Here is a 72,089-nt window from a genome sequence, read left to right as displayed (position 1 = left end):
TTGGGGTACTGTTTTTAATTTTTTTACATATTATAATTAAAAGAGCAAAGAGAAACATAAGGCTATCATGGGTCCTAAAAATTAATACAGCAGGTATAATTTACTGTTACTACTTGAACACAAAAGGTATATAGGCAATAGGAGTTGATTCTATTATGCACACCTAAGATATGTGTTGTAAGGATAGATATATTTATAGTTATTATTTTGCAGTGGTACTTCATGAACATAGTGTCAGTTACAGATTAAAATAAAATATACCATGAGCAATTTTAAATGCAGAATTTTAAAATATTTTAGATTTTTATTTCACAGGTTTGATTTCTTCTGTTTTTTTACTAGCATTAAAAATTTTGTGTCTCTGCTCATTTATAGCAGTCAGAATTAAAACAAATTTAACCTGTTTAAATTTGACTTAATTATAGGTGATCACAAAAGCGAGAATTGTTTGTTCTTTCATCAAGTTAGTATGCCTTTGTGCAGAGAGAATTTTGGAGAATCCTGTGAAAGTCTCTAGGCTCCTAAGTGGTACAAGAAGTGTTTGCTACTTGATTTTTGTTTTGTTAAAAAAAAAAAAAAGAAAAGAAAAGTACAGGTTCATGAAAACTAGTTTGATAAGCTTTATTGTTGATACTTGAGCTTGAATTGAATAAGTACATATGTAACATAGATCCTCATAGAAGTATCTAAACTGGATGCTTTAGGTAAGGAAATGGTTTCTTTTCTCTGTATACACAATTTTTGCATTGTTTCACTAAATTAAGCCACTCAAGAAAATGCTTAAATAAGAAATAGAAACATGGATAAAAGAAGGACAGATTTATTTACAGTCATTTTACAATGCTACTTCAAGAACAGTGTCAAACAGATTAAACTAAAATATGCCATGGACATTTTCAAATGCAGAATTTTAATATTTAATTAATTGTTAGTTCAGTAGGAAGGAGTTACACAGCAAATGACCCTACAACTGTGTCAACAAAAGTGTAGCATGAATAACTATGTCCAGTATCATGGATGCAGGAAAATTTAAACGATAGCTTTCATTTTGTTTTTACACATATCCCACAAAACCATGAGTTCTATGTCCCTTTATTTTTTATTGGAGTGGACTCTGAGCTTTTCAAACAGTTGAGTGCAACAGAAAAGATACTGTCGGACTTTTTGTGCAGGATTACAAGAAGATGATGCACCTGGACGATTCATAAGTGGGCTCCTGAACCACTGTTTTAGACATCTTACTATTCTTGGGTAACTATTTTATATGGAAGACAAGCTACATATAAATTTTCATGTAGGTCACCTGAATAGAAGACCTGTTTTTCCCACATGATGGAAATGTAAATAAATAAATTTTAGATTGTTCCAGATCTTGCCATCCAGTTACTGTCTTATGAGGCTAAAACCCCAGGTACCAAAGACCCAAATGTCACACAGTCCCACTGTCCCCATCTGATATCCTGACCCACAGTATCTATGAACTTAATATAATCAGATGCTGCATACTATTATATTTTGGAGTCATTTCACATACAGGAAGGCAAAGGAAGCATAATACAATAAAGACAGTTTCCACTATCTTTTTCATGAATCATTGTGAATATGTTGGTGTTTAATTAAAGCACATCTGTGTACCTCATTTATGTTTAGAAAGGCACACAACCAAATACAGACTGTAAGCTACATGGATATTGTACGACTTATTAACAACCCCTCTATCATAACATGTGTCTTTAAATAAAGCTGCATTTGCCTGAGAAAATCATTTCTCATTTTCAATAATTATTTCACAGTTTTGAGAGATCTCCCATAGCCATAGTGCCAATTAGAAGCTTATACCATATTGCTTGCTTTAGAATGGAGCCAGAAAGTGAAAGGTAAAGCTTCTAGAAAAATGATTTTCACATTTGGAAAGTGTTGGGAAAATTCTTCACTGGACTATACTGTTACCTATATCTCTCTAAATGTAATAAGAAAGTGCAGCTGAACTATAATTATTATGAATGTCCACTTTAATTTGGAAATTAGTAGTAAGGCCTTATACTACCTGACAGGAAATCAAGTGTGAGTATACTCATCTATAAAAAGAAAAGAAAAGAAAAGAAAAAGTCTGAGTGTATAATATAGGGGCAAAATCAAATTATACTTTATAGTTAAGATGAATTTATTCCCAAGATAATTATATCACCAAGAAAAATATAATTATGCTTTTATTTTATTTTATTATTTTTGGGGGCAAGTCCAACAGACTAGCCTTTTTATGTGTGAGGGAAAGAGGGAGAGAAAGAGAGAGGACTGGTGTGCCCATGCCTCAAGCCACTGCAATCAAACTTCAGATGTATTTGCACCCTTGTGTGTATGCAAGACATTGTGCACATGTGCCACAATGCATCTGGCTTACATGGGATCTGGGGAGTTGAACACAAGTCCTTAGGCTTTGCAAGTAAGCGCCCCAGCCACTGAGCCATCTCTCAAGCCACTTATTTTCTTATTTTAAGACAGGGTCTTACTCTACCCCAGGCTAGGCTCAATCTTAAGTTACTCCTTCTATTTATCCTCTCAAGTGCTGGAATTCTAGGCATTGTCACCATGCCTGTAATCTGGTAAAAATTACAGGTGATTTTTCTTTGATAGTATTCTATTTATTCTACTCAATATCAAAGATTAGTTGTACTCAGAATATTAAAGGCAAACTCATTTTAAGGCAATTGTGACCTTAGTTTAGGAACTCTCTACCAGATTCCTAGTTCACTTATATGGCATCTTTAAACTACCCTAGTTTGCATTTAATAGATCTCATCAGGTAGCTTGGGCTGGCTTAGAATTCTCCATATTCCTGTCACTGCCTCCTGAGTGGAATAAGAGAAGAAATTACCTTTATTTGTAGCTATATTTAAATTGCAATATTCAATTACTTGGTCAATAAGTATTTCTGACAATTCAACTTCCATAAGCTGAATGCTTATGATTAAAGATATGTTGCCCAAGTCTCATATGGAAAATTTTAAAAAAGATGAAAGTGGGCTGGAGGAATGGCTCAGCAGTTAAGGTATTTGCCTGCAAAGCCAAAGAACCCAGGTTCAACTCCCCAGCACCCGTGTTAGCCAGATGCACAAGGGGTACACACATATTTGCAGTGGCTGGAGGCCCTGGAGCCCCTATTCTCTCTCTCTCATTCTCTGTCAAAAAAAAAATTACAAATAAAAATAAAAATGTTAAAAACGATAAAATTTTCTGAGAAAAAAATCTACATATCCTTCTTGTCTAAGATAAGTATTAGCAATGACTCAATCCATAATGGCACAATTACCACTATGCTTCTAGGAAGCCAAAGTTTGATTGTTGAAGTAATGGTGTGATGGATGGGAATAGAGCATCAGTCATACTTCATTACTTTATCTTTTTTTTTGGTCCAGTATTCAGAAGGAAGTTGTTTTTCTGGATGCATTGACCACTTAAGCTAACTTCAAGCTTTAAGAACTACTTTTCTGTCTTCCTTCAAAAATGCACTTACACTGTTAAGGATGTGATGAATTACTTTGTAATGCCAAAGCAGAGTGACTTTATCAGACCCTAGTACTTACTTAATCAGCTTAGAAACATAATGTCAGTCATTGGTTGGTGTTTCTCTCCCTCTTTCTCTCCCCTCTTTCTTCCTCCCCATTTCCCTTTCTCTCTCTGTCTCATGTGAGTGCGTGCACACACACATACTCTCTCACTACAATCACTTGGTATCATGCCATAAAAATGAAATTTTTCTTTTCTTTAAAACCTTGTTAAAGCATGCTAACATTAATTTTACAGTACTGGTGAAAATTAAAAATAAAAGCATAGAAAGCAGGGCTTTGACTTAGTGTATCCTTTTGATCTTGAAGAATACTCTATAATTAAGCATTTTAAAGGAAACTGCCTACTTATTCTGCTAAGCACCTTTATCAAGAATAAGTCTCATTAGCTGCCAAAAGCATTCCAGATTAAAACCTTTTCTGTTAGAATTAACAAAAGACTTAATTGTAAAAAGAATTCATGTGCAATCTCTTACCAAAATATCTTTCAGTTGTTTACATGGATTTTAAAAGGTAAAAAATGGGGAGAGAGTTTAATAAAAAGACTTTAAAATTGCCTTACCCTGATGGTAATAACTATGTTTATTGCAATAGTAATATAAACTGCACTTGCTTTAAAAATTACTCACTTGTGGATCTTATCTGAACTTCCTCTGCTGTGTTTCAATTTCTGGGCTTATGAGAGTCATTGGAATGTATAGTATCTCATAAAACTATCCCAAGCAGAAATGGTCCCCTTACTCAAAACTATAGCTTACTTTTCATAACCTGAATAGAATTGTTGACTACATTTTATTATTCCATAAACCTATTATGAAAATGGAGAAATACTTGTATTTAAAATCTCAGCAATCAGCTTTGTCATGTGCACTGTACTAACAGGGAAAAAGGCTGGTCAGTGCACTGTTGTAATGCACACATTATGTTCATTTGTCATTCAGGGAAGGGTAGATGCAGTGGTGAAATGGATATCTGCTTTAAGAAGAAGGCTGGAGGAAGTTACATTCATTACCCTCAATGATTAAAACTTGAGTCTCTTAATTCATAATGACACTTAAGTAGGTATATAAGTGATATCAAGCATGTTTAAGTTAATAACTTACCAAGAAAATCCTTAAACCAATGAATAGAGGCAGCATCTGAAAACATCTTAACCTTAACCTGACAGGCATATAAATGGCACCTGGAAAGTTTGAGATGCTGTGAAGTTAAAGTGTCCTGTTATGAGATAATTACACTGAGATGGATTTATTTGGAAAATTAATAAAACTGTGGTAGCTTGTCTAATTTTCTGAATATAAAATAATTTCATTCTTTTAAACAAAATTAATTACCTAATAAAATGTCTTCATAAAATGTTCTCATGATAAAATTAAGTAACATTGGTCATATTTTTCCACAGTATGTTTTTGCATGGAAGGCCTTGTTGAGTAATACAAAGTCTAATAAGTCCTCACTATTCAGTTTGGTGTTTGAGGTTATTGCTCTAGTTGATGCAAATAGTCTTGAAGGAGAGTAATCATTTATGTGCAAAATGGCCATTAACAGGCTCATACATCATAATTTACCATAATAAATCTGATGGTTTGTTAAAAATACAGCCAAAGTTAACTGCTACTGAGTTAGAAAAATGGCTTTGCCTGTTGTCTGAGTTACACTATAGCAGTGGTTCTCAACTGTTCCTGAATTCATTGCATACCCCCACAAAAGGGGACATTCAATGAAATCTAGAACAGTCTAATTGTCTTGACTGTCACCTAGTAGGTGATATATATGACAGATTTCTATGATAACAAAATTGCCCAGAATGAATATCAATAATGCCACCATTAAGAGATATTGACAAGTAGTGTGATGTTGTGGACAGAAATCTACCTAACTTTCTTGGTGAATTTTCTGAATCTGCATTTCAGTATTGAAGGAAAAGACTACAAATGATCTCCTACAGTATTTGAAAAAAAAAATGATGATGATAACTTTCTTGGTGTTTTTTCCATATTCCAGGCACATTCTCATATCGCATAAGGATGATTGCACTTTCCTCTGCCTAGGATACTCTTCCCGTAGATTTTTTTTATAACATTATATATTATAATTTTGTTATAACTGCTCCATATGTGGGGGTAAACATGAGTCATAAAGATGTGTCTTCAGGTAAATGTGCACTAGGTTAAAAATTCTGATCTATTCCCTTTGCCTTAGCCTTTCTGTATTCTTTCCTGACTAAATTTCCTCCATGGAAGTTATTGACACCTGACATGCCATACACATATACAAACATACAAACTCATACACAAATGTGTTTGTGTATGTATGTACAATTATAATATTCATTACTTAATTTATATACATACACAACACATATATATTGTATTTTGCTTGAATTTTTTAATCCCGCAATATATGTAGCAGTCTAGCTAGGATTAGGGGTGGGGTTGTGTTTAAAATTTACCAAATGAAAAGACTGTTGAGTTCCTCTTCCATAAAACATTTTCATTAGTATTAGAAATAAAATGAAACAACTCCCTCCCCTTGTGAAGGGTGTAGTTGGATGTAGTACAATAAATAAATACAATAATATAGATCTCCATTAAGTGATCAGAGAAAGCTTATTTTGTAAGATGACATTGAAATCATTACCTGAAGAAAGTTAAAGACTATATTAACCACTAATCCTAACGATAATAATAAACATTTACTGAGTGCTTCCTGCATGTCATTACCTGAATTATTTTCTTTCATTAACAAAGTCACACTCCTGAAAGCCCAGTGAGATGGATAGAATTGTCACTGTCCTTGTATTGATGGAGACACTAAAATTCAGAATATTAAGTAGCATAAATGTAAGCATATCAAATATCAAACAGTTATTAATATTCTGAAGAACAATTTCTCTTGATATTTGTTATGATAAGGTGCCGGTGGCTGACTCAATTCCAATCTCTGTACTACTTTGTTGTATTACTAGAATTATTAGAATGTATTACTAGAATATACAATTGTAATAAAATAAAACAAATGTAAGTAAGCTATATCTAGGCAGCAGAATCCATCCAACATATGAGCTAAATTAAAATATTTAACCCATAAATCAGTGTGTACAAAGACAATACAGTCTGAATCCTTTCCAAAGGACAGTATATAGACAGGTACCTAGAGGTGAGCAGAATGCCTCACTGTGTGAAGTGCAGGAGGGCTGTCATGTAGGCTTCCAGGAAAATGTAAAAAGGATCCAACAAAGAAAAGTTAATAGTCTGTTACTCACATTTTGCTTTGCTGTGAAAAATAACTGGAAACAGTTTGAAAGTGGGAACTTTTATTTAGGCTCATGGTTTTCAAAATTTCAGCCCAAGTTCACCTAGATACAGTACTTTGCTCCTGAGGTGAGAAAGAATATCCTGGTAGTGGGGCTGAGGCAGCAATGGCACCCAGGAAACAGACAGGAATAAGCCAGGAACAAGGACTATCATGCCAGGACAACTCTACCAATGACTCACTTTTCCTGAGCCCTATCTCTGAATAATGCTGTTGTACTACAAATGCATCAAAGTATCATTCCACAGATTATATCTGATGCACTGAATATTCTATGTCTCAAAGTCCCCTAGCTTGTAATCAAGCCCCCTAAAACATAAAATTTTGGGTCATCTGACATACTGCACCCACCTTAAAACGCTCATGTCCATCTCAGTGCAAAATGCATCTAGTTCATTTATAAGAGTTCACTGATATTTCTGTGTCAAGGCTGGACTTTATCAAGAAAAGCTGGTAGTACCACCTGCTATGTATTTTTGAGATCTCTTTACCACATATTTACTACAGAAGCTTATTTTTTTTTATATTTATGTATTTCCATATTTGTTTGTGGTTGTGTGTGGGTATATGCCAGGGCCTTTTGTTACTCAAATGAACACCAGATGTTTATACCAGGTTTTTTAGTGTGTGTGTGTGTGTGTCCAGCTTACGTGGATGGCTTGGGAATTAAACCCAGGCTGTCAGACTTTGCAAACAACCTTTAACCACTTTTTAACCACTAAACCATCTTCCCCCATCCCCTTAAAGCTCATTTCTATAAGCAACCCTTTCTCTCTCATGCATCTTATTTTCCCATCTCAGTTTTTATCACCGTTTCAAATATCATGAGTCTTTTCATCTTAGAAAATATCATCCTTTGACTCCGTGTCTCTCTTAATCTACCCTGTTTTATCTTTTCACACCTCTGCATATGTACTCCTTAAAAGACTAACACTTTTTACTGTGTTCATTTTTCACTTCTATCCCATACCCCAGAATATTGTGCTATAAATTCTCATGTACCTGGAGACAGTTGTTCATGTTAGAATCCATCAATACCATTCATTATAGAAGTAGTTGACCGACCTGGTTTTCCTTCACTACATCCCTCCTTTCTTTCTATTCTCTTTCTTCCTTCTTTTTCTACCTTTCCATTTTGCTTTGTCACAAAGTCTTCCTGTAGTATAGGCTAATCTTGAACTCACCACCTCAATCCTGCTGTCTCAATCTCCCGAGTGCTGAGATTATAGGTTTGCGCTATCGTGACTAGCTCCAAGATAGTTAATTCATTTCGGAAGTATTATTTTAATCAAGCTTTATTCAGGTATCTTTTTCTTGCTTTGCTGTTCAATGTATAAAGGTGTAAATTCACAAAACATGACACTTGTTAAAATTAAGTCTTACTATAAGATTTTGTCTCATGATGACATCTTCACTAAAGATGTTATTGCAGGTGTTCTTGTGGAAATATAGCCTTCTGAGTATTATATTAAAAACAGTACTAATTTAACTTCATTTTTAGGTAAAAATGAAATGCTTTGAAGATAAAAGACCTTCAGAAAAAATAGGCTATTTTCACTTGTATGTGTGTGTGTGTGTGTGTATGTATGTATGTATATATACACACACACACATATATATATGTTCACAACAGCAGACCTTCTTTAGAATACAGGAAACTATCAACAGATGAACAACATCATATAGCTTATGCACAGTTCTCCGATGGAATCTTTAAAAATAGTAGTATAGGAGCTACATATTTCTTACAAAATATTTTACAATTTAGTTGTGAAGACATAAATGACAATGTCTATATGGATAGCAAGTCGTGTTGCTGTTTTACAAGTGCAAGGTGTGTAAGTGCCATCGTGACAGTTACGTATGATTTATTAGAAAAATAGAGGCAGTACCTTATGGACTACAAACCCAGCCCATATCTTATTAGCTTCTTGACCTAAGGTGAGTTTTTTGTTTTATCTCTGCATGCCAGTTTTCTTGTAATCAATACTTAAACAGCATTATTAAAATTATAGAAATCTATTTATATACAAAGAATTACATGTACTTTCTGCTTTCAGTCTGGTATTTGGAAATGTGCAAATGTTCATACTTCTATCACTACATCCACATATGTCCTGGGAAAGACACCTTGATATTTCATCATGGGATGTCTTTATATTTCTACTCATTTTAGTTGAATACATTTCACCAGTAGCCTTATTAAAAAAAAGAATCACAACAGAGATACATTTTTGGAAAATTTATAGGTCTCAATGTCATTAATTTTTGAAAAGTAATATATGACATTTACTACAAGGCTAGAAAAATCTTTCAATTCAGAAATTTATGACATTTTTATTATTTTTGTTCTCTTTTGCTCATACTTGATACACTTTGGTTCTTTTTCTTCTATTATGGCCACTTGTCATTGTGGAAGTTGCTAGAATTTTGTCAATCAATAGAAAGCTAACATTAATTAGTAGAGTATGATGGTTAAGGGGCTTTTATTGCAAACATTATTTTAATTATTTTAATGCTGTATTTTCTTTAACTTTTGTTTTGTTCCTCTTAGAAATTTCACTAATACTATTTCCAATTTCCTACACTTATTCTCTGGTACTACATTTATTTTAGTTTACTTATATTTCTTTAGATTTTAGAGATTGCTCAGTGGTTAGGGCACTTGTCTGTGAAGCCTAAGGACCCAAGTTCCATTCCCCAGTGCCCATCTAAGCCAGATGCACAGGTTGGTGGATGCATCTGGAGTTCGTTTACAGTGGCTAGAGGCCATGGCATGCCCATTCTCTCTGTGTGTATGTATGTGTGCCTGTCTTTATCTCTTTCTCTCTCTCTCTTTTAAATAAATAAGTATTTAAAATTACACATAGATATTAAAACACCAGAATTCTTCATATAATGTATATATTAAACAACCTTTTAATTATTTATTTATTTAAGAGAGGGAGAGAAATAGGAAGAGAGAGGAGAGTGAATGAGCACACCAGGGCTTCTAGCTACTACAAATGAACTCCAGTTGCATGAGCCAGCTCATGCATCTGGCTTATATGGGTGCTGGGGAATGAAACCTGGGTCCTTAGGCTTCACAGGTAAGCACCTTAACCATGAAGCCATCCACCCCCCTCCGTTTTATTTATTTATTTTTTTAATTACATAACATTATACATTACCAAGAACCCCTTCTTACATTTCATAATTCCATTTAAAAAATTTTCTGTCATAGAGGTAGAATTTTCTTTCATCTGTTTGATGATACCATTTTTTTTGATGTGATTAGCTTCATATATATGTGTGTGCGTGTGCGTGTGTGTGTGTGCGTGTGTGTATGTATATATGTATATATGTGTATATAGATCCCTTGATTAGCTTTTTTTCCCACCTTTGTTGTATATGTTTCACGATAGAACCATGACCAAAGGACTTATTATTCTAAACTCTCATATTTAAGAAAGCTGTTTTAAAATCACCTAATATTTTGTGGTGTGGTCAGGTGGTGGCCTCCATTGTTTCTTCATGCATCTTGTCACCACACAACTACTGCCAGACCTGTTTTCTTGCTAATACTATACATAAACAGGAGAATATCTTCCTTTCTTAGGTTAGTTTTATGCAAAAGATTACTCTAATATGTTCTCCAGGGTCATAAGCCGGGTGACTAGCCTCTGGGGCACTTCTGGGATAAGATGTTCTTCCCATTCAACATGTAGAATGTTGATTCCTGCTTCAGAGAGTTACCAAGTCACCATGGCTGATGACTTCTCGAACAGAAATGAGAGTCTACATTAGTTTCTTCAAAGAATATGCCTATTCTACTTTTTGTGTTGGAAGACTAGAGATGTTCAAATGACTTGGTAGTTTATCATTGCTTTCCTAAGGCACCATGTTAAAGGCAAATAGTATCTGAAAGCATGCTGTTTAAAGAAGAATTAAATAAAAGAGACAGGAGGAAAAAAAAAGTATTTAGGCAGTACTCCTAGGGTAATGGGGCATTTAAAAAAAAAATCTGGCTGAAGGCCTAAGACTGAAGACAACTGAAACTTCTCTAATTGCTAATGCTACGTGGCTCTGGCAGCCAGATGCAATGATCTATGGAACATTGATTAGAATTTTCCCTTTGGTTGGACTGAACTGAAAGGGGAAGCATTCCGGTAGCATCTCAATGACGTTAAGAAACAAATAGTCCTATGGGAATGAGGACAAGAAAATTGGGAGCAGAGCAGGAAATGGGAAGCAATCTGCCAGCATAACCATTTCAATATATTTTAAGAGATCTTTTTGTGCAATCAGTCATGGAAGCTAAGTTATTCTTTTCTTAGGTGCTCTCAACTGCATTACAAAGCTTTACTTACCTCCCACTGTGAAGGAAAGGAAAACTCAGGGCCTAAAAGAAATGTGCATTGTCTCTTGCCACAGGGGCCCAGGGAAGCGACAAAGATGAGTGTCTCATCTGAAGGAAGAAAGCATACACCCTTCTGATGGTCATATCTTTAAAATATCCTAGAAAACTCAGTTGTGGCTGTGTTTTGTTATCATCTGATTGTGTGGCTCAACAACATAGCTTCAGTTTAAAGTTTTTCTTCTTCCTACTGAGGACAGCAATTTAGAAATCATCCTTTTATATTCATTGTTTTGTGTGCCTTAGAAAGTCTTCACCTGACCTGAGATAAATTCTACTATTTATTCTGTGGAAGAGACTGGATACTACCAGTGATAAAGTTAAGTTACTCAAGGTAGAGTTCAAAAAGAAAGTATAACACACTGAGAATAATTGCGAAGTGTACTATGGAGACTGATCCTGGAATCACATTAGCCATCAATGTGATTAAATCATGAAGAAAATACAAAGTAATTTTCCCTTTCTGTGTCTTCCCATGTAAATCCAAATAGTCTACCTTGCATATCAGGAGATGGAAAAACTCTTAATGAAAGACTATTAGAAAGTTTGTAATAGAATGGGGAAGTTTTTCCTAGTGAGAAGTTAACACATTAGACCATAAATAACTCTGAAATAAAATGCCTGCACCAGTAAAGAAACTGGAGGTGCTTAGAACTGTTCCTAGGTTAGATGTGTGCCTGATCTAATAAAGTAATTAAAATCATGCCTGAGAGGAAGCTATCTGATAACATCAGAAACAACAAACCTGATATATTCTTAGCAGAGAGAAATTAGAGTGGTACAATGAATGGCCTTATAGACATTAGGGAAATGTAAGGAAAGCATAGCCAGGGAGGCAGATTTTAGCTAATTGAACATGATTACATATGGCTCCCTCTTCCTAAAATATTACCACCATATTTGATTTCAAATGCAAATGCAATTAATGCTCATCTAGTTCCCTTTCCTTATGATTAGCTTGTTAAATAATGCCTAATTTAGATATTCCCTATAATGTTTATGTGACCAGCAATCAAAAGATAATGTGTTTCTTCCTCTACATCCTGTTTCAGTTCATTTAGCGCTCCTATCAGCTTTTTAATTTGACATCTCATAAAGAATGAAATTCTTTATTCAATGCCATTTCCACTGCATATAAATGGAGCTTGCCTCAGCCCCCATATTATTTATCCTATTAAATCAATGACGAGGAAAAGATTTTATTTGTGTGGTAATTTAGTTTAGCCACAGTAGTGTCTGGTATTTTTATAAGAGATGTGGAATGTTTTCTATTAAAGCAGCAGCTCTCTGTGGATGGAATGTGCTACAGCATAGACCCCAAGAAATCTCCTCCCAACATTTCTGCTTTATTTTTGAAACTTGCAATAATAATGTTGCATATTTGAGAGAAAGGGTTTCCAGAGAATAAGTTTCCTTGGAAACAGACTTTGAGATAGACATGTGTCAAGATGCCTTGTGAAGGGTAGGGGATGTAAATAAATAAGCACAGCTGAGCACTCATCAGAACACCTCAGCTTATGATCGTGTTTGTTCTGTTACTGGCATGTCCTTCCAGTTGTATCTGAAAGCCAGGGAAGGAAGGATGTTCTGGTACTATACAATACCCATCCATCATACTTGTGTTACTCCTAGAATGACAGCTTGAGCCAGCATAATAATTCTTTCCACACCTGATGCTGATTACTGTAGAGAAACTCAGGTGGGAGCTGCCACCTACCAAAACCTTCATTAGCTGGGAAAATCATTATTCCAGCCTTGAGGGTAGAATGTTATGTTTCAGCAGATCATCCACTGCCATCTTCCACTGCATTGTGCAGATCCCTGAGACAGTGCTTCAGGATTCTCATGTGACTTTTGGGGGACATTAAATGCTGAGGTAAGCCCCAGAACTTCTGTCCCCACAACCATGCAGCCTGCAATGAAGCTACAGATAAATCTCTATCAACCCATATGGGGGAGTCCAACCTCACCCTTTCTGCACCTGTGATTATTGGGTTTTTAACCTCACAGGATGACTTTCAGTTTTGTATCTATGAGATCTAAGCTGCTGATCACCTTGATCTCCCAGGTCCTGATTGCTGTGTGGCTCTATTGTGAGACATGTGGCTGGTGTCAATGTAGAGGATCACTTGATTATTAAGGATCTCACTAAAAGAGGGCACAGATGTTAGCCAACTCCGTGGAACCATTTCAAGAGAGTTGGATAGTATGGGGTCTGAACCAGCTCCTTATTTTACTCATGTGAGAACACTGCTATTCATAGGTGATATATCTATGCCTGCTCTGATTTCCATTGAAAATGTGACTTTATATATCTGAATCAAAAGAGCTACTGAGGGAAAGTTCTGACTAAACAATACCACATGGTTAGAAGAACATTTTTAACAGACTCAGTAGTACACATGGAGCTGTTTCATACAAGGTTTGTCATTCTCTATTATACCTGTGATCTTTTTTTTTTTTTTTTATGGAGAGTTTGCCATGAATCCAGGATTCAGCTCCTAATAACAGTAATCTCCACAAGCAAATCCTCTGGAGAGCCTTTCCCTGCTCTGGATTGAACACAGGGCTGGATGATGTTCGTATTATTTGGAGAGGGGGTTGTTGAAATAGTAAAAAAAGACAAATCTGCTACTCCTGGTTTGTGATAAAGTTTAACAGGTAGTAACCTTCCTTTATGTCATGGGAGGATTGTTGACACATGTTTTATCAGTTTAATTCTGTAACGTAGGACAAAAATGTGTCAGAATCTGTTTTGCTGCTCATCTTCATATCATTCAATGTCAGTTTAAAAAAAAAAAAAAACACGTGAAAGCCGGGTGTGGTGGCACATGCCTTTAACCCAAGCCCTTGTGAAGCAGAGGTAGGAGGATCGCCATGAGTTTGAGGCCACCCTGAGACTCCATAGTGAATTCCAGGTCAGCCTGGGCTACAGTGAGACCCTACCTTGAAAAAAACAACAAAAAAAAGTGAAAATTTCACCTAGGCATGCATAATCATCAAATGACATGGAAATGCTCTATAAAACTAACCCCACAGATTGTATTCCACATCGTGATTTGCTGGAATTCTGCAAACACTATACCTGATTCAGGTCATTGATGAGTAAGAAAAAGACATTTTCAACTTTACTTTTTTTTTTTTTCTGTCATCATTTTTAGCATAAGTGGTTGACTCATACAGACAAGGAAACAAAAGGAAGAAAGGCTATGACAGGGTTTCAGGGTCCCTTATTACTTTTTTCAGAATGTGACCACTCTTAAGAGTTCAAAGCAGACTTCAGTTCATTTGGAAAGTGCTGCCTTCTGGAGCCTCTGTTTGCTTTCTTGTAAGTGTAACATTCTGGTTGATATTCAGTTACCTGACCTTGCCTGCTTGTAGGGTTTGTCAGGTTTGTGTACTCATGAAGCATCATGGTGCTGTGTGGGAATAGAATATAAAGAACAGGAAAGTACACAGGCTGTACATGCGTCTCCAGTGTCCTCTGTGCGTACACGTGGTTTCTGTTAAAGTAGACTTCACTTTAGCTGCATGATCTCAGTCTTAACATTACTAAGAATGTTAAATCTAGTTCAAGACTGCTGAGGTGGATCGCAGATTGGGAAACCTGGTTCAAGACAGAGGTCACAGTGAAGGAAAACCGAATCCATTGCCATACTCGGCTAACACAAAGTCCTGCTTCTTGAGGCTGTAACTAAATTTTAAGCTCACAGTTTCAAGGCTAAAGATTTGGCTCAGGTCCTGCGACTAGAAAAGGCATTGCGATATTTATTGAGATATCTTCCCTTGTACTCCAAACTGTTTGTCTTTGATTTATTTCATTATTACAACTGTTGAACAAGCATTGTTGCTTGCTCATTTATCTTCCCCGTAGAACATCAAGCTGCTCACTTGGACTTTGCTAGTAATCGCAGAACCTGTGCTTGCATTCTGTCTGATGATTAAGCTCTGGCCCCACCTCTCTTTCATTCTCAGGTCCTCATCTTCAATGCTGTTAACCCAGGGTTTTGAGACCAGGGAAGGACTTAAGTCTATAAACATGCAGGAGCTTCCAGGCCCATGGATTCCACGTTTGGGTCCTTATCCAAATTACCAATTAGCAATTAGATTTATCCAAGAAGGATAAATCATGAATTAAAAAGTTTATTTCAAGGAGAATTCAGATCCAGTGGGAAGGCTAGCAGCGAAGCCCCTGCCCAAAGCACTTGTTCCCTTTTCCAGCCAGGCAGAAACGTGGAAGGGGAGATGGAGAAACTTTCTTCCTACTCTCCTGGGAAGAAACAGCTGGAGAAGGCATTAAGAACACATGGAAAGCAAAGCCAAGGCCACACATGTAGAAAGCAAAGAGGAAAATCCCCAGACAAGAAGGGAATCCTCCCTCTTCCCAGCCAGTGTGAGCTCACCAGTGCAGGGGCCAGGATAGTCAGGATCCAAGAGGGCCAAGAGAGCTTCACCCATGGGGTTAGACGCCTCTATGTGGGTCAGCCATCCAGTTAGGATGAGCCACGTCATCGGACTCGGGTGAGTCAGGGAGAGAGACCTGATTCTGTTGTGGGCTCAAGAAGCCAACACTGAAGAGGTCAGCCCACAGGTTAGCCAAACTGAGGAGGAAACGGGAAGCTGCTGCTGAGAAATTGCTTGCGGCAATATTGGATGAGACCGGATCCACCAGCCGGGAACCTAGCATTGAGAACATCTCAGTTGGTGGGGGACACATAAATCAAACCACCACACCCAGTTACCAATGCCTTTTGTAGTACTTACCTCTAAGCATGAATCCCAACTGTTAGAAGTCCTTTCTCCTAGCTTTTTTTTTTAACATTTTTAATTTTTTTGTTTATTTTTATTTGTTCACTTTAAGAGCGACAGACAGAGAAAGAATGAAAGAGAGAGAGAGGGAGAGAGAGAGAGAGAGAGAGAGAGAGAGAGAGAGAGAGAGAGATAATGGGCACACCAAGGCCTACAGTAAATGCAATCAAATTCCAGACACATGCACCACGATGTGCATATGGTTTATGTTGGTCCTGAGGAATCAAACCTGGGTCCTTTGGCTTTTCAGGTGAGAGCCTTAACTGTTAAACCATGTCTCCATCCCTTGACACTGTCTTTTTTAAAGTTCTATTTCATCACCTTTTTGAGTCAGTTTCCTCTGTGTGATGCTACAAATAATTATCAGTGTTACCTTATTAATGAATGTTGATCAATTTCTGGATCACACCAACTTTCCTGGTCAGGTTATATAGGGACATGTTGGTGTCCAGGAAAGTAGCATGCAGCAGTACATTGTCATTCAGTATATTTTCTTGCAATGAAAAATTAATCTGCAACATCTTGATGACTATTGGCCTTTAGCAGAATAAATTGAGCTATTTCTGAAGGTCAAAGCAGTAAGGAGAATACAGCAATTTAAACTTTTAAGTGATGAATAAGGATGATAAAAGCATAGATGTCTGTATCTTAAGTGCCTGGTACAACTCCTTCCGAACCATGACTCTCATCTTGGCATACAACACATTCCAGGACTGAGAATTGAGCCATCTGATAAGCTCTTCTACATTAAAAAAAAAAAAAATGTGGACTCCATGATCAGCTTTTTGAGCTCTCCACTTATGGGAGATAATCTATTCCTGCGCTGCCAAGGTTTTCACACTTAACGTTTAATTGGTGCTTAATCACCCTCAGACATTCATTGTTCTTCTCCAGCACATTGAGTAACCTATCTGGTTCTTCAATCCTTGAAATGATTTCCTCGGCTGAAACATTGCACCTGCCAATAAATTTCCTTCTGCCTGTGAAGTTTCAACAATCATATCATTTTAGCATTTCAAGAACCATCAATGTGCCACTCCACTTACCGACACTGATGTACTTCTCATTGACAGCCAGTCAGAAGGTCATCCAGCTCCAGGAACTTTTCAGAGCCTGTTTTCTTGAACCTTTCTCTGGCAACAACTCTGCAAGTCAGATTCCCCGAGAAAGAGACTCTGATGTGGAGATTTGCATGCAGGAAATGTCTTATGGACTACTTTTGAAACTGACATCTGAGGACATTAAAAGAAATAGAAAGGGAGTAAAGAGAAGACATTCAACCCCAATTTATTTGCCACCAAAGCTTCGGCTTATGCCACAGCTAATGTCTGAGCTCAAGGTGAAAGGCCCACCCCTTACACTTCATCATTTACCATTCACTAGATGGAACCTGCCTTAGAGGAGAAATCATAACCTTACAGCTGACCTCTCCAATCTATGGAAATTTCCAAGCTAAGAAACTACCTTTGACATCCTAAAGCTAGAAAATCAGTACCACAGCACTGGGAGGCAAGGGTGAGAGTGCACGTGAGCTGTGTATCACCGCTCCCACTATGTATAGTTCCTAAGCTCTTTTACCAACCAGTGTTCCTCACCACTCCATTTGATAGTCCATTGATCATTTGTAAAAGATAAATGTATAAAGTGAAAAGAAATATGGGCTGGAGGGATGGCTTAGCAGTTAAGGTGCTTGCCTGCAAAGCCAAAGGATCCAGGCTCAATCCCCTAGGACCCACGTTAACCAGATGCACAAGGTTGAACATGTGTCTGGAGCTCGTTTGCAGTGACTGGAGGCCCTGGTGCACCCATTCTCTCTCTCTCTCTGCCTCTCAAATATATAAGATAAATTATTTTTAAAAAAACTTAAAGGAAATCTGTCATTCCATTCCAGAAACATAATTTAGAGGAGTGAAATGATTTAGATCAGCACTTGCCTGCAGTAAAGCAGTGGCAGTATCCACATGACCAGGCGTACTGATGCAAAACAAGTGAGGGTTCAGAGCCACAGTTGTCTTGTTAGCTAAAGCAATGCTGTTGGTCTTGTTTTAAATTTATCTTAATGACTTCAGTGGCTCAAGTAGTAAATTAGAATCTCTGGCTTGGCAGATGAACCAAGTTGGTCCTAGTCAATTTAGTTTGGAAGTTAGAGATGGTATTTATTTATCTTTATCTTTTTCTTTTTATAGATATTTTAAGATGTGTTTATCCATATCTTATTTTGAACTTGATTGGAATAAAATTAACTAAATTGTACTGTTCAAGATTTTTCATATACATATTAAGGTAATCAACATGAAATTTATTAATCATATGATTAATAGATCAAAAAATAAAGGAAAGTAATCCCATGACTTCCAGAATATTTCCTAATGCTAACAGTTTAGAGTCTGATATTCCATTTCATTTTATTGCCTGGTATATATTAGCTTCTTGCCCATAAGTATAGAGTTTGATTTTCCAAAATGTCATATATGTCCATGCCTCTATTATGTATAATGTTAAGTGCAGATTCTCTCACATTGAGATTTCTTCAACAATATATAAGTGATTTTTCTTTCTGTTACCAATTATATTATTGCATGGGTATGCCACCCCTATTTTTTAGTTCTTTAGTTGAGGAATATTCCCCGTTTTCAATTGTTAGGGATTTTGAACAGTGCTGATGAACAGAATACAAGGTTGACAGAGAAGCTGCACATTAGGAGTAGAATTCCTAGACAATATCATCAGAGTGTATTTATGTTTCTAACAAATTTCCAAACTATTTTAATTTTTTTTTCTTTTTTAGCAAGCTATGAAATTTATACTTGCTAAGTATCCTTTCAAGATCATGGTATTGTTAGCTTTGCTGATTATTTTTAATTGGTAATAAACATACTTTCATTTCAAGTACAAGCTGTGTTTCAGATTGTAGTGTCAGATTTCTAAGCTTTTGCTCTGATGTTCAGATCTGGAGCTGGTGTTCTGTACTCAAATACTATTCTGTGACTGCAGTGGAGACCTATGTTGAAGCTCAGTTCTGAAAGCCTTCATTGTGCTTCTTCGAAGCTTTCCACCCACAAAAGGCTTACGTGGGTTCTCACATAGATCTGGGAGTGTGTTTTATACCTCCCCTCACCAGGATTTCTTTTTCACTTTCAGGATCTCAGTAATTCCCTTTCCTAGTTTTTCTTGCAAGTCTGATTTAAAAAAAAAAATATATATATATATATATATGTATATATATATATATATATATATATATATATATATATATATTTTAAATTTATTTGAGAAAGAGAGAGACAGGAAGAAGGGGAGAGAAAGTGAGTGGGTGCACCAAGGCCTTCAGCTACTGCAAACCAGCTCCAGATGCATGCACTACTTTGTTCATCATGGATCCTGGGGAATTGAGCCGTGGTCCTTGGGGTTTGCTGGCAAGTGTTTTAACTGCTAAGACATCTCTTCAGCCTGAGTCAGCTTTCTTAATCATATCATTCTCTCACACTTCTACATAGTTCCACTTGTTGAACTTATCATTGCCAGTTAAATCTTTAAAGAAAATACAGAGAAAAATAAATTCCATCTGTATTTTTTTTCTACAGGAATTCTTTTTTTCCCCCTCTTTTTCTTTATGTACAGACATGGGTTACCTGTGTTTTATGTACCCAAACACTCACCATTGTGTTGCATAGAACTTTATCTCATGTGAGGGTCAGAATTGGAATGGGAGTAAGAGCTTCCCATGGATATTTTGATATTCTTATTGGTGATTGAGTTTCTGGTAAATGTCATATTTTAAGGTCTCTCATGGGGATACATTCTGGGCATCCTCTTCTCTATCCTGCCACTTACTCCAGCCCTGATCTGGTAGTGTCATTTCATTATCAACTCCCCCAGGACTTGCTTGTTGACTGTCATTAGGATGTATTATGTGTCATCTCCATGATGAGGAAGATATGAAACTTGAAGGGTCTGGTGTTCATAAGATGAGTTGAAAATACCCAGTTCATAGATGGACCTTAGTGAATGAAACCAAAATTCTACAGCTACAGATAGGGCTAAATCAACATGTCAATGCACATATCTTTATGTACATTTTACTTCGTAATTTTGGGCAGGCCACTTTAGATGAAGGAACCTTATATGTCGTATATGAAAACATTACATAAAGGAAATATTTTAAAGGGAAGTATTTTACATTGAATAATCTATAGTCCTAGGAAATATTTTTGAGAGCATGTTTAGATGTCCTAGCAAAGGAGTGGGGCTAGTTCTGTGCCCTTAACTAATACCAGCCCTCCTCTATTTGTGGAAGCTTGTCCTGAGTGCAGAAGCTCCTGAGGGACATACATAGAACAGTGAAAGAGGAAGTGGGAACTCCCCACCCCCACTCTCACCTAGCCCACCACATCAGCCTATGTGATCAATGGGGTGGTGACACATGTCACAGCCAGGTCACCCTTACATCTAAAAATATATTTTTGAATGTGAGCACTAGGGTGTATTCAATCATAGATAATGTTAAAATAACTTTCAGGGATATATTTTAATGAAACTGAAAAGGTTATTTATTTTTAATAAAACAAAGTACAACTTGTTTTTATAACTTGTTTCTGATCTTGGATAATCCAAAATAGAAAGGTGTGTGATAACAGTCATATATAAACAGATTTTTATTGTAGAAACTACACTATGCTTGAAGTGGAAAAGTACTGGCAGACAACCACTGGGATGACACCATTTTGATGGAAGCATGTATTGTCTAGTAAAACAGTTTCCTAGAGGATATACCTGTGTGACCTTGGACAAGTCATCATTTATATATATATATATATATGGGCACACCTACCTTAAAATGAAGATTATGGTAATCTAAATAGCACCTATCCTCAAAGCACTATAAGAATTAAATGAGATAATGCATGGGGGATGACTTAGTGCATTTTGTGGAGGAGAGTAATCACAGACACGAACTGTCCAGGTTGAGAACATAGGAGTACAGTAGACAAACTCAGAGTTAGGCTGCTCTAGAGGACACAGAGTTAGGTCACAAGCTATCTACTGAAGCTTCTTTGCCAGGCCCATGAACACACAATTCCTTTTGTCCATAAGTACACTTACAACACTTATGCAGGGATTATGATTTTTTGGGGGTTGTTGTTGTTTTGTTTTGTTTCTTTGCTAAGGAAGATTCACAGTCGAGGCTCAGAACACATGAGTCTCCACACAACATTGAGTTCCTGGCAAGAAAGGCACAGAGAACTATGTACATTGCCTTGGAATTTTATCTGGCTTATATCTAAGTATATCCGTGAACAAGTTTTTAGGGAAAAAATAGAATATCAAGTACTATTTCAGATTGTAATAGATACTCAAAAATTAAAAGTCTAACACATACCCAGCACTTTTTTAAGTAGCTACATTTGAATGAATTTTTCAATAAATCTCTTAGAAAATAAAGATGATGTTATATTGTTTAAAAATAAATAATTACTCCATATTTTGTTTTAAATGAACGTTAAGATTATATATGGTTGTGTATGTATGAATGGATGCACAGCTTCGTAATTATTTTAATGTAGTCCAAGGTGATTTGTAACACTTTGTCAAAACTAGGGAATTAAACCATGAGTAGTGTAGTTTAATTCTTTATGAAGTGCAATGGCAATGTTCTGTGCTTCAGTGAACAACTACTAATTAAGACAATTGCTCAATTGGCATGTTTCAGCTTCCAGTAAAATATGCAAATTAGGTAAAATGTGCATTCTTATTAATAAGTTAAAAACTTTATCCTCCCTATTAATTCATTCCATAATGAAGAGAAAATACAACACCGTTTTCAGATAGATGGTTGACAAATTCTGTTTATACATGCTTGCAGAGATGTATTTTCGTAACATGTAACACTTATTGCAATATGTTAGGGTCATAATAATATGGGAAAACTTCTGGGTAAGATGGTGGCATAGTAGCCATTCCAAAGCAGCTCTGGGGGAGTGGGGGGCTGAGTAGAAAATTGGCAAAATATACTCTTCTGCTGACAAGTAAAGGTATATAAGGAATTATCGACCTCAGCTGAGAAGCAGGAGAGACCTAGAGCTTCCAGAAACCACCCAGGCCTGCCTGGTCATAGGAGCAGAAGCTAGGTGAACTTTCCACTCACATCAGCCTTTTCACAAATTCCAGAAATCTGAAAGGGGAAGACAGCAGGGGGCAGCTAAGTAGCTGCTGAAAGAGAACCCTAACACGACCAAACTAGCAGCTCCAGTACAATTGCAGGCTGACTACACAGCCTCCCTTCCCCCAGTCTCCAGTGCTTGGAAGCACTGGAGATCCTCAGTAACTTGGGGACACACTAGCATTGTTGAAGATGAGTGAAAGAGGCTGCTGGGGTTCATAGCCAGGTTGAAACAAAAAGCAAAGGACAATTCCATCTACTTGTGAAACAGTCCCCCCCCCAAAAAAAAAAAATGTAGTATGATTTTCTTTACATGAAAAGCTTACAATAGGGAAATCCAGAAGGTTTTAAAAGGCTGCAAACTTAGGGGTGGGAGGAATGAAGGTTCGTGGGAGTGGTGATAATTTCTATCTACTTATAGTCTGAAAATACCTTGGATGAAATTGATTTTAAAAAGTAGGAAAAAGGGGGAAATATATGTGTACATATGCATGTAGATGGATAGATCCTACAGCTTAAAAAGACAAGATATCTATGTACTATCTTAACATTAAATAAAATGTTATATAAACATTAAACACTCATACCTTTAAAAAGTGTCTTAAGGGCTGGAGAGATGGCTTAGCGGTTAAGCGTTTGCCTGTGAAGCCTAAGGACCCCGGTTCGAGGCTCGGTTCCCCAGGTCCCACATTAGCCAGATGCACAAGGGTCGCATGCGTCTGGAGTTCGTTTGCAGAGGCTGGAAGCCCTGGCGCGCCCATTCTCTCTCTCTCCCTCTACCTGTCTTTCTCTCTGTGCCTGTCGCTCTCAAATAAATAAATAAATAAAAATAAATAAATAAATAAATAAATAAATAAAAAGTGTCTTAATTCCATCTCTTGAGGAGAAAATATTACCCATGTTTCATGAGTTGTGGAGAGGAATTTGTAGACTTTAAAAATAATAAATAATAATTACTTCCCCTCTTGACTTTTCCTTAGCATATTGTGGCATTTTATAATAGTATACTGTTGTTAAGCATTTTACAGATTACACCCTGTCTTTTAACAAAAGAGTCTCTTAGGGAATGTTTATGGTGCCTAAGCAATTTATGCCAATAGGTAACTCTAAAATGTAGGCCACAAACAATAGCAAACAAAGAAAGTTAACAGGACACATATGAAGGGATAGGACATACGGTTTCCAAATATGACTGTGGAGATGAGCCCATGCTGCTCAAAATATACTTCACTGGCATCTGTCAAATAGGTTTGTTTGAGAAACTGAAAACTTGGGGATTGCTCTGAGAAGTGGGTCTCTTTTAAGAGAAACTAACTAAAAACCCTTACAGATACCTATATCAGAAGAGCTATTCTACACAACTTTGATTGCAAAAGAGACTATTATTTCTCTGTTTTATTTTCTATATTTTAATATTTATTATATATTTATATGTCATGTATTGCATTATTTATCATTATATTTATATTTATTATATTTTATTTTCTGTTTATTTGCCATATATTTCCTTGCTTTAGGCTGTCATAACCTCCAAGTCTCTGCCACTTCCAAGTGCCCCAGCCCACATTCTGTGCTATAGCTGAGGTTTCTGGGTGAGCTTTAATCATTTAACCTTCCTCCTAGTCTTATTTTTTTTTTTAAGGAGGGAACTTGCAATAATATGTGGTTATGTAATCATTAATGCTTTTTTTTTTTTTTTCCAGTTCACTTGTCCTATGTTCATTTAACTCATGACTTAGCAAAAGAATCTAGGAAAACAGATGGTCACCATTTTCCTTACCCTGAAATTACTCTATATTATGTATGGATATATACTTGAAGTTATTATGAAGTAGAGTAATGACATTTGCCACTTCTTAAAAAATTAACATTATCCAAAATACTGATTTTTTTTTTTTCATTCCATACCAACTACACTGCCCTTGAAATTTCTTCTTCCATTAATGCCAAGACATTGAAAGGCTTAGGTAAAAAAAACATTATTGCAGGAGGTGGTTCAGTGATCAAAAGTGCGTGTCTGCCAAGTCATACATTTTGGGTCCAGTTCTCTAGCATCTTCATAAAAGCAGATAAAAAGCGGTGTATTCATCTGTGATCCCAATCATGGGAGCTGAAACGAAGAGAGTTCTGAACTCATAAGCCAACTAGCCTGATGTTTCTTTCCAGTGTGGCAGCTCATATGTGGTGTTAAGAAACCTTCCATCAAAGAAAGTGAAACACAGAGACCTCCAAGTTGTTCTCTGGCCTCCACATATTTTTAAAATACTTAAAAAATTATTTTTAAAAACATCTATTTGAGAGGGAAATAAAAGGCAGACAGAGGGAGTGAGTATGGGTTGCTAGGTCTTCTTCCCAGTCCAGACACACTCTAGACCCATGTGCCACTTTATGTATCTGCCTTTATGTGGATACTGGGTAATCAGACCCAGGCCATTAGGCTTTGCACCTTTAACTGCTGAGCCTTCTCCCTACACCCCCTCAAATAATGTTTTTAAAGTCATGTTTTGAAGATTGGGAGTTGGGTCAGTTGGTAAAGCGCTCCCTACATACTCAGGAGGACCTGAATTTTGTTTGCTAGCTCCTAAATAAAAAGTGAGGGGTGGGGATCCATTCCTGTAATCCTAGAGGTAGGGCAGAGATAATAAGGTTGTTGGGACTTTCTTGCCAGCTAGTCTAACTAATGAAATGTAATCCAGGTTTAATGAGAGTCTTAAAGAATGAGGTGGAGGCCAACTGAAAAAGACACAACAGATCTCTAGCTGTCACATATACACGGACACGGGCACACCTGTGCACACATATGCACACACAATCACATGTACACCAACGCATGAAGTCAATATTTTACACTGAGTTGAATTATTTCAACAATTAATTCTGTTTGAATTATTCTATTCATATATTTTACTATTCAGATGATTTTATTTCTGATGTATAAGACGTTATTGTGGGATGGGAATGACTATTTTATGCTGAGCTAATTAATAGGTGTATAGTTACAGACATTCCCATTTTTCACAAGCATTAATAAACTATTTCTAGCAGAGAGTGGGCATCTGTTAGAGGCTTGTGAACTTACCTTATGATTTTCAATTACACTATGACTATTAATTGTTTCCAAGTATGTCTTGAAATCTTGTAGAAGTACTTCTGCCCTACAGTATTGGTGGTAAGGCACAGGGCCAGCTCAGTTATGAGTGCACATGCTGAGGCATAGCTCATTGAGAGACATATTTGGATATATATTTGACAAAATGAATAGTAAACAGAAGTCTGAAATGCTCACCTTGTTTCAGAGTAAGCAGGAGGATAATTCAGATATGATAGTAGAATAGAACAAAATGGTCAAACCCTACTTGGCACAATGATATTGCCTTCATTTCCTCTTGAAGAGTGAATTCTGATTTGAAAGCCAATGTGTCTGTCAGAAGTCCCATTGGAACATTTTCCAGAAGAAATTATAGGTAGAAATTAATAGGTGTTGAATGGAAGCTATTCCAGCCTTCTGATGTCTGGAAGCTAAACAAGGTGAGATGGCCAGTGTGCTTCAAGAATGCAGCATTGTCCAGTAGACAGGTATATAGGAAGCACTGTCTTGCGCCTTAGGTGGTAGCAGCCGTCAGCTAGTACATATACAAAAATGACTCAGAATCCCACAATCCTAGTTTTATCATAAATGAGACATTTCAAGGCATTCATCAATATCTCCTCTATCCACTGTCCCTTCAGAGTCGTTGGAAATTTAATATCATAGTTCTTAGTCTCAGTAAAATATTTTGCCTTCTACTATGTTAAAAATTAGACCTCTTATTGCCCCGGATAGCCTGACATTAGCCGGAAAGAAATTCTGCTTTACAGAAAGACATTTGAGGCTGTGGGAGATTAACTATCTCGTCATGTTCACGCAACCTGAAGGGGGAAAAATGTGATGTTCAGACCCAGCTCTGTTGCCTCACCCTGCGTTCCTGTCACCTTACTAGACTATCTCCAATATTCACTTCTTTGAAAGGTTGCCACGGAGATACAATTCTTGGAAATTCATCATGTTTTAATCTTCACTTTTCACCGGCAAATACGTTTCTGGTTGTGATAACTGTAATCTGAAAACTGCTACATATTAATAAAAACTGACACTGATTTGTTTTTAGATGTTCATTTATGCAGGGAGAACGAAGTCCGCTGTGTAAAAGTGACAGGAGAAAGTATTTCTTATGGCTCATTAGGAGGACATATAGCAGCAATCAATTGTTGCATTTAGTAGTCACCCCACATGCAAGATAGAGATTTATTTTAGCAAAAGAATTAAGCCTGAAAACAGCAGAGAAGAAAATAAAGACTGGAGATGGTCAAAAAGAAATTCCAAAAAAAAAAAAAAAAGAACAAAGTTTTTACCAAGTTATATAGTTTTCAAATTGTATGTTTGTCTAAGTTGATTTGTAAGCATTTTCTACTACCTTCTGAAAAAAATCTCCACCTTAAAAATCATTATTTTTTTACTATTTGCAAATATATTATTAGAATCTGAGTGTGAGTATGAATCTGAATTTGAATACCCCCTTCTGATATACATAGTGTTTTGGGAGATTGTATAAACTGTTGGCCATGGGGCCTAGCTGACAGATATAGAAAGATAGGGTGTCCTGTGGGATATAGCTGGATTGGTATAACCTGAGTTTTTTGTCTCTTGATCTGCAGATAAGTAACGAGTCTTATCAACATAGATGGACACCCAGCAGTCATGCCTTCCCTACCATGTAACTATAAGGTAAAGTAAATCTTTCTCTGATTTGCTTCTGTTATTTTGTCCCAGGGATGAGAAAAGTAATCAATATAAAGGTGTTCAAAATCTAAGTCATTAAATTAAGGTTTTCTTTATAATACATGGCAATTGTTATTTAATAACCAACACATATTAAATTCTTTTTATGCATCAGACATTCAATTGGTTTCTTTAATTCATTCACTTTTAATAACACATCTATGTGGATTGTGGATGAGGAAATAATAAAGCACCATTAAGATCTAGAAACTGTATACAATTACATATATATTCTAGGTAGTGGATGGAGTTGGGATATGAATTCAGGCAGTCTGACTTTAGCCTCTACTCTCATACCTCCTGAAATGTTCTTTCTTTCCAGTTAGATTTTATTTATTAGAGAGATTTCAGTATGCTTTATTTCTAAATCTTACCAGAATCTTAATATGCATGAATATATGGAGCTTTTAAGAATAAGCATTACTATAATTTAAACAAGCATTTAAAACATAAGGTCTTTGGTAACAGAGGACATCAGAATCACTTGGCCCAGCTGGGCATGGTGGCACATGCCTTTAATCCCAGCCCTCTGGAGGAAGAGTTTGGAGGATTACCTTAAGTTCAAGGCCACCCTGATAATAAAGAGTGAATTCCAGGTCAGCCTGGGCTGGAGTATTACTCTGCTTTGAAATACCAAAAAATAAAAAGTAAATAAATAAATAAGAGAATCACTTGGCCCAGATGAGAAGCAGATGGGGAACAGAATCTACCATTGAAGACCAATGTCTTCTCTAAGGTTTGAGATAAAATGACCAGTTTTACTATCTTTGGGCAGGAATACTGTACATATGATATTTATATGTACATAAGGGAAACATTCTTCATGTGTGGTAGCTGTGATGATGGGCTCCAGACCACAGAGAGCTCTTTTTTGGAGACTTTGGCACTCACTCTACCCAGAGGCACAGAGAGGCTCTCAGAACATCGAGTGTGGCCGTGCATTTGCTGGCATGACATGTATACTGCCTTAGCATCTCAAGACGTGCTTTTGGATGGAAGGAGAGATTGACTTACACAGAAAATACTCACTTTCACTTTAGTTGAAACCTCCATTAAACTGTATTTTCACAAATCATTCTATAGGGCCTTAGGGTGTTTGAACTTGGACTTGTCCTTGTGCTTGTATTAAGGGATCTTGTTACTGTGCAAATTGACAAACAAGTGTTATCAGATACTTTCTTAATGCTGTGAACAAATACTTGACCAGAAACAACTTTAGAAACAGTTTTTTTTTAGCTAACAATTAAAAAACAATATTTTTATTTAGTTTGCAAGGAGAGAGAGAGAGGGAGAGTATGGGTGGGCTAGAGCCACTTCATATCACCTCCAGATGCATGTACCACTTAGTCTTTCTGGTGTTATGTGGGTAAGGGAGAATTGAACCCATGCCTTCAGGCTTTGAAAGCAAGCACTTGAATTGCCTAACTATTTCTCCAGCCCTTTGATTTACTTTTGAGAGAAAACTTCATCATGCCCAGGAAGGCATGGCAGGTGGGAGCAAGCACAGAGTTCATCATGTTTCAGCAGAGTTCAGGAAGCAGAGGAGAGAGCAGTAAGGCTAGCCTAAAAACTCTTAAGAACCACTCCCAGGGAATCACTTCCTTAAGCAAGGCTCTGCCTACTAAAGTTCCCTCATCTATCCAAACAACTACATTTTTCTAGGGACCAATTATTCAAACTCATGGGCCAATGGAAGACATTTCACATTAGAAGCACATCAATATGAAAAGTGTCTAATCGTCCAAGCATTTATTCATTCAACACATTTTCATTTGCTATTGTCGCTCATTAACTTTTAATTTATTTGAGAGCGGCAGACAGACAGAGAAAGAGGCAGATAGATAAAGAGAATGGGTGTACCAGAGCCTCTAGGCACTACAAACAAACTCTAGATGCATGTGCACCCTTGTGCATCTGGCTCATGTGGGCCTTGGGGAACTGAACCTCGAACTAGGTCCTTAGGCTTCACAGGCAAGCACTTAACTGCTAAGCGATCTCTCCAGCCCTCTCGTTAACTTTTTTCATGAATAATTTATTTACTTAAACTTATTATGTTTTGTTTTTTGTTGTTCGGAGACCAGCTCTTATTATGTAGAACGTTTGCCTGGAATTCACAGATAGCTTTCAACCTGGACCAGTTCTCCTGCCTCAGCCTAGGTTTGTGGGGGTGTGCAACAATTTGCTACTCTTTCACAAGAAGAATCTAATGTGCTTCCTAATTATTATACTTTTGTTCAGTGTCAAACATCATTATTTTGCTTGGAGCATCACAGTAATCTTTTATCTGAGTCCCCCGATTCTAATTTCTTCTTCTTTGTCAGAGTCTTGAGAGGAAACAAATGACTTACTCAAACATGTAATCTCACAAAGTTTTAAACAAAGGGGTATTTATACCGTTGTTGGCATGGTTTGTGCAAAGCAGCAGAACACAGCTGCAGCAGCTCGAGCTAGAAAAGTAGGCAGCTGATTCCACACTTCAATTTAGGGGTTCCGGGAGATTGGGCAAGTGCTAGGCCTGAAGACAGCTGGGTGATAAGAGTGATGCATTTTAGAAATATTGGTGAAACACAATTAAAAACACAACCCTGACAATTGAAGGACTCTTCTCTGAAAAGACAAAAATAGAAAAAAAAAAAAGGCTTATGTTTCAGTCAGATTTGCATTACTGGTAGAAATCACCCAACCCAGAGCAGCTTGTGGAAAAAAAAAAAAAAAGAGGTTTATTTTGCCTTATAGGCTTGAGTGGGAAGCTCCATGATGGCAGAGAAAATGATGGCCTGAGCAGAGGGTTTACATCAACTCCTGGCACCATCATGTGGACAACAGCAACACAAGAGTATGCCAAACATTGGTAAGAGGGGGCTGGCTTTAATACCCATAAGCCCACCTCCAACAATATACTGCCTCTAAGAGGCATTGATTCCCTAATCTCCAACCTAGAATTTAGAACACCTAAATTTATGGGAAATACCGGAATCAAACCACCACATGTTATGACTCCATAAGCACTAAAATGTGATATACTTCTCAGCTCATCTCCAAACACAGATTACAGCCCACTGTGCAAATGTTCCCCAAATAACAACAATGAGACTCATTTGTCATATTACCATTTTTTTTTACAAATAATTCATCATAAATTCAGCCATTAAGTGGCATAACTATCTGTGTTACACAAAACAAAAATAAATCTGTTAGGTCTTACGACCAAAGAAACTATTATAATTTAGAATGGGACACCTACTTATGACTGGCTACAGCTCTCACAGGATTCTGGGAAAAACGAGGGGTCACTGTCTTCCTTGAATACATTTCAAAGAGATGTCTTCTAGGTGATTTAGGAAGATACTTTTTGGATGAAGGCTGGCAATGGGCTTATCTAGCTCTTAAAAGGATTTACATACATTTAAGACAGAAAACAGATACACAGTTAAAAGTTTTCTAAAGTAAACACCCTAAAATAGATAGAGGGAAGGAGAATGAAATATTTTATTGTCAATAAGGAGACTACTATATCTTCCTTTGAATTTTTGCAAGATAGTGTAGGAATTGCAAACTGGTATGAGCCCATAATGATCCATTACAAATGCCAGAGAAACAGTTACCTTGACCTCATTCTTACTGTAGCGTCTATAGGGTTTCCTCATCCCTCCCTACCAGTGTCATAGTCTTTGCATTCAAGAGGACCAGACTTACATAGTAAATGAGGATTACTGAATAGGTACATCATTGCATAGGAGTCTTGGTTCATTTTCTGATTGCATCATGAAATGGCTAAGGCTGGTTCATTTATAAAGAAAAGAAATTTGTCTGGGCTTGGTGCTGCATGCTTAGAATTCCAGCAAATGAAAAGCTGATGAAGAACTATCATGAGTTTGAGGCCCGTCTTTGCCACATGGCAAGAAACTTGAAAAAAAAAAAAAAATGAATGAGAGAAAGAAGGAAGAGAAGGGATGAGGAAGAGAGAAGAAAGGGAAGGAAGAGAAAATATTTATTTATGTTACTGTTTCCTAGTTTAGAGAAAGTCCAGACCAGTCTTGTAGTTCTAGATCTGGTGAGAGTCCGTTGGTGATTGTCCTTATAATGTACACATCATGGCTGAAGTGTGGGCAAGATGAGATCACATTGCAGGACAGAAAAATAGAGACGAGGAGGGGTAATTTTTTCTGCTGTATAAATAACCCTACGTAAATTCTAGCCATAGTCACTCAAGAACTATATTAGTTCCTCCCAATATTAGTACCTATAGTGATCTGCCTTGCCACTGGCTCCACTCCTTAAATGTCTCACAATGTCTTAATATTGCCCACACTGGTGTTTTAAGCCTCTGATACATGAACTCCTGTGGTGTGAACCACATCCCAATAATAGCAGAAGGAAAGATAGGGGATGACAGGAAGTACAGGGAGTAAAACACACCATGAGAAAAATGTCACACACAGATGTGCGTTGCTGAGTTGGCTCCCCTCCAGAGGCAGTTAAAGCATGGCTTTCATTGAAGCTTCTGAAAAACACAGCAAATGATTTGGAAATGTGTCAAGCAAAGATTGAAAAGGAAAAATGCTTATGCCCAGCTCTTTGTCTGAAGGCTAGTCTAGGAGAAACAACTTCTCTCACATGCACAGAGGTACATAAAGGAATACATATGGTCTCCTGCTGGTATCTCATGTTACAGGAGGTGCAAGGAAAAGGCTTGGATTTACAGAATCATGAAGGCACTCAAAGGAAGCCTTAGGTGTACACAGCCAGCTGTGGTGGATGAGAGAGTGGGAGGTAAAACTCTAGAGGAAGTTTATATACCATTACTGGGCAAAATCAACTAGAAGCCAAAAGAGAGCAATCCAAGTAGGGGTATTCATTTGGGCAACGTCCTGGGCAGAGAGAAGACTGAAGAATATATCTGGAGATGCAAATGAAAGACAGCCATTCTTCCTACTTCATTAGCTTATTACGAACTGAAGCCAGAGTGATCATTTTTTAGAGCTACTTAGAAAAGCATTAAGTTTAAAGGTTTTCTACTCAAAAATCTCTGTTTTCATATATTTCTTTTCAATTTCTTTTTTCAAAGTATGGTCTCACTCTAGCCCAAGCTTACCTAGCTCTCACTCTGTAGTTCCAGGCTGGCCTCAAACTCATGGTGATCCTTCTACCTCTGCGTAGTGAGTGCTAGGATTAAAAATGTGCACCATCACATACCCAGCTCTTCTCATTTTCTACATCGCAAATTGAAATCAAGTTTATTAAGGAAGCAGATATATTTTCAGTTGGCAATATTCAGAGAATAACTGTGCTGTGCAAAACCCAAAAAAATGAATATTTGAAGCATGAATATTGCACTGAGCACACATTTGAACATAGAATTAAGTTATGAACTCTCAGTATTTCGCTCAATATCTTTGAAAGCCTGGAAATATTAATGAGTTCTGAAAGGTTAGATTAAATGGATATAAAAATAATCAAAAGATAAGGTACAACTTGTAGAATAAATGTAAAGGAACATGTGATATCTTCTTAATAGTATTTGCCCTGACTAGAAATGATCTGATGTTTTAAAAAATAGTATTGACTTGTTTGAAGAGTATTTGGAAGCCTTTAACTTTTAATATTTGCTTAATACAGTGCTCACACTAAAGATGACTACATTATTTTAAATACTTGTGGGAAAATATACTTTATGGAGAACAATTCCATTATTCATTCCATAGCTATTTGTTCATCACTGTGATGGAGACTGGGACATCAAAAGTACAGAGATGGACCATAATTCTTTCTCTGGGAGCTCTCAGTGGAGTAAAGTTATATATTATGATAAGCACTGAAAATAAAAGCATAATCAGATATAGTATAAAAATATTCAGGAAAGAAACCTAGACTCAAGCTTCTGGAATAAACTGTTTCTTCCAAAAGAATCTTATTCACATGGATGTTGAAATTCAATAGGATATCGTGGCTGGGAAGGAATACACAGCCCTCTTGCTTCTGAGGTCCTGGATTATTCTGAAAACTACTTGTAGTACAGGAAACATTGAGCTTTCAGAAATGTTGATGGTACATTATGGCCAAATGGACAGTAAAAGCCAATGTAGGTAAACTCCATTTGTCCCTCTTAAAGCTCACTCAGGCTGGAGAGATGGCTTAGTGGTTAAAGACACTTGGTTGCAAAGCTTTATGACCCAGATTTGATTGTCCAGTACCCACTTAAAGCCAGATGAACAAACTGTGATTGTGTCTGGAGTTAGTTTGCAGCAGCAGGAGGCCCTCACATACTCAGTTCTCTCTCTCTCTCTCTCTCTATCCATCTTTATCTCAAATTAATAAATAAATATTTAAAAAATAATAAGGAATTTGCTTTTCATACTGAAAGTAGAATGCTAAGTGGTTTTCATCAGGAAGATAATAATATCATATTTACCCTGAAAAGAAAAAAGTCCTTACAGGAAACACATACAGGGTAATCAGAACTAGGAAGAACAAAGTTCTGGCTTTGAAAATGAAAAAAAGAAAATGAAGGACTTTCTTAGCTGCTGAATAAGTTGGGTCTATCAAGCTTGGGTACCCAGGAGAATGAGCTGTGGCAGTGGAAAAATGTAGAACTCCTTAGATGTTCACTGTGTGCATTGAATATATGGCAGGCTAAAGAAATCTACAGAGTTGAGGTTTGGCAGGACAATCAAGAAATAGTAAGCTAGGGTTTTGGTAATCTATCATTGGGGAATAAACATTCCTGTTCATGCACATGCACGTGTGTGCACATGGACACACACACACACACACACACACACACACGTGAGAGGGCATCTAAGCTTGTGTGTACAAATACATGTGCTCCATACTCCAGAGAGAAATGCTTTTATCACTCATCTGCATGTTTCCTTAAAGTGAAATCTCTCACTGAACCTGGAGTTGTTGCTTTGGGTCAAACTGGCTGAACAGCAAGCCCTAGTGATTCTCTGCTCTCCATTCCCCACAGGGATGACTGAAATTACAGGTGTGTGTGTGGCACACCCAGCTATTTATATGAATGCTGGAGAATTGCACTGAGGGGGATGGGCAGGCTCTCTCAGGCTCACATGCTTTTTTTACATAATTTTATTTATTTTTTATTTTTCAAGGTAGGTTCTCAGGCTGACCTGGAATTCACTATGTAGTATCAGGGTGGCCTTGAACTCTTGGCGATCCTCCTACCTCTGCCTCTCGAGTGCTGGGAATAAAGGTGTGCGCCACTTTGTCTGGTGGCTCACATGCTTTGACCACCAGTATTCTTTCCTGTTGAGCCATCTTGATAGGCTCCACCATTCATTTTAGTCATGGATTTTGAATGTAGAACTCAGATGAGACACAGCAAGAAAAGTTTTACTAGCTCCACTATCCCTTTTGCCTCAGCTGGCATGCTTTAAGGGACTGAAGGCTACTCATCTGTGTAGAACTTCTAGAACAGCATTTCTCAAGTTCGTTTGTTTTCTGGAAGCATTCTTATATGCTCAAAAATTACTGACAATCTCAAAATATCTACTGATACAGATTGTAACCACTAGTATTCATTATACTATGTTTTTACAAGCTCTTCAGATGGCATCATATATAACTTTGTTGGTAACAATACATAGTTTTCAATGCAACAAATATTATGAAAAGTGTAAAAAAATGGCATTATTTTCCATTCTACAAACCCTTTCTACATCTGGCTTAATAGGGAATAACCAGTTCAGTCTCTGGCTATGCTACCCTGAATGTGTCTGATCCAAAGCTAAGCGGTCTGGTCAGTACTGGGGTGAGAGTGGCCTGGTTCTCCTGCCAAGGTTGCAATATGTCAAACTGATTGACATACATGAAGAAAATTTGATTTAACATGGTACAAAATTGCAAAAGATAGAAGGATTTGAGTAGCTTCTTTTGGTATCCGTGACTGTTATCCATTGATAATCTCCATGAAACTTGAAAAATATCTTCTGAAAGTTGTTTCAGTATGAAATCTGAGCATGGGTAGTAAATTCTTTTCTATTGTATGTTATAGTAAATTCCTCGATGTGTTTTGTTCCTAAGTGGATCATGAGTGGATCTGTTATCTACAACTACTTCTATAATGACATGCATAGGTCATTTCAAAAAAATAAATGTTTCACTTAGCTAAACTGATCTTCCAAATGCTGATACAATTGATTATAAAATAATAAAATATCACTTATTTAAATTATTCATCTTATCATAAAATTCTAGGGATGATATTTAGATCTGGCTAGATGATCAAAGTTTACAACTATATTTTGAGATGATACTTTTTCAAGAAAATAACTTCCAAATAGCTAATGTTGAGCAACCAGTTTTTAATCATTCTTTCCAATAAAGTGGCATTTGATCAAAAAAGCATAATTCAAGCTGGACATGATGGCATACACCTTTAATGCCAGCACACAAGAGGCTGAAAAAGTAGAATTGACTACCATGAGTTTGAGGCCAATCTGGGCTATAGTGTTGAGTTCCCGGTCATACTAGACTTGAGTGAGACCCTGCCTCAAAAATAAATAAATAAAATAAAATAAAAAATTGAAAAATTAGACAAAAATTAAAGCATTGTCCAATCCACAACTAAACTGTATAACTACTTTTCTTTGAGAAAAGTTTTCTTTTCTTTTTCTTTCTTGTTTTGTTTTTCAAGGAAGGGTATTATTCTAGATCAGGCTGACCTGGAATTCACAATGTAGTCTCCAGGTGGCCTCAAACTCATGATGATCCATCTATTTCTGCCTCCCAAGTGCTGGGATTAAAGTTGAGCACCACCATTTTTGGCATGAGAAAAGTTGTCTACAGTAGTATGCTGTTGCATTAGTTGTTTAGGCCAGCCTTAAAAATGATCAGAAACTAGGTAGCTTATCCAACACCAATGCATTTCCTCGCAGTTTTGGAGGCTAGAAGTTGAAGATCACAGTTTACTACATTGAGTTCCTACTGAGACTTTTCTCTTTGCTTGTAGATAAATTGCCTTCTCATTGGAATGTCTATGCTTAACCCTTTTCTCTAAGTGTTCATACCTTTTTCATCCTCTCACTCCTTCTCCCTATCTCTCTCTTCACTTTCCCTTCTTTCTGTCTATGTATATGTTTATGTATGTGTCTTAATCTTTTGTTATAAAAACACTTACATGTTAGATTAGGGCTCACAAAATAATCCCCCCCCTCTGTACTTATAGTTATTTTTATTTTTCACTTTTATATTCACAAATATGGTCTTTATGTGAAAATTTCTCCCAGATTGCAAATATTTTAGGCCTAGAACAAAGTTTTGCTTTCTTTTCTTTAAAATTTTTTAACAGTCTAATACATATATTTAATATATTTTAATTAAATCTACCCTCATTACTGTTAGGTCAAGATGGGATTTCTCAGGTGGAGTCACCAAAGACAGCAGGAAGTGGGTCATCCATATTCCTCAAGAAATTGTCCACCCATTATCCTTTTCTTGCCTAACAATGCCCAGGTCTAGGTTTCCTGCACCCTTATGTCCTACCTGGTCACTGTTCTGGTCTCACACCTTAGCTATGTGAAATGGCTAATGTAAATGGCAAAGGAGTTTTTTCCCTTTCCTCACCTTCCCCCAACTGAAAAGCTCTATAAAGCCCACTGTCTGTAATCTCAAAGTTGGCTGTGCTCTGCTCTTGAGAGTCAGTCCTGGCAGCTTGTGCTTTTCCTGAACAAAAGCTTCCATCTTTGCCTCAGAGTGGTCTCCGTGGTCTTGGACACTCCTGAATCTTACAATTATCTTCTCTTAAATCACTCTTACTTCTACTCAAGCCCTTCTTCCCAGCAGATCCCTTTCCTGCTTTTATGTCTGTGTGTGACCAAGTTAAATTAGGGCTGCTTGCATGAATGAGCCCCCCTTTTCCCACCAACCATCAACTGCCCATAGCTCCTTAGGAAGGAGTAGGGTTTCATTGCCCCCTTCCCAATCCATGATGGAGGATGGCAGACTCAGTCATGTGCCAGAAACCACAATGTTACCATGTGAATTCATGAGGACCACAGCTGTGTCTTATGTGGAAGACAGCATTCCACAACACTCTTCCCTATCTTCTGGCTCTTATATTCTTTCTTAATTTTTTAAATCTCCCCAATAACCCAGTATCTGGCCAGATACAGTGAGAATCTGAGGCTTCAAGATATAAATTTTACAGGGTCACAGTTCAGCCTATAAGGATTATAAAATACTTTACATAGACTTCTTATCTTCTCACCAGGAATATCAGAAGAATGAATATTGAAAGTTTTTGCTATGCCACAATTAAGGTGGTTTTCTTTTTCTGCTGAGTTGAGGCCATCACTGACTGTAAACCTCATCAAAAGTCAGTGCAAGAAAGCAAGATAAACATTGAGTTAGCATAAAGAAAATAGTTCTGATTTTATTTAGAGAATCTCAGTTTTTCTTTTAAGTCAAGGAACTAAACCTTGAGAACTATTATTTTTTATTTATATGACTGAGTGCTGGGATTAAAGGCATTCTGCCACCACACTGGTGAATATTCTTTTATGTTTAGTCTCTATAGTGATTTTGATATATTCTATTGTTTGAGTAGTCAGAAATCTACTATTGATGTGAAACCCAGCTCTTACCTCAAAAGGGAATACTGAGTTCTTTCTAAAACAAACATGAGTGACCTTGACCTGGAACACAGATTCAGAATGCCTCAAATAATAAGTTGTAAAATGGAAACAGTTATATGAACTTTATAATCACAGTAAAAAAAAGACAGTGGTAAACCATGACATTTTCCAAATGCATAGGTGGGAATATCAAGTTTGTAGTTTATTGTTAAACAGGAATAAAACTCTTCTCTAAGTTTCAGATGTTACCTAATGACATTAATGATTCTTGGGTGAGTGGCAGCTAGTGGTCTGCTAAGTGAAAGTATTCCAAATGTTTTACTTGATAGTTAAAAGGATATCAAGTGAGACAAAAGTTGGACAATGAATGACTAAGGTCATGAAGGTAATCTGGATCTAATTGGCTAAATTCTAAATATATAATCACAGAGTTCTATTCAGTCACCAGCCTTGTAGAATCTTTAACATAGGTGTGGTTCATTGTTTTTTTTTTTTTTTTTGCTTGGAAACTTTAATTTATAATGTCTTTATGAAAAGGAAAGACAGACTTCTATTTCTCAATGGCAAGACAAAAAAATTCTAGGCATATTTTAAATTGTTGGGCTGGAGAGATGGCTTAGCTGTTAAGTACTTGCCTGTGAAGCCTAAGGACCCCAGTTTGAGGCTTGATTCCCCAGGACCCACGTTAGCCAGATGCAGAAGGGGGCGCAGGCACCTGGAGTTCATTTGCAGTGGCTGGAGGCCCTGGCGTGCCAATTCTCTCTCTCTTTCTCTCCCCTTCTGTCTTTGTCTGTTGTTCTCAAATAAATTAATAAAAATAAAAATAAAACAAATATTTAAGTTGCCCTATATGTTGTTTAGCAGACATTTTATCTTCTCTTAATCTCTAATGTAATATATACTATACAACACAAATGCAATTAAATATTTTACCATGTAATAGTAAATTAAATTATTAGATTAAATTAATTATTATATTTGTTAAGTTCATTAAATTAAATGAATATGCAAAATACATTTACTCATCAGAAGACTGTTGAAATTTTGTACCGTTATACCAAGAGGCTCAAAATTCAAAGTCTTATGCAAAAATCATATCTGGGAATGGTTAAAAGTCCTTGGGTTTGGTAAAATAATGTGGTTCATTTTGATTTGAGGACTAATAGTCGAGTGAGGTCAATTATGGGTCCCTCATTCACCCAGGATATGATAAGTTTACATGACAGGATGAAATAATTGGCACTTGAGTTTGTCTAAAATGTGGTTAAGGGTTCTTCAAAGACCTGGAACTTGTAGGTAATGCATGTCTGTATGTGCATTACATGTAAGAAGAGACATTTATAACTTTGCCTTAATGACTATGAAGAATGAGATGACACTGGCTGATGTGAAACACACACACACACACACACACACACACACACACACACGCACACACTTATCTAGCATCTACCTCATCTGTAAGTTAGATCCTGGGAAATTGGAGATTTTGTTCTAAGGTCTGGAACTAAAGAGCTCATGGTCTATGTTCCAGGCCTACCTGAAAGTTTGGGAACCAAGAAAGCTAAGAGAGGGATAAAGTTGAGGTTCCAACTCAAGAGTCAGACTTTGTTCAACCTTCCCCTGCCTTTATTCTAATCAGTATCTCTCTGGTTAGTAAAATGTCCATTCACACTAGAGAACACAACCAGCTTTACTAGTAGTTCAAATGCTAATACACTCTCATAGGCACGCCAACAAACATCACCACATGTATTAGCATCCTGTGACCCATTTAAGTTGATAAGGAAATAAAACAGGAGGCAGACAACAATCATAAGTGGTTAATTTTAAAAATTATCTTAGAAACGACTGTTGTCTCTTCTCCGTTGGCTCAGCTTACTGCATTGCCATTGTTTTCTGGTTTCTCTCCTTTCTCAAAGGAATTGGCCTGTGTTGGCAGTTGAGTTATTTTCTTATCCACTCCCTGTCCATAGAAGATTTGTGGATCACAAACCTCTTTTCATTATGGCTTCACTCTGGTTTCAGCTGTCCCATGCAAGCTTCCAGGTTTATAATCCTCTGTCATCTGTTTGCTGAGTGCTTAAAATGTGAAGACAGTGTTGACCACTGGGATGTGGAATTTCAAAGCACAGCCATGGCTCCTACTCTCGTGGAGTGTGAAAGCTTTTGTGGCGAGTTTTCATGATTGACATTGAACTGTACAGCTCATAGAACATGCACTGGAGTTAAAGACCTACTTTTGAGGGTCAGATGAGGCTTCTTGAAGGAGACGATGTCTTGGCTAGACTTCTGAAAATGAGTATTAACTTCACTGAGTGTTGCATTTTAATAATTGGAGCCTGCATACTTTGGTGTTAAATTGATGCTATTTGATAGCTCAGAAGATTATGGTTAATTTTAATATACGTGTACAGAATTCACAGTGTATATGTCTGTAACATGGAAGAGATTTCCTTCCCTTCCTGTGACAGAAGCAGTTCTTATTGTAATTTCCATCTATATGACTATATCTGTATGCAGCAATAATGCCACCATGTATTAGTAAACACACATATGCTCACATGAGTGATTATTCCTCCTCATTTGATCTCTTCCATAAAAAGAATAAAAGTTACTGTTGAAGTAAATAAGTAACAGATCTTATGGTTATGGGCCTGGTGCCTATGATTAAATATTTAACAGGGTTCCATTGGAAGCCTGCATTTTCAGGGATTTATTGTTCTGATATAAAATTCACTGGGATTAAACTAGGCAGACGGCGACTTTTTATTTTCTAAATCTAGTATAAATCGGTTTGCCTGCTTTATATTATGAAAGTTTAAAGGAAAAAAAAACCCTGTGTTCCAGGTTTCAATTACATCAGAGCTACTTCCAGCGGATGTCTGATTTTTAGAAGTAATAATAATGATAATAAAATGAAAAGATTGGTTTATGGACATGTATTCCGTGATAGTCAAATGAAAGCTTGAGATGAGTTTTTGGTAATTGGATGAGTTTATATTAATTACATTTTCTTCTCCTTCACAAGAGTTGTGAGGTACATGTGAGCTGCATTAGGATGAGGAATCTCACCAGAAAAAGGAAAATGATAATGCTGAAATACTTGATAAAGATAAACTTTGGTGGGTCAAGAAAGGGTAGAAGAAGGAGCAAAAGGAATAAAGCCCACAAGGAAAATATGAGTTCAAATGGTCTAAAAGAAAATATAATAGTGAAGGAAAATATAAGTAGAAAACATAAGTGGATTCCTGATGGGAATGCTGCAGGGCCATGCAATGAGAGAATGCCTTAGACACAATCTAGCCCAGCCAAGATTAGAAAACCAAAGTTGTCAAGAAGAGGCTAAATGAACCTCAGAGGTACAGGCATAAAGCTGGAAGTGATTTGATCAAGAGGGGATATTACCTAAAACATTTTAGGAAAATGGATTAAAGGCAGAGCATAGCAATGACATTATTTATTCTTTTTTTTTTTTTTATTAAGGATCACATGTGAAGAAAAGGGAGGAAGAAAAGGAACTGGAAAAATTGGAAGCCATTAGTGAGGACAAGTGCTGAGAAAAGAAATAGTTGTACATGTGCATGCTTACCCTAAATTCTGCTGTGGGTTGACATAGAGGTGCAGCCTAAGTTCTCTGGGCAACAACCTCTCTTTCAATGGAAAAATGAAAAGGCTGTCCTTTATTTAAACAAGCTTGTAGCAACAAATAGAGTTTTAAACTACAGATTTTCTAGATGTTATAGAAATCCTTTGGTGAAGCCACCATTAGAAAAGCTACTGGAGAAAGATTTAAGTTGGGAATAGGTTAAGTGTGGTCTTTTTAAGAGCACATAATTTGTAAGCCTAGTTTTCTAAAGTAGCTATGAATTTCTTATACAATTTCCCAAGTCAATGCATATTTCCATTTGACTTTGGGGATATAATTGAATGTAAAGATCCGCTGAACTCTGGAGTCAATTAACATCTGATTTAAATTTAGTCTTCCATGGAACTTGGGTGATTAGACTACCACTTAGCGGGTTTGTATCCTTAGGATAGCCAGGGGGCATGTACACATGCAATCATGACAGCTGTTTTGCAAATGTCACTTCAGCTTCTAATAAAGAAAAAAAAGGGATGGATAAACAGCATTTCAGAAGCATATCATTATGCTGTTGTAGGGTATTTTCATGATTTTTGCCTTTCTTTGTAAATTAATACAGTATTCTTTGTTAAAATGAATAGTAACATTTAAAGAAAACATGCTAGACAAGTAATTGAGTCATTATAAAGCATAACATTCATCTACAAATTAAAGTGTACTTTTTCCTTATGGATTTTAAACCTCTGTCTACTGGGAAAAATGCATAAGCAGCCTGGAAAAATGAGTATTAAATGAATATTTAGATATTATCTATATAATGAGTTCAATACATATAGAAAATTGATTCCTTTTTGAAAAAAGATAACAGAAAATTCAAGAGGTTCATGAAACCATATATTTTTGTCACCTAATTGTTTGCCTAAATTATGATAGACTCTAGTCCATGTAATAAATATTTTCTAAGAGGCCAAGCTTTTTTTATTGTATAGCAAAAGCTCTGATAAACTGAATTATTGATTAATTATTAGGAAATAGACATAAAATATACATCCACTCATAGTTATTACATAATATTTTGTGTGAAATGTGCTATTTTAAAACAGTCTTTTTTTGAGATATTAAATTATGGTTGGCCAGGTGTGGTGGTGCATGGCTTTAATCACAGCACTCACCAGGCAGAGGCAGGTGGGTTTGAGGCTCGTCTGAGATTACATAGTGAATTCCTGGTCAGCCTGGGCTACAGAAAGACCTTACCTCAAAAAATAAATAATTATGGTTAAATGGTGAAATAAGACAATAAGTGTAAAAAAATATTTTTTCTCAAATGGTTATAACAGTAAGCCAAATTTGCATAAATTGCATGATATTGAACACATGTGGCTTGTCTTAATATGTACTTAAGAGGGGATATTACCTAAAACATTTGCAAGGCAGCATAGTAAATTGAATGTTGATGCAACATTTTCACTGGACAATTATAATCAAGAAAGGAAGACTTTCTTTTTATATATTTTACTTTTTATTTACTTGAAAATAAGAGATAGTGGCAGAAAGGGGTGGATGGGCACACCAGCGCCTCTAACCATTGCAAACAAACTCCAGATGGCTGTGCCATCTTGTGCCTCTGGCTTATGTGGGTTCTGGGAACCAAACCTGGGTCCTTAGACTTTGCAGGCAACTGCCTTAACTGCTAAGCCATCTCTCCAGCCCAAGAAAGGAAGACTGTCACTGTCCATTCTCACTTGATAAATTCATTTTAGTACTTCATTAAAAATTGACACAAGCAGGGCCGGAGAGAATTTAAGCAATTAAAGCACTTGTTTGAAAGACAAAGTACCCAGGTTTGCACAAGGTGGAACATGCTTTTGAGTTTGTTTGCAGTGGCTGGATGCCCTGACAGGACCATTCTCTCTCTCTTTCCCCCTTTCTCTGCCTCCTCCTATCCCAAATAAATAAATATAAAATACTTTTTAAAACTTGACATAATTAACTAAAGGGCATTTGTAGGGTCATATCAGAACTTTCTGAAGAGGCTATTTGCTCCTGGAAGGATTTAGTATTTTCATGCCCTTATCATAGCAGAACTGGGATGAATAAATATTGAATAAAAATATATATATAAGCAAAGTAAATGTTATAATAGCTTTTAAAAAATACCAATAACACTACTATATTAAGCAATCATAGAAATACAGATCTTTCTGGACAGCTTTGGGCCATGATAATAATGATAAATGATATATCAGATAATATATAATAATTCAGTTAAGATGTCAAACCATACAGTTGAAATGCAGTTTCTTTTGGTTCCCTGATTACAGATTAATTTAAATCACTCATTCAAATGTAACTACCATCTAGTAATTTCATGAGCCTAATGGCCTTGTGTGAAGATTCAGAATTTCCTCTTCACCATTAGGGTCTTCCTCCTTATTTACTCAGTACTTGACTATATTGTGGCTACTATTCATGGAAAGTATTTCTATGCTTTTGTTGTAAGCATGTCAGGGTCCCCACCCCACCTCCTGGATTAAGCTATGACACTGTGGCTGCTAGTAATTTGTAGATAAGCAAAAGTAAGGTAACGCATGGTATCTATTTTATTATGTTTTCCAATGACTGAGCAAAGGTGAAGTTTATTCCTAGATAATCTGTGATGAGCTTTTGGGTTTGCAAATGAATGCACATCTTATATCTTACTATCAGGTTTTCATCTATATTAAACCCTATGTGATTTGGCATACCTGTCATGTGCCTTTGAAAAATTAATTTCAAATTATATGTTATCTATCTGAACTGTAGCTTTTAAAGGAAATCATTTTTTAATTATACTAGATTAATGACTGTAATATTTCCTAGTTAAGAATTTCATTTACTTAGAATGGAAATTAAATTATATGTTTAAATGAACATCTTGTGTTTTATAGTGAAAGGGAGACTGGTGATGTTGCTTCCTCAGATATATTGAAAAGATTTATATAACAAATAATTAATATTAAAAAAGCACTCATGCTAAATATCATTATTGATATGTCTTCACATAAACTGTGACAAGACCCTACCTTATAAATTTAAAACTATGCTGTTCTATCAAAAATTTAAGTTACCTTAATATTAAATGTACTCTTTAAAAAAAAAGATTCTTATTTATTTGAGAAAGAGGCAGACAGAGAGGGAAAGAATGGACATGTTAGGGTCTCCAGGCACCACAAACAAATTCTAGATACATGCACCACCATGTGTATCTGGCTTTATATGGATACTGGTGGATACTAAATCTGGGTCCTTTGGCTTTGTGGGCAAGTAAGTGTCTTAACCACTAAGCCAAACCTTGACCCTTTAAATACGTTCCTAACATTTTTGAATCTTACTGTTTGAATTCAAATAGAAATTCTTAACAAGCTCTTTGTTGCTCCAAGTAAGCTCATATTAATATGTTAAAAACATCAAATTATACAGAGTATTCACGTGAAGATAAGCCAGCAACATCCAGCCATATAAAACCAAGATAGGTCTTAGCTCATTTCTCTTTAATGTGCACCTAAATGCCTCACAACTACTCCTGGAAGATTTAGGTTCATGTTCTCCTCATAGAGGAAAAAATATGAAATACATTTTATGCTGATACTATGAGTTTTCTCCCATAAGATATACCCTTAAATATCAAAATATTATCAGAACAATGGTTTATGATAATATTTTCGAACTGAAATAATCATTTATGCTTATATGAACAATACTTAACCAGCCTGTTTTCAAGTAATGTTTGTAATAATATTTTATACTTATGTAACAATATGGTTCAAGAATCCAGAATAATAAATATTTAATACCATTAGAATAATGAGATATTTAAATCATGATTGGTAACATTTACTTTGTTCTTTTTCTCTAGGAAGATCATTGAACACAGGTAAATTAATCATCTTATCTCCATTTTAGATCACTCAGGCATCTTCTAAATGAAATTTTCCATTATGCAGGAGAGAATACAGAAATAGAAAAGGTGTAACTCCATGTACTTACCACTTTTATTTGTTTTCTGGGAACATCAGAAAACCACTCTTTCTACGAGCTTATGATGTGGATTTCTGTATGCTTGACTATTTCAGAACAATGTTATTTCAAACATTCAGATTAAATTTCACTTGATTTTGTACCTACTTAACTCATTCATTTTCTTCAGAAATTCATCGTCATCCAGTAGAATAATTATTTAAAAAAATTCAATTTTAGACACTCCAAAATGGATTAAATTTTATTTTGGTAAAGATGCCTTCATTGCCGGGCGTGGTGGCGCATGCCTTTAATCCCAGCACTTGGGAGGCAGAGGTAGGAGAATCGCCATGAGTTCGAGGCTACCCTGAGAATACACAGTTAATTCCAGGACAGCCTGAGCTAGAGTGAAACCCTACCTCAAAAAGCAAAAAAATAAAAATTTAAAAAATTAAAAATAGAAGCCTTCATGACAGTTGAAAGGAACAGGGAGGAAGCAGTGATACCCTGACTTCCTACCATGCTAGATATTCTTCTCAACATTTTACTGGTGCATTCAGTCATTATAACAGCTTTCAAAACTGCAAAAAAAAAAAAAAAATAGTAGCTATTATTAGTGAAAACTCACTTTCCAAGTATCATTTAAGTGCTCTGCATATACTTTAAAATGAAGCACTATAGGCTCTTAAAGTAGGTACTGGAATTATTCATGAGTCTCGGTGCTACATAATGTCCTGAACAGGTCACTTATGCTCCAGTGAGTGCAGAACCAGTGTCCATACCTGGTGATCTAGCTCCACAGCCTTTATTGGCCTGTGGCCACATTTTCCCTTCTTATCTCCATTTAACCAGTAGAAAAATGAGACATAATTAGCGAGCAGTGCGGCCTAATTACAGATCTATGTTTTTTATTATTTTATTTTTGAAAGAGAGAAAGAGAGAATGGGTGCCCCAGGCCCTATCATCCACTGTGAATTATCACCAAATGCGTGTACCCCTTGTGCACTTGTGCGACATTTCACTCTTATGTCATTGTGTGTCTGGCTTATGTGGGACCTAGAGATCTGAAAGTGTGTTCTTAGGCTTCACAGGCAAGTGCCTTGAATACTAAGCAATCTCTCCAGCATACTATTCTTTATATATATATTTTTTCAAGAAGAGAGAGATGGAAAGAAAAGAGAGAGAGAGAAAGAGAGACAGAGAATGGGCACACCAAGGCCTCCTGCTGCTTCAAATGCACTCCAGATGCTTGTGCCACGTCTTGCCTGTGGAAAGCATGTAAGTACTAGGGAATCAAACCCTGGCCATTAGGCCTTGCAAGTAACAGCTATAAACTCTGAGCCATTGCTCCAGCCCCAGGCTAGAATATATGTTTCTTGACTCATTATCACTAAAATTTTCAAAACAGACTTTATGTCCCAGGAACATGTTATATGATAGTTTTGTTTTATTTATTTATTCTGTTGGGAATGGTGGCACATACCTTTATGTTAGAGAGAAAGAGATAATTGACATGCCAGGGCCTCAATCCACTGAATTCAAACTCCAGGCCTGTTTACTATCTTGTGCTCATGTGTGACCTGACGTGGTTTTGTCACCTTGTGCTTATACTTGGGACCTGGAAAGTCAAATGTGGCTCCTTAAGCTTTGAAGGCAAACACCTTAACCACTAAGCCATATCTCCAGCCCACATGATAGTATTTTTAATGCATCATCCTGAAACTGTAATGTAATTATTTGAATAAAAGTTGCCCAAGTAAGAGAAGTTTTAGAAATACTTGATTAATGCAAAACATTTATCTACTTCTAGGCAATTTTCATAGAATGTGAATGTATTTCAAAAAATTAGTAATGAAACTAGTTTTATTTCTTTTAAGTAACTGTATCCTAAGTGTCCATGATAACCTTGAGAGCACAATTTAATAAACACCAATCTGTTGCATTTCATATTATTTTGCATTTCCTAATAATTTAGTTCATTTTCAGTGATTTCATGAGGATAATGCATTAGTGAAAGAGAATTGAATGTGTCACAAAATGTGATTTGAAATCAGAACATAATTAATTCAACTGAATCCTCTTCTAACTTAGTATCACTTGCTAATATTCAATGCATCATTAAAATGATAAGACTAAAGTAATTTTAGACCAATGTCTTTTATATCTTAAAAGAAAAAGTAACACAAATGAAATAGTTCTATAATACAATATATATATAATATAATAATATAAATGACCCTCAATGGACTACAGAGAACCATGTGGTATGAAAACTAAGCAAACTATTTGAATGTGTAGATTAAATTATCTTATACTTTTAACACATGGATTCATTTCACTTGAATAATCTAAAGCTATCCTTTATTTCTTCTTAAAGTTCATTGCATATCTTTCTGAATTTTGAATTGCTATCTTTTGGCCATACTGTGGTAGTTTTAATGGATGTCCCCAATACATTCAGGAGTTTATAAAGCTTGTAATTTAAATTGTTTTTTAAAGTTTTTATTTATTTATTTCAGAATGACAGACAGAGAAAGAGGGAGAGAGAGAGAGAGAGAGAGAGAGAGAGAGAGAGAGAGAGAGAGAATGGGCGTGCCAGGGCTTCCAGCCACTGCAAAGGAACTCCAGACACATGCACCCCCTTGTGCATCTGGCTAACATGGGTCCTGGAGAATGAGCCTAGAACTGGGGTTCTTAGACTTCATAGGCAAGCGCTTAACTGTTAAGCCATCTCTCCAGCCCATAAAGCTTGTAATTTAGATCTCCAGTCACCTGGATGCAGGATGTTTAATTAGCTGGGGTGCAGCCCTGAAGTATTTTTTACTGGGTGCAGATCTGAACTTCCAATCTAAAGATAAGCTTTGCCTGTGGTTCCTTGAGTGTGCTTGCTTGTATGTTGGTGGTGGTTTTGCTCTCTGTATGGACCTGTGAAATTAGGCCAGATTCTTGTGCCATTATGGAACTTTCCTTGGATCTATAAGCCTCAAATGAATTCTATTCCTTCTATAAACTATGTCTAATCTGGAAATTCATCCCAGCAATGTGAAGTTGTCTATAACAGATACTAATCTACCTCAACTCTTTAAAAATCATATTATGTAGAACTTAGTTGCTTACAAATGTGAAATGTATGATATATTTGTCTTAAGGTTGACATTGTTTGATAATACTGCTCAACCATACATAAAACAAGGTTAGCAATCTTTCCCAGTCAATCAATCATCCATTGGTCATTTTCAGACATAAGAACATGTTCCAATATCTCTTGCATTGTAGAATTTATGAATTATTTTTCTGCTTTGTATTTTAGAGAATATCTTTGTTGAACACATATTTTAAGTTTGCTTTTATCAAGTACAAAGTTCTAGTGATATATGTTTTCATTTAGGAATGGAACATCATTAAATCATCTCCTATAACTCATTATTTTTCTAATTAATATGCAGCCATAATCCTCACTGCTGAAGTCAGGGTAGCTTTCTGCTCTACTGGCTGTTAAGAATTTCTTCTTCTCATTTTCTTACCCTTTAGCCAATTACCATAGTGTTCCTAAGTAATATTTGGTTCTTGGGTGGTATTGGTTGATGTCCTGTATTATTATGTTTTCAATTAATTATTTTGTCCTATTTCTTGTCCTTAATTACCATCATACTATAGTCTTAAACTTGTCAGCTACTTTATTCTAGTTTTTCAGTTCTATTTATCTTAAAGGTTGAGTTTGGTTAATATGTACTGAGACATTCTCGAGGAGCATAGCAATATAATAATTTTGATATATTTCATTTTAATATTTACAATTTTCTAAGTATCTATATTCTCACTTATTTGCATAAATTCTACCTACTTAAATTTTATTGATTTGTAGGCAGAGAGACAGAGAAAAAAGCAATGTGTTACACAAAAATTAATATTTTCAATTTTCAGCTCTTTGAATCCCCCTTCCAAAATATATTACATAAGATTATCCCTGTGTAGTATTTAGAATTGGGATTTTGAGCCTAGTGTGGTGGTACACACCTTTAATCCAAGCACTCAAGAGGCACAGGTAGGAGGATCGATCTCTGTGAATTAAAGACCATCCTGAGACTACATAGTGAATTCCAGGTCAGCCTGGGCAAAGAAAGAACCAATCTCAAAAACCTAAAAATTAAAAAACAAAAAATAACTAGGCTGGAGGGATGGCTTAGCAGTTAAGGCATTTGCCTGCAAGGCCAAAGGACCGAGGTTTGATTCCCAGGACCCATGTTAGCCAGATGCAATAGGTGGCATATGCATCTGGAGTGTTTTTGCAGTGGCTGGAGGCCCTAGCACAACCATTCTCTCACCCTCTTTCTCTGTAAGACAAATAAATAATTTAAAAAATACTGAAAGAAAAAGAATTGAGATTTCAAATAGTTTGCATATTTATCTTCTAATTCTGTTCTGGCATTTGGTTTTTAATCCTCAGGAAAGTGTGTGAACTTGTTGAGGGTATTATCTTCCTCCATGAACAGTGGCACTGCTAGAGATTGCAAGGATGTAGAGGATGTAGCCTTGAAATTTTCTTTTCCCTTTAACTAGAAAGAATGTTCAGGGACTACACTTGTATTCCAAATAAGAAAAATATATGGTATGTTCTACAGAATCTTGGGGAAAGCACTGTTCAGGAGTGCATTGAAAGCCTCATGATTTTTCTTAGTAATAAAAGGCAGAGATATGATCCAATTTAAGTGCAAGGAAAACTTTGAAATCACTAGTCATATTCACCTCTTTTAAATAGGAAATATAGATAGAGATAACCATAGCCAGGACAAAATATACCTCATAGTTAGCAGAGGATGTATTTGGGATGGTTGTTGAGTTGGAGTTATAATGGCTGGTCAATTTTTCCATGGGAAATAATGCTTTGAGGACAGAATCAATTCTAAATTCCATATATCTAGAAGTTTCAAAATGGAAGACATATCATTAATCATTGAACATCTTTTCTCACAAAAGGTTCTGAATAAGATATTAGTCATATGCATCTACTATGAACATAATTAGTAGTTTATCATGGGTTGTATGGGGTAGAAATTACATAAGATGAATATTGCATTAGCCCTGAAATAGTAGATGTCAGGAATTATTAACCACTTAAAATTATACATATTTCTGGACTATGTATCTGCCAAATGTTTGTTCAGCATCTGATTTGATCTTCAAGTAAAACTATGATACACCCCTCTGCAGTATTTGAACAATGTTCTCAAAAATTTGAAGTCCCAATTCCTAGCAGAAAAAGTTATTTACAGATATCCTAAAGAATTTTGTAATGAGGTGGTTTATTTGAGTTATATGGTGGATAAGAAATACGACATCAATTATTATTTTACAAATAAAACAGAGGGAAGGTGCATAACATTTCGACCCTGTGGTTTCAGAGACAGTGAATAGAGTTGCAGAACCACGAATCAAATGAGTCTGGAAGCCACCATAGCTGGAAGGGTATACAACAAGTTGCTCTCAAAAAATGTTTCTGATATGAAAGTTAAAAAAAAAAAAAAAACAATAGTCAAAGATAAAGCACTTTAAACTATTCTCTGCTTAGGTTTAAAAATATCATAATAATGAAGAGCCAGAAATCTCATTACATTTTACATATCATTAATGAAGACACTCAGAAAAATTATTCTAAATCTTCTTTAAAATATTCATGAAAATAATTTCACACTTACTCAAGTAGCTTATAAAGTTATAACAATTAATCTTTTTACATTAAAATAATCATAGTGTAAAAGTGTTTATAAAATTTTGAGAGATAAGTTTAGCAACACTTACATTTCATAATAGGATAATTGGTTTTGATATTTTAAGGGAAAAGGAAACTTTTCTCAAAATGATCAAGGGATCAGAAACTTTATTAAGCATCAGTAACTCTTTACAGTAATGACTGAAAAAATAAGTTTGTCAAACATTTCTTAATGGAAATAGCAAATAAAAGAATAAAACTTATCACTGTTAGATGAGTAAGCAGGTAAAATTAAGCAACATCACATCTAAACTTTTAAATCAAGTTAATATGTTTGAATTCTACTTAATTATCGTGAGAAATAAAAGTAAAAATAAGCCAAATATTAATGAATATTGTGATATGTACTATATTTATAAAAATTCAGTTATTGAAGCGAAAGAAAATTGAACTGATAAAATCAAACAATAAATGTTAAAACATCCTTGAAAACATTTTTCAAATATTTTTAATAAATCAATAACATAGCCTAGAAATTAAAACATATTAATAAATTGAAAAAGTAAAACCAGAAAACAACAGTAGACATGTACGAACCTGTGAACAGGACACAAAACTTAGGCATTGTGATAAACAGAAATACTTTCTCAGGCTGGACAGATGGCTTAGCTGTTAAGGCACTTGCCTGCAAAGCCAAAGGACCCAGGTTTGATTTCCCAGGACCCACATAAACCAGATGCACAGAATGGTGCATAAATCTATAGTACATTGGCAGCAGCTGAAGGCCCTGGTTATACCCATTCCCTTTTGCTCTCTCTCTTTCCTGCCTCTCTCTCTCTCTCTCTTAAATAAATCAAAATAAAACACTTAAAATATTTTCTCCTACTTTGATAAGGTATCAGTACAAATCCACAAAATTCATTTATATCAATGCTATGACACTTCAATGTAGAAAAACAATAGTAGAGTTTTAATAAATAAATCACTAGTTGGAAGGAGGAAAAAGTTTAATGAAATGGGGTGAGGAGGAGGGAGAAAGGTAATACAAAGGGATTATAGGCAAATTACAATATGATCATGTCAGAAAATTCTCAATAAAAATAAATGAAAAGTATTATTAATTTCACCTAAAATGAGTATATACTAAAAATCCCTAAATGAGAAAAAATTGATTTATATTCATAAAATATAGCATACAGTCAAATGTAGTATTTATGAATCATTGCAGTGTATATATCAGAACATTAAAAGCAAGGTAAAAGTTATTAAAAATTCAAGAAGTCAGTGATAAAACATAATTTTGTACTAACTTAACAGGCCTTTATTAGCTTTCTCATGACAAATATGAAGAATAAATAATGAAAGATGATTGAATAATGTAATCAATAAGAAAACATTTTTTTTTTTGCCACACTGAGATAACATCCTAGCTTTTCAGGAAAGAAAAATAAAGGCATTGGAAGGCTAGGATAATTATTATTAAATCAAATATTAAAAATCAAGAATTGAAAGTTAAAATAATCTTTTTATAAAGTATATTAACATAGACATAGAAGTACATACAATATAAAAATGGGATAAATATCTGTGAAATTTAAAATTTTACAAAGAATATACAAGTTATTCTACATAATAACAAATCCTATTAACAAGAGCAGGGAGAAGATTTTTGAAAATTATTATAATAGTAATTATCTTAAAATCAATATAAATATATAACATATTAAATAGCATTATACATATATGCATGTATGTATACACACATACATGTATATGTACACATACAAACAGAATACTATCCATTCACAAATGGTTGAAAGAATTGTTTAAAAGGAGATACACATTTTAACCTTTTAATGAGGATTTGATGATCAATAATGAAGTTCTTAAGATATATTAAAAATCAAACATCTTTTTCCTACTTGGAATATTCTATTTTTATATATTTTAATAGGAAAATAATTATTTTGTGTTATCGTAACAGACACATCTTGCAGTTGCTAAAATGTTTTTACTGTTGGAATTATTTTTTGTAACATATTGTTATGGATTAAATCCGAAAGGTCCCATTACACTCACGTATTTGATGATTTTGGGCACTGGATGGGCTTTTGGGAATGACTAGATGATGAAGAAGGCTCTGATAGCCTTCAGTTAGCCCACTGAAGGAAACATAACTTGATGGCATTGGTTGGAGGTGGGGTCTGGTTAGAGGAAGTGAATCATAGGACGCATAACTTAAACGGTATATGGGCATATCTTTTCCCTGGGCCGTGCCTTTATTTTTGCCTCTCTGGGAAGTTTCTTCCTTTGCCACATTTTTCTGATGTGACTTCTTATTCCCTCTTGACAGGACCAAAGAAATGAAAGTAGTTTTCCATCCATGGAAAACCTCTGAAATCCTGTCAAAGCAAATTGTTTGCCTCTATTAGGTTATTTATTTATTTATTTATTTATTTTTGGTGCGTGTGTGTGTGTGTGTGTGTGTGTGTGTTGGGTGGGGGAGTCAGGGAATTCACCACAGCGGTGAAAAAAAAAAAAAAAAAAAAAAAAAGACTGTAAAGTTTTTTCATCAGTCTCCTCCCAAAAGGCTTATGTGTTGAAAACACACTTTCTGATATTCACTGTGTTTAGAAGTGGGATGTTGGGAAACTGTACTATGGTAGCTCTGCCTTACTCCTTGAAAAGATCCATTGATAGATTCAACATCTGAAGAGACTTTTAAGAAAGGCATGAAACAATCGAGGGTGGTAACACAGCACCTCTCTGCTGAACTGAATTCTTACAAAATGACAAAGAATTTTTGTCTCCAAGCCAAACTGAGACAATCACACAGCCAGTAGGAGAGAGTGCATGTATCCAAGTTTTATTGTATGGGAAACAGAATGTTTAGTTTCAAGCAGCAAAGCGCCTCTCAGAGTGGGATCTCAGACTGTGGGGAACTCAAATGTGGGCTAGATTTGGGGGAGTAAGATTGTTGAGGTTGTCTTTATCCATAGTTGTGAGTGTTCTAGGCTGATTGATCATATACTGAAACTTTAGTAGTAACCATGAGCTCTTTTGTGTTGAGGAAGGAAAAGGGAACAGGGCAGGTTAAATGACAAAAGCAATGGTTAACTGCCAGCTTTGGCTAAACTCCCAGAGTCCTAACATTTCCCCAGTCATCTGAGTACATTCCCAGTCTCCAAGCCAGCCATATTGTTTCTAGGTTTCTTAATTATGTAATGTAATTAATTATGTAATCAGAAGTGGGGGAGGGGATTTTCCCCTCCCTCTATGGGATCCAGTTGGATGAAGTCATTTGCTGGGGACATGTATTTGAAGTGCATATCTTTGACAACGCCCTATCTCTCTCTGCTTCTTGGCTGCCTTGATATGAACTCCTGTTCTCTATCACATTTCTCTGAATTAATTTCACTAGATGATCTCAAGTCTCACCTACTGCCAATGTGACCATTTGTCTTTTTGTTTATTTTTAATATGGATATATTCTTTTCTCAACAAAGCATGTGATAAGATCTATATATCATCTGATTTCTCTTCCTTCCTTCCTTCCTTTCTTTTTTGTAAGGTTATCTCTGTATCCCTGGATGGCCTTCAACTTGTGATTCTCTTCCTGCCTAAGTTTCTCTAGTGCTGGGATTACAGATATCCACCACTTTTTTTCCAGCTTCCCTTTACTTCTTTTTAAAGCCTCTGTCTTTAGATTGCTTCCCTCCAGCTCCATACATGAATCATTCCCAGATTGGCTAGCTTCTCACCATGAGCTCCACTACCTCCTTGCAATGCGCCTGAGCTCAGGGTGTAGTGTGACTTTACTAGCCATGCTTGTTTTGCTTTCCAAAATGAATGGATGCGCTTCTTCAGGGAAATTTCAGGACTGGAGAGATGTCTTAGTGGTTAAGGCACTTGCCTGCTAAGCCAAAAGACTCGGGTTCAATTCCCTAGGACACATGTGAGCAAGATGCACAAGGTGGTGGGTGCATCTGCAGTTTGTTTGCAGAAGCTGGAAACCGGGCGTACCCATTCTTTTTCTCTCTCTGCCTCTCTCTCGCTCTGAAATAAATAAATAAACTAAATTAAAATAAAATAAAATAACAATAATTTTCTTCAGTGCCCTGGTATTTGAGGTAGCCATTGACAAGTAATATCAATATATTATTTTAGATATATTGGGTTATTTAAGTACATTTTAGTTGAACTTAGGAATCATTTTCTTGTTTTTTAAACTCTATTTTAAGAATAAATCATTCTTGTTTCTTCAGTTTTTAGCAAAGCTTTTCTTTCAAATTCCTGTTCATAAATTTTAAAGGTCTTCCTTAATACTCTCTATTTTTTTTTTTTTTAACTAAAGAGGAAGGGGGTAGCGTTCTAAAGAGAAGAAAGTCCAATTTGCCACTAACATGTATCAGGAAATCATGACTTTTATAGCTACTTTAAGTCAATTTTGTGGTGTCCTACACCTTTTGAAAAGAGATTACTATAATCTACATTTTACTAGGGATAAAAGGATTCCTTTAGAAAAAAAAGTTTTGAATGGACTGTTCATGAAGAATGTATCATCTCCTACCTTGTCCTTGACATGAAATGCTCCTGTCTCTTGAGTTCACATTTTATATTTCAGAACCTTCCATTTTGTCATTCAGTACACACAGAAGCTGCATTTAAAAAAAGGCAGTTGAGCACTTTTAAGAAAAAAAAAAATCTCCAACAGGATATTTTGGGAAATAATATGTTCAAGACCTTTTCACCTGACAGAAAGGAAGGGTGGGGACAATATATATGATAATCACAAATACAAGAAGCTACTGATATTGTACTCTGAAAGTGAACCAAATATGTTGGAAAAGTTGTGCCTCAAGGTATCTTAATAAAAGCCAACGCTGGTTATTTCCTAATTGAGTAGAAATATGAAATTATAAACAATTTTATTCTGTAGTAATATATATATATATATATATATGTATGTATGTATATATGATTATTTTAACTATATATAATAACATACATGTAAATATATGCACATGTACACACATGTGTATATAGAAACACACACATATGTAAATGTGAGGTGAAATCTGCTAAGTTAACAAATTTCTAATTTATTTCTAACTTATTTCTGGGGATAGTCAGGTCATTAGTACTTCTAATCTTTTGTATGAATGTCAAGTGTTCAAAACAATTAAAATAACTTAGTGGTTAGGACCTGGGTTAAATTCCCCAGGACCCACATAAGCCAGATGCACAAGGGGGTACATGTGTCTGGAGTTCATATGCAGTGGCTGGAGGCCCTGGCATGCCCATTCTCTCTGTCTCTTTCTCTCTCATAAATAAATAAATAAAATATTTTAAAAATAACTCAATGTCTTTCAGATACTTTAATTCATTCTAATTGCATATGAAATGTATATGTGTGTAGATTACTGAGGATCCCACTTTAAGGCCCTTGCACATGACACCGAGGTACAACTCCAGATCTCGACATTCCTGTTGTCCAAGTTCTGCATTTTGTTCTAGGAATTTATGATTCTGATGCTAGTTTTAGTGAATTAAATGGTAAAAAGGGACACTTCCAGATTCTGTTTCATGCCTAATAGTGTTATTCTCCTTATTTAATGTTATTTTCATTTTTCTATGAAAACTTAATACATGCTCAAAATGAACAGTGTACCCTTTTTGCATTCTACAACATGAATTAAGCCAGACACCATTCTTTAGTACATGAAACCTATCTAGAGGAGAAACTTAGGCTGGGGAGATGTTCCAGTGACTAGAGTTCTTGCTACTTAAACATCAGGGTCTGAGAGAGCCTGAGTCCACGTGCATTCAGCTCCCCTGAAACCAGAGAGAAAGCTGTGGATAGCCATCTGTGTCTGTAATCACTTCTGAAGAAGTTTGTAGGGAGAATGGAGGCAGAGATCTAAGAACAACTAGGGTTTGCTGGCTGTAGTCTTCCTAAGGAAGTACATGGATGAGCAATAGAGAAGGACACACATGCACATGCATACACCACATAGAATACATCATATCACACCATACATACTATACATGCACATGTAAGATGTAAGACACACACTCAGGAGGAATCTGCAATGAGCCTGTTCCCTCACTTTCATTTCTTAGTAGTTTATTTACTTACCAACAACAGTAATTTTCAAAGGGATGTTGTTATTATTAAATTTTTCCTTCCTTATATTCTAGTAATCACCAGCCACAATTATTCATTCTTTACCAGCATTAGTCCTGACAACAAAACAATATGTGTGAAGCTCTACTTCTGAGAATCTCACTCATTGGGATGCATCAACATCATCAGACATCTTCTTCCTCTAAACACATCCAGTGTTGAGAGCTTTTAAGTCTCTTAATGAGTGACTTTGCAAAAGTTGCTTATGTCTAAGAAATGAGATGGAGGTTAACTACAGTATTTTCATGAGGATCATGTATAATTTGATGATAGATAAAATCTGCTTTCATCAAAAGATAAATGTGGGGCTGAAGAGATGGCTTAGCACTTAAGGTGCTTGCCTATAAAGCCGAACAACCCAGTTTTTATTCCCTAGTATCTATGTAAAGTCAAATGCACAAAGTGACATATTTACCTGGAGTTCATTATCAGTGACTAGAAACCCTGGAATATCTAACATCATTTTCTCTCTTTGGAAATATGCAAATTAATATTTTTTTAAAACATTTTGTGTATTATTTTGAAAGAAATAGCATAGAGAAAGAAGGATGGAGGGGAGAGGAAGAGAGAGAGAGAGAGAGAGAGAGAGAGAGAGAGAGAGAGAGAGAGAGAGAGAGAGAGAGAGAGAATGGGTACACCAGGACCTCACAAATTGTGAAATAGTTTTTATGAGTAATAAAAGAAATGTGTTTCCTGTGAATGTAGAATTATGTAGATTATGTAGTAAAACTAAAATTTCTTTCCCCCTTTAATGAAAACTTTTTAACCTATGTCTTTATCATTTAATACCTACAATTTCTCCTTAGGAAAGATTTGATGCCAGCAATACCAGTTTCTGGCACTGGAAATTTCAGCATTAAAGTTAGGATTTAAACTATAAAAAGTCTTAATTTTTTTTAATCAGTGGTGGGGACAGAAGCAAGGTTTTCATGCTTGTTGGCAAGCACTCTAAGACTATACTAAGTCTCTGAACTCACCTATACCCTTTTTGATATGCTTTGATCAATTAATCTTAACATCACCCCCACCACCACCACCAAATTTACACACACCACAGTGCATGCAATTTATCTGACAACCTTTCTCATGGACCCCATAGGTAGCAGTGTACCCACTCAGGTGACAGTGTGGTCTACTGTGGCCTCTGTCAGGATAGTACTGTTGGCTAGGTTGTGAGATCCTTATGAAGCTCACCTAGTGACCTTAGGTTAACTCAGCCTGTGTGGTGGAAGAGCCATCTTCCTGACTTGCTGTGAGGCATGATCCCTGGAAATGAGAGGGAGAGATTTTAATTAAGGACCTTGGAAAGTCAGACACCATGAGAAAGGCTGATGCCTCTTCTTCTCAGTTTGACCCTCATCTATGTAGTGCATATTTGCTGTTTACCTGTGAGTAATATTTCCTTAAATCAAGACGGTCCTATCACTGCTCAGATGTTTTAAATTATATGAATCCATAATTTCACTGAGAAAAGTACGGGTAAAGTCATTTTCCAATGAGGCTACTTTATATTTATGATCCCTCCCCTGTGCTTCAAGAAACTAAAAATAAAATAAGAGCCAATTTTTGTTCAAGGTTTTCTAGGATAAACATTAATATGAAATTGTTAATTTTTAACTAGCATAAATAATATTTATAAGTTGTTTATTTAAACATTTTAAAAGATTTATCATATAGTCCTTCATGTATTAGTTAACATTCTTATAAGAAATTCTAGCTATAGATTTCTTTAATGATACCAAACACCAGATAAATAGAGGATAAGTTAATTTCTCTTTTAAATATGAGGTAAGATTAGGGCAACTGAATATTGATATCTAGTCCCATGTCCAAGTGGACATAATGTAAGAGAAATGATCTTTTATCAAATGAATGGCTTGATCATGTGTAGCAGAGCTTTAAAATACACAAAACAGATTTCAAGCTCCTATCCTAAAACTACTGAATAAAGAAAATAATCATGGTATCTGAGAATCTATATTTTCAATAAAATGAAAAGTAATTGCAATTAAGAAGTTAAGGGTGAGAATTCCAGTTGATGTGGCCAATGATAGAAGCAGGATTACCTAGCATAGGCCACCAATTAGTGGCTATCTAGAGTCAAAAATAAGAATTTAGTGTACTTCCATCCTCTATGTCCTGTATGTTTATTACACAATAGTTACTGAAATATCTGTAAGATGAATGAAGATACTAGTCTGCTTGTTCCATCCACATGTAATGAAAGAGACTTAGTCAATTGGACTTATAGCCTTTCCTGTCTGATCAAAGCTCATATGACCGATTATTCATTGGCTGTTGCTACGATCAGAAAAGTGTAAGGAATAGTCCATGGTTAGTACTCAACAAATGCTTAACAGATTAACTCATAATCTAAATGTGAGTTTTAATGTGATCTTATTACCTTTTCTATTTGTTTCTCTATTCCTATTCATTTTTATTAGCACTCAAATAATTGGTCTTCGTTACGAATTTTTTCAATAATTTTTTGTTTGCCTTCCTCTCTTTCTCCTTTCTCTTCTCCTCTCTTTCTTGTTTTTATCTTTAATTATTTTTTATTTTAAGAGAGAGAGAGTGTGTGATGGAGAGAGAATTAGTGTGTCAGGGCTTCAGTCACTGAAATTGAATTCCAGATGCTTGTACTACCTAGTGAGCATATGCAACCTTGCAGTTGCCTCACCTTTCTGCATATGGCTTATGTGGGTTCTGGAGAGTCAATCATGTGTCCTTAGGCTTTGCAGGAAAGTGCCTTAAGTTCTAAGCCATCTCTCCAGTACCCTTTTCTTATTTTAACTTCAATATAGTAATCCATTGCATTAATATTCCTTTCCCCTAACATAGCTTCCTTTTCTGGTTCATTTTCTATGTCCTATTTTCCTTTTGTATCATATCTTGCCTCCCCTTTTGCAATATCCTATCTTGACTATGACCCAGCTATACCCATTCTGGCCACAGTACTAGAAGACTATCCTACCACAAAAATTCTTGCATATCCATGTCCATTGCTGTTCTATCTGAACTAGCTTGGAATTGGAATCAACCTCAGTGTCCATCGACTCAGGAGTGGATAATGAAAATGTGGGACATCTACATAATGGAATTTTAATCAGCTATAAAGAAAAATGAAGTTCTGAAATTTGCAGGAAAATGAGAATTATAAAAAAAATTCTGTGTTAACCCCTGCCAGGAAAGACAAAACACACCTGTCTGGGTTATATAACATTCCTAACGTCTTTGTTAATTTCTTTCAATTTGAAAAATGAATGTGAAGTTGAGAGGGAGATCTTGTGCCAGAGACTTCAACTTCCTCAATAAACTCCAGATGCATGTGCCGCCTTGCACATTTGGCTTATGTGGATCCTGGGGAATTAAACCTGGATTCTTTTGTTTTTCAGGCAAGTGCCTTAACTGCTAAGCCAAATCTCCAGTGCAGCATTCTTAACTTTTATTGCATGTATGTGTGTAAATATGAAGATGAAAGACGAAGTGTGAGCTATGAGTTGAGAAAGGAAGCCACTTTTTATTTCCTGTTTGTTCATGTGTGAGAGGAAAATGGTAAGACCTAACACATAATAGACAAGCATATCACCACTGAGATTCATACATCTAGCCCAACTTCATGTATTACCTTGTCGGATACTACCAGGCCCAGGCTACAGCCTTCAGGAGAGGGTCTGAGCTGTCAGGCATGGCTAAGGACACCCAGGCTACCAGAGGCCACTCCCTGTCCAAGCCTGGCACACCTGAACTTAGGCTCTGCCTATAGCCCTGTACCTTTGGCCAGTTGCCTAGGAAACTCCTTATCAGCCAGTACCTTCACATGGCCCATTCCCCCTGAGACCCTAGATCACCTGACCCCACCTGCCATTGCCTAAATGCTGAAATGAATGTTCCCATAGTAACTTTGTAAGTCCAATCCCCTTAGAACCCTCCTCCCACCCTCAGATGCTTAGAAACCCATTTCCCTGACAATAAACTTTTATTAAAATCAAATGCTAATTTAGAGACAAAGGCCCAATTATACCACTTTATTTATGTCCAGCTCTTTACCCCTTCAGCTTGTTAAATGCACTACTTCTTAGATCATGGAGAAATAGCCAGGTACTTGTTCAATTTTCATTCCTTATATTTGTAGCATTTTCTTACAAGTTTATCTATAACTCTCAATCACAAACTTATCTTTCCTTATTATACATAGACTGAGACTACAACTTTCTTGCAGAATCCATTTAGAGTCTTTAAGTTTTATTTGCATTTTACCTAATGGCTGGGAGTAAGTTAACATGATATATATTTTATAACAATATTGATTTATGTTGTTCCAGAAATTAATCATTTGAATATTTATTCAAGTGTAACATTCAGTTTATTTTATATAGCCTATCTTCACCATTGCTAAGGTTTAGTTGCTTAATGTTATTAAGAATGTTTGAGATTACTTTTTGAATTTTCACCTGTCTTGGTCCCCTTTCTTATTCCATTTCTTTGTCATGTTCTGAAAATTATTGAGCAAATTCCTTCAAATGCACATTATTATCATCTAGCTTTTAAGGTAGCTGTATGAATATGTAGTTTGGGGCAAGCTTTGGCTGATGGTATTTGTGGCATACAAACAATTTCCAATTTTAATAGTAGTAAGAACATACCAATGAAGTCTACTAGCTAACCAGGGAATACAGCTTTCTATCTTTTCAGTTCTTTTCATTCTCTTAACAGATTATTCAGTGTTTTCCTTTCCAATCATGTGTGGTTTAGACTGGACAAAGTATAAACAACATTTACACTAACTTACCAATTATTTCATTTCCTAGTTTCCCTGATATTCCAGTAGCTGTTCCTTGCAGTAAAATCTGGTGGCTTATATTTCTTTTTTTCTTAAAATTTAATTTATTAGTTTTCTTTTCAGTAAATACAGGCAGTTTGGTACCATTGTTTAGGCTCATCTGTGATCTACCCCCTCCCATTGTACCCTCGTTGTTGATGTAAATGGGTTGTGCATTGTGGAGTTAGCCCCCAGTTATTGGTATGATAAATGTCTCTGCAAATCATGACCCAACATATGACGCTGACATTCTTTCCGCCCCTTCTTCCGCAAAATTTCCCTGAGCCATGTTGGGTTCATTTTTGGTCTGCTTCAGTGCTGAGGTGTTGGGGGCCTCTGAGGCTCTGGCTCTCTGATTTGGTAGGAATTGATTTTTCTCTGAGTTGGTCTCCTTCCCCTTTGTGCTGGTATCTGGTTCATCAGGAAAACATCACCCTTGCTTATTTCGCCAGTTGTCCTTAGTTTCAGTTGGGCCCCTTTTGAGGTATGTTGGGGCAGCTCTCTCCTTAGGTTCTGCATCTATCTGAAAAAGAGAAGCAGATTCTCCAACTGGAGAGTAAGTTAGCACCTGGAAAATTGAGATAGCACTTACTTTTTTGATAGACAGTTTGATATGTGTAGGCCCTCTTATACCCCATACTTATATTTCTTAGAACACTTCCTAATAGTGACCATGTGCATTGCTCTGTCAGCTTTCAGTTCAGTCCCTGTGGATTACATTCACTGCTACTGTTGATACCAAAGACTATTTATTTTTTCCAAGGTTTCTTATCTGTTTCTATAAGGAGAATCAACTGGTAGGAATTTATTTCGAAGAGCCCCTCTAGATTTTCTGAGGTTCTTTACTTCTGTCCTAAAGATGTATTGTAGTTATCAGTTCTGGGTTTTACTCCTGCAATAGTTTTCAAAATATCTTGTTGAGCCCAATTTGCAACAATAAGTAATCTCTTATCTTTCACTATTAAATATAAACTTTTTGTCTACAAATAGTAATTCAGGGAAAGGGACCATTTCAGAGAGGGGAGATCCTAACATACAAATACTGTGAAGTAATTTATTAGAAGATTTCAAAGTTGAAGAAAGAGCTGGAATTCATGGAAACATCTGTATTCAGAATTTATCAGTGATTATACCTGAAACTATAACTTCTGCTATCATCTTTCTCCACAAGAGCATCATTATTCTAGACAGAATGTTATGTATGATAGTAACAAAGAGATAGAATTAGTGAGATAGCACAGGCTTTTTTCTTACTAAGATACTTTGCAATGTTTTTCTCCTCTTCTCCTTCCCTCTCCTCTCCTCTCTTCTCCTCTCCTTTCCTCTCCTCTTGCCTTCCCTTCTTTCTCTTTAGTCTATGTTTCAGACAGGTTCTCACTACATAGTCCAACGGGGCCCAGAATTTACTGTCTTCATGACTCTGCCTTCTGAGTGTCAAGATCATATACATATACTATCATTGCCTATTTTGATTTTAAACTTGAAATCTTATAGCTAAATTTGACATAAAAATCATGTATTTTTTTGTAGAATGTTCATACCTACAGGATCAACTGGAATACTATGGGTAAATAATGTCTTGACATTGGATAAAAGACTATTCCTCTTAGAATTATTATTATACCTTTGTATCACATTAGTTCTTTCCTGGTATTATGATACAGAGGGTTTTGTTAACTCACTTTAGATTGTAGGTCAATGATATAAAGTCATTCTGAAATACTGAGACATTAAAAACAACTAATGTGTTGACATAATATGGAAAGCAAGTTTCTCTCAAAATGCATAACCCACAACCCCATGGGGAATACCAGGAACCTTACTGAAGAGGGCCCCCTTCAGGATGGAGACATGGAGGAGGGAAAAGAAGGTGCCAACACATGATGTATCCATATAAGTATGTTCTTAATAATTTTTTTAAAACAGTTATGTAATTCCTGACCATATATCAAAATTGTAGTATGAAGAAGGGATTATCATCTTCATACTTAGGTTCCAAATAATGTTATAAAATGACATTTTAAATGAATATTTAAACTCACAAGCCTTAACAAAAAACTCATTATGTCCCATCTAAATAAATTATGAGCATTGTATTGCATTTGCACAAAAATCATTAAGGTACTAAATGAAAATAAACATATGAAAAATTAATATAGCCTGTCTATATATGAAGCACATTGGTTTCAAGAAGAAATATACATAGTAAACAATTCAAACAGAAAAGATCACAATATATTTGGGATCAAAAGTGAACATAGTAAGATTCATAAATGATTTTGTAAAGATAGCCCCAATGTTGTATTGAAATATTCCTTTAGGATCAGTGAGACACAGGTGTTATGCCTGTAAGAATTTACAAACAACAGACTCTGCTTGCTTAGGGCATAATCTTAAATAAAACATCACTATGCCCCAAATCCCATCAACACAAACAAAATGCAACATAAATGTATTTAAATAAAAGTAAAGCTACTTTCTTACCACATATAGTAGAACGAATAAGAATTATCTATTATTTCAAAACTACCTGTGTGGGCATCATAGATTTATATGTATATATATATTTTTTTTTCTAGTATTGATGGCATTCTAAATATTCCGTTGTATTGTAATCTAGGGCACAGGACACACTGAGTGAAGGGAAGTTTAGTGAGTGGATTCACAGTAGTAAGGCTTGTTAGGCACTGCCTTTCATGAAAGTGGACTTACAAACTCCCTCTTTTATCTCTTTTATTATTTTCTGGATTCAATTGTTCATTTCAAGTGAGTAAGTATATCACCCCTGTTTCATGTGCAAGAGGTCATGTGTTAACTCTGCTGCCATTCTGTTCCAACTTCTCCCTCAAATAACAATATCAGATTCTTTAAAAAGTAATTTCATTCTCCCCCTCTCCTAATACTTTCCTTCCTTTCAATGAGTATCAAACTCTTAAAAACATAGTATAAAATGTATGTTCCTACTGCTTCCTTCATTACTCTCCACATTGCAGTGGGTGCTTTGTAAACATATTACATGATCCAGTCACATGACAGTGTTGGGATCAGAGACGAGTTTGTCCTCTTTCTTCTAACTGGGAGTCTGTCTCCTTGCTAGGTTACTGAAGATGTGTGTGTGTGTGTGTGTGTGTGTGTGTGTGTGTGTTATTTAATTTGTCTTTTTGTGAGTGTGTGTGTTGTTTGCCTAGCTTTTTTATTTTTAATGGTTTTTTGAGGTAGGGTTTTGCTCTAGCTCAGGCTTTTCCTAGCTCTTTTGCATATTTACCCTTGTTCTTTTCTGTAAACTTTCTCCCAAAATGTGTTTTGACCTGATAATATTCTGTAAATTACATCTGTATATTTATCTTTTTTTAAAAAATTAGTTATTTTAGAAAGAGGGAAAGGCAGAGAGCAAGGGAGAGAGAATAGTCATGCCAGCGCCTTTAACCATTGCAAATGAACTTCAGACACATGCATTTCCATGTGCATCTGGCTTAAGTGGGTACTGGGGAGTTGAACTTGGGTACTGAGGCTTCACAGAGAAGCAGCTTAATACGTAAGCAATCTCTCCAGCCCTAATATCTATCTTTCTTATTCCTCTGTTAATTTACCAAATTAGTATGATCTGAGTCATAGCTAAAATCCCCTGGTATTAATGGCTTATTCAATCATTCATTACCTTTTGTTCATGCTATACATGCACCTCAGCCCAAATGAAGGACTGGTTTATTGTCTTCATTTAGGTAGAGATGGTATTAGAGCCTCCACCCTGTGATATTCCTGGTCACTCACTGGGAGAGAAAAAAATAATTCTATTAATTTTCTTGGTCCAAGTAGCATGAACCTTAGCTTCAAAGAGTACCCTGCCTGTAATTCAGGATAATCTCATTCTGTGTATTGAAAGCAGAATTCAGGATGTATAAGAGCTCCAGTGATCATTACACTACTCAGTTGCTTTATCAAACAAGTGATTCTTTAGTGAATTAATGTTAACAACTTGGAAATATTTATATCTTAGATTCTTTAGGTTTTTTTTTGTTTTTGTTTTTGTTTTTCAAAGCAGGGTTTTATTCTAGCCTAAGGTGACCTGGAATTCAATTCTCAGGGTGGCCTTGAACTCACAATACTCCTCCTACCTATACCTTCTGAGTGCTGGGATTAAAGGCATGTGCCACCATGCCCTGCTGGTTTTTGATATTTCTTTTCCAGTTTTTTGATATAGGATCTTGCTCTATAGCTCAAGCTGACCTGAAATTCACTATCTAATCTCAGGGTATCCTTGAACTCCTGGAAATCCTCCTCCCTCTGCCTCTCCAGTGCTGAGATTATAGGCATGCACCACCATACCAGGCAGTTTTTGATGTTTCTAACAATATATACAAAGTACTTCCAGACTTCTCCACTTGGATATCCAAACTTAAAAAAAAAAACAAAAAAAAAAACCTACTTAACTCATTACTAAAAACCTTCATCTTGGTCACCTCCAAGAAGACAAGACAAACACAAACACCCAGGAGTTATTTTTGAATTCTACCTTCTCCTTCCCTTGGATGTTAGTGGCATAAAAGCTCTGGATCTTTTGGTCATGGATAGGCCAATGATTAATTCAACCAGTGATCCTAATATGGGTAGAATTTATACCTTTTCTTCTGCTCACAGTATTTTCTTAATATAAATCCTGGAATATCACCTTTGTGCTTTTTCTACTACTGCCTTTAGTCTGTCCAAAACTATCCTTGTTTTTGCTGTGAAAATTATCTTTATCTTAAGTTTTATCATGAGAATTCTTTTGTCCGCATTTACTCTAATAGAGTCTTCAACCTCATTCATACCACATCAGATACATTGCAATGTGATCTTTGGTTCTCTGGCTACCTTTGTCTCTAGTCATTTTGCCCACAATTCATGATCTAATTTTCATTACAAGCTGAAAAGAGCTGGAAGAGAAGTGAAAGAGGAAGACACTTTCATAAATACATAAAAAGAAATGAAGAAAAGTCAACTTTTAAGTTGAGAAAGAGGTGAGAATACACTATGGCCCCCGTATGAACTACCAAACCTTTTGGTTGGACATTTCATATGGTTGAAAAGATTGCTGAATACTGAATGGAAGACTGAAAGATAGTTTCTCTTACACAGAAAGACACACAGTTCATGGAGGCAGTAAATTCTTGAATTCAGACTAGGAAGGGATATACTATCTAAATAACTGGGATATTAATTCTTTAATGGAAAGCTGTATGTGTAGGTAATATCAAGATTGTTATGTAAGCAGTAGTAAACCTGCTAATATGCACAGTAGTGACCAGCTAAGGCACTTCTATATGATATCCAGGACATGTTTCTTCAGATATGGAATAATAATCTTTGTAACCATGCTGTATTATATAAAGGCTTGCTGGCTGATGTTTGTTTCTTTTTCTTTTTTTTATCTTAAGTTTTTCAAAGTAGGGTCTCACAATAGCCCAGGCTAACCAGGAATTAACTATGTAGTCTCAGGGTAGCCTCAAATTCATGACAGTCCTCCTACTTCTGCCTGCTGAGTTCTGGGACTAAAGGTGTGCATCACCATGTTTGGTCCTGTTGGTTTTTATTTAAGTACTACAGATTCAAGATAGAAAAAATATAGGAAAAAATCAGATAACTTTAGCTTCTTTGAAATAAGGAACAGAAGGGAAAAGAATAAAATCTGTATAGTTTTAGGCAAGGGCTAAACTTATAGAAAAGGGTAAAGGAGATGATGTTACTAATACTAACTGCTACATATTTCCCCCTTTGTTTCCTTTTCTCCTTACTGTGATTCTTCTGTTACTTAAGAAGAGGGAAGCGTAGTTACTAAAGTAGACTGCAGGCTTTTAGAATGTAGCTTTAATTTCTTACTGAGGGGAAATGAAATGCAAAGAGGAAAGTTTCCCAAGTTACTAGTCCAACAGAAATGAATAGAAAGTAGTTTTTCCTTCAAGTGCCCAACAGTTTTAAGCAGAAGGATGAATTAGCAGAATGGCAGGTGTTGGGAAATGACAAAAGGAAACAGATTACTGATGGGAATCAAATTACTTAGTCCTCAGTTACATTCCAGCATAAATAAAGTAAAACAATTAATCTTTTATTTCTGCCACCTGTAAATCTGCCAGGCACGGCATGCTCAATAGCATTAATGAACTGCAAGGGAAAGACAGGCTGTTCTAATTTATCTTGTGCTTTGTAATTCGAAAGCCACCACATTTGACAGCTGGAATCTCTCTCTTGATGTCTGCATGCCAGTTCCTAAGGTATATTGAGTGGATATAGCCCTTTAACTTCACCAGGAAGGAAACAGAAAATCACATGGGCTCACCCAATATGAACGACTGATACGGGGCTAATTTCTGAGTTGCGCTGCTCAAGTGAAGGATATGTGGAAAGAATAACTTGGGTTTGAGCATCCTCTGATGTTTCTATTGGTAAGGAGATCAGTAGGCGTAATAATTTCCATTACCATTCTGATACTTAAACAAATAAATAAAAATGTAAAGAAACAAGCAGAGGGATAATTTGTAGCAGTTCCCAATCCCTTTACACAGGCCGGTATCTCTTAATTGTTCTCCAAATTTCAGTAATTCACAGTGACAGAAACATTCTAAGAGATGCTGAGACATGAAACAAGCCCTATGACCCAAGGGAAATAAATCTTAGAATTGATGGCAGACCTGTTCCTCAGCCCCTACCCCATTGTGATGTATCAATGGGCATTCAGCCCATCTACTGTCTAAGCCTCTGCGAATTTCGTTCTTCCCGATGCTCGACACAAGTTCCTTTCCTACGTGTTTTCCCGATACACAACTGGCCCCATTCAAGCAATCAGACCTATGCTTGTCCTCTGGGATTGTGAGGAAGCACAATAGTCAAAGACATGGAACTTGTTATACATAGCATGCTTCTTCTTGCCAAAGACAAAATCTTGTTTCCTTGTTGACACAACATCATTTCTTGCCAAGCATCTCTAACTTAAATTCAGCATGGTGTCTATTTCCATAGTTGGTACTTTGTTCTTTACAATAATCATCTGTACATTTATTTCTCACTAGGTCATTTCTCTTTTGAGTGACTTAGCAGTTAATCATGAGTCTTGTCATGACCACTGGGAGTGATTGGGTTTTGTTTGATTTTTAATGAAGCTTTGTTGCAATGCTGCATTTCTTTCTTTTTTTTTTTTCCTTTCTTTTTAAAAATTTTCTTATTTTTTTTAACTTTTTTTTTTTTTTTTTTTAGTTTGTGGTGATAATTTATTTGCAAAGCGCAATGAGGGGGAGAATAAAGAGAGGACCTCTGGGGTCATTCTGGCTTATTCTCATTTTTAAATATATTCTCAGCAGTTGTATTCCACATGTGCCCATAAAATAACTGAAAACTGAATACCATCTAAATGCAAGAGAATATGAATTGATTCTGCCCCCCTAGTAATTTTGAATCCTGCAGAGCTCTCAGCAGTTTTTTCATCTCTTTAAAAATGTTCCTACTTTTATTATTGTTTGTCCAAAATCAAGCTTTGTAGTTAACTGCTGATAGCATCCTTAAAACTTAGTTTTATACTTAGCAATCAAATATGCTTTGTACTCTATATCTAGGTTCCAAAAATACTGGTTAGAAGATAATTCCCTCTGAGCTTAGTTAGTTTCATTGAGCTCACAACAAATGCATTAAATGTCCTTACAAAGACAAAATAGAATTTTATATTTTAAAAGAATCTTTCAAGATGTGCTCTCTGAGTTAGCTCATTAATATTTGTAACTATGACTCTGGAGAATGAAACATTCTGTCTAAATCTCTAGGCATTTATTCATTTTGTAATGCTGAGTTACTGTGTCCAGCCATGAACCTTAATAATTCCTTCAATCCAGGCTTAAAATTTTGTTTTAGTTTTTAATAACAAGAAACCAAAATTATTAATTCAAGAAGCTACAGAAAACATATAGATCTGTAACCAAGACTATAGCACTCTTTTGGTATAGCCCAGCAAAATCTTGATCATTTTTAACAGGGATCTGGGAGAATAAAAATGTGATGAGTAAGTGCTAAAGAGGTCACTTACATTGTCTATGGGAACTTTGATCCAGAAAGCTAATGAGTGAAGGTGCCCAAACCTTAGAAGATCTAGATGAGGTTAAATGTTAGATATTTGATTTGGAAATTGGTGTAGTTAATGAATGATGGCTATTGCTGTCTTTGCATCATGTGATGTTGTTGTTCAATGTAAGAAACTATTGCCCTATATTAAAGGTAATGATCATATTCATCCATTTATCATTAGTGATTTAAATATATTTGGTCTTAAAAAGTTATTATTTTATTTGTGCAATGTGACAATTCAGTACATGTGTGAAACAGATAGTTATCAAATCAGCTAACCATGACATTTCCTTAAACATTTTAAAATGTTATTAACATATAATTATATGCATGTATATTCTAGAGTGCTCTACAATTTCATTACACATATATAATTTGTACTACTCAAATAAGAACTAATGCTTCCATCTCCTTATTACTTTATGTTTAGGATATTTATGTTAGGATATTTAAGATCTTGTCTTCAGTTATTCATGAAATGTATTATAAGGACACTTTGGAATTTTGTACCAAATTGTGATTTGATATCACATATCCAACTACTCTCTATGAATTACTCTGTGATTTTTTCTTCAGATTAAACCAAAACCTATTTTTAAATTATTTATTTATTTATTTTCAAGCAGAGAGACAGAAAGAGCAAGAGAGAAAGGGTACACCAGAGCCTACAGCTGCTCCAAGCCCAGATGCACGCACCAATGGGTGCATCAGGCTTTACTTGAATACTGAGGATTTGATCCCAAGTCATTAGGCTTTGTAGACAAGTGCCTTAACCTACTTAACACCCCAGCCCCTAAAACCTTTTTATGCAGATAGAATTTTTAGTTCCCCATATGAGAGAATTTATGTAGTATCTTACTATATGTGCTTTTTAAATTTAATAAAATGTCCATAAATTCGATCTACTTTGTTACAAATGATAGGATCTTATCTTATGACTGAATATTTAGTTGCATATCTAATTTCTTTTCATTATTCATTTTTCTACTGATAGGCATTTAGTTTGATTACAAATTCTAGCCAGTGTGAATTGTGCTACAATAGCATGGAAATTCAAGTACTTCTTTGAGTTGGTAACTTCATTTCATTGAGTTATATACCAGAAATCAACAGCCAGTGTACTTGTGTATATGTCTACATGTGTACACACACACACACACACACACACACACACACACACACACACACACACAACCTATCTATATATAGAGAGAGATAGACATATATGCATATATCTATATCATCTATATCTATATCTATATCTATATCTATCTATATCTATATCTAATCTATATCTATATCTATCTATCTATATATATATATTGTCTTGGAGCTCAACTGTTATACAAGGTAATGATGGCCAGTGAGTTCCAGGCATTGTTTTAACATTGTCTCCTCGCCACACTGCAGTTACTGGTATGCACCACTATGTCTGGAACTTTTGCCTACCAGGTACATGTCTTCATGTTTACAAGGTAAGCCATCTCCTCTGCAGTCCACTGGCTTTATGGAAGTAGCTCAGTGTTTCAGCATGAAATGCCAATATAAGATACAATAAATCTATGGAAACAAACACTCATTATATCAACTCTTTGTACTGTTTTTGTTTTTGTGCTTTGAGGTAGGTTTTTCTTCTAGTCCATGCTGACCTGGAATTCACTATGTAGTCTCAGGGTGGCCTTTAGCTCACAGTGATCCTCCTCCCTCTGCCTCCAGAGTACTCAGATTAAAGACATGCACCCCCATACCTAATGGAATATATCGTTGACAACACCGTTAGGGTCATTTTGCAATTGAACAAAAGGTACAGAAATTTTTCACATACCCCATTGCCTGACCTACTTCCAACATCTCCTTTATTGGGATGGTATTTTGCTCTAGTTGATATATTTAATTGACCTAGTATTATTATATAAATCCCTCAGGCTCATTCTTGGCATTATCACATGGGTTTAAATAAGAGTATGATAATGTTTATTATCAACCATTCTACACAAGATTTCACCTGCTATAAAAACAAGGAGAATTCTGTCTATTCAC

Source organism: Jaculus jaculus, chromosome 16 (genome assembly GCF_020740685.1).
Source record: "Jaculus jaculus isolate mJacJac1 chromosome 16, mJacJac1.mat.Y.cur, whole genome shotgun sequence".
In the NCBI taxonomy this organism is placed as follows: domain Eukaryota; kingdom Metazoa; phylum Chordata; class Mammalia; order Rodentia; family Dipodidae; genus Jaculus; species Jaculus jaculus.
The sequence above is the reverse complement of the archived record's forward strand: the minus strand, read 5'-3'. Positions refer to the sequence as shown.